The sequence below is a fragment of the Oryza glaberrima genome, chromosome 6 (genome assembly GCF_000147395.1).
Source record: "Oryza glaberrima chromosome 6, OglaRS2, whole genome shotgun sequence".
NCBI classification, from domain to species: Eukaryota; Viridiplantae; Streptophyta; class Magnoliopsida; order Poales; family Poaceae; genus Oryza; species Oryza glaberrima.
This window is the reverse complement of record NC_068331.1, coordinates 23,282,395-23,351,524: the sequence shown is the minus strand read 5'-3', so window position 1 is coordinate 23,351,524 and position 69,130 is coordinate 23,282,395. Positions and strand designations below refer to the sequence as shown.

The 69,130-nt window shown below is 44.0% G+C and overlaps 7 protein-coding genes and 1 pseudogene across 13 annotated transcripts; 5 read left to right on the top strand and 3 right to left on the bottom strand.

Moving 5' to 3' along the window:
• Positions 1 to 6,720, bottom strand: part of LOC127776073 (uncharacterized) — a 6,819-nt pseudogene extending 99 nt beyond the window's left edge.
• A 9,820-nt stretch (positions 6,721 to 16,540) lies between these two features.
• On the top strand, positions 16,541 to 18,419 carry LOC127777844 (cytochrome P450 93A3-like). The gene is made up of 2 exons (XM_052304462.1): positions 16,541 to 17,476; positions 17,552 to 18,419. Exons 1-2 carry the CDS (start codon positions 16,541 to 16,543, stop codon positions 18,200 to 18,202), a joined length of 1,587 nt encoding a protein of 528 aa, XP_052160422.1. The 3' UTR covers positions 18,203 to 18,419.
• A 3,454-nt stretch (positions 18,420 to 21,873) lies between these two features.
• LOC127777124 (transcription factor bHLH48-like) lies at positions 21,874 to 28,195 on the top strand. Of its 4 annotated transcripts, none has more exons than XM_052303649.1 (8): positions 21,874 to 22,394; positions 22,491 to 22,631; positions 22,915 to 22,980; positions 23,061 to 23,105; positions 24,354 to 24,422; positions 24,532 to 24,606; positions 25,472 to 25,658; positions 27,669 to 28,195. In XM_052303649.1, exons 1-8 carry the CDS (start codon positions 22,050 to 22,052, stop codon positions 27,710 to 27,712), a joined length of 972 nt encoding a protein of 323 aa, XP_052159609.1. In that variant the 5' UTR covers positions 21,874 to 22,049; the 3' UTR covers positions 27,713 to 28,195. The 4 variants fall into 4 exon arrangements, with proteins under 4 accessions (XP_052159609.1, XP_052159606.1, XP_052159607.1 ...); XM_052303646.1 differs by having other exon boundaries at positions 21,879 to 22,394; positions 25,421 to 25,658; XM_052303647.1 differs by lacking the exon at positions 23,061 to 23,105 and having other exon boundaries at positions 21,880 to 22,394; positions 24,351 to 24,422; positions 25,421 to 25,658.
• A 2,965-nt stretch (positions 28,196 to 31,160) lies between these two features.
• Positions 31,161 to 33,894, bottom strand: LOC127777245 (protein gamma response 1). 2 transcript variants are annotated; one of them, XM_052303811.1, is made up of 3 exons: positions 33,653 to 33,894; positions 32,492 to 33,466; positions 31,161 to 32,181 (listed from the first exon to the last, which is right to left on the bottom strand). In XM_052303811.1, the coding sequence occupies exons 2-3, from the start codon at positions 33,462 to 33,464 to the stop codon at positions 31,433 to 31,435; spliced, it is 1,722 nt and encodes a 573-aa protein (XP_052159771.1). In that variant the 5' UTR covers positions 33,465 to 33,466; positions 33,653 to 33,894; the 3' UTR covers positions 31,161 to 31,432. The 2 variants fall into 2 exon arrangements, with proteins under 2 accessions (XP_052159771.1, XP_052159772.1); XM_052303812.1 differs by having other exon boundaries at positions 33,768 to 33,894.
• A 3,808-nt stretch (positions 33,895 to 37,702) lies between these two features.
• LOC127775923 (putative pentatricopeptide repeat-containing protein At3g13770, mitochondrial) lies at positions 37,703 to 41,272 on the top strand. The gene is made up of 3 exons (XM_052302234.1): positions 37,703 to 38,251; positions 38,808 to 40,346; positions 40,540 to 41,272. The coding sequence occupies exons 1-2, from the start codon at positions 37,840 to 37,842 to the stop codon at positions 40,241 to 40,243; spliced, it is 1,848 nt and encodes a 615-aa protein (XP_052158194.1). The 5' UTR covers positions 37,703 to 37,839; the 3' UTR covers positions 40,244 to 40,346; positions 40,540 to 41,272.
• Positions 41,273 to 42,917: 1,645 nt separating this feature from the next.
• LOC127775622 (uncharacterized) lies at positions 42,918 to 47,167 on the top strand. The gene is made up of 12 exons (XM_052301888.1): positions 42,918 to 43,461; positions 43,585 to 43,787; positions 44,105 to 44,302; positions 44,393 to 44,464; positions 44,560 to 44,655; positions 44,823 to 44,902; positions 44,990 to 45,068; positions 45,144 to 45,387; positions 45,457 to 45,650; positions 45,765 to 45,870; positions 45,954 to 46,040; positions 46,172 to 47,167. Exons 1-12 carry the CDS (start codon positions 42,939 to 42,941, stop codon positions 46,999 to 47,001), a joined length of 2,712 nt encoding a protein of 903 aa, XP_052157848.1. The 5' UTR covers positions 42,918 to 42,938; the 3' UTR covers positions 47,002 to 47,167.
• A 1,466-nt stretch (positions 47,168 to 48,633) lies between these two features.
• Positions 48,634 to 55,514, top strand: LOC127776078 (uncharacterized). Of its 3 annotated transcripts, none has more exons than XM_052302403.1 (13): positions 48,634 to 49,357; positions 50,457 to 50,659; positions 50,788 to 50,985; positions 51,087 to 51,158; positions 51,298 to 51,393; positions 51,626 to 51,705; positions 51,779 to 51,854; positions 51,949 to 52,159; positions 52,269 to 52,465; positions 52,572 to 52,677; positions 52,776 to 52,865; positions 53,714 to 54,486; positions 55,297 to 55,514. In XM_052302403.1, the coding sequence occupies exons 1-12, from the start codon at positions 48,805 to 48,807 to the stop codon at positions 54,481 to 54,483; spliced, it is 2,652 nt and encodes an 883-aa protein (XP_052158363.1). In that variant the 5' UTR covers positions 48,634 to 48,804; the 3' UTR covers positions 54,484 to 54,486; positions 55,297 to 55,514. The 3 variants fall into 3 exon arrangements, with proteins under 3 accessions (XP_052158363.1, XP_052158364.1, XP_052158362.1); XM_052302404.1 differs by lacking the exon at positions 55,297 to 55,514 and adding an exon at positions 55,180 to 55,289; XM_052302402.1 differs by lacking the exon at positions 55,297 to 55,514 and having other exon boundaries at positions 53,714 to 55,141.
• Positions 55,515 to 55,819: 305 nt separating this feature from the next.
• Positions 55,820 to 57,770, bottom strand: LOC127776079 (zinc finger A20 and AN1 domain-containing stress-associated protein 8). The gene is made up of 3 exons (XM_052302405.1): positions 57,651 to 57,770; positions 57,426 to 57,487; positions 55,820 to 56,683 (listed from the first exon to the last, which is right to left on the bottom strand). The coding sequence occupies exon 3, from the start codon at positions 56,668 to 56,670 to the stop codon at positions 56,155 to 56,157; it is 516 nt and encodes a 171-aa protein (XP_052158365.1). The 5' UTR covers positions 56,671 to 56,683; positions 57,426 to 57,487; positions 57,651 to 57,770; the 3' UTR covers positions 55,820 to 56,154.
• Between the last annotated feature and the right edge of the window lie 11,360 nt (positions 57,771 to 69,130).

The window sequence follows — 69,130 nt, the reverse complement described above, 5'->3', positions numbered from 1 at the left end:
AATAAATTTCAACTCGTAACCATGCAAACCAGCGTAGAAGAAACTCTACTCGCACATGGTAGAGGCTAACTGAAGAATAGTGCTACATTGCAACAAATAAGCATATTCAGGATCTTTTTTCTCTGGACGAATAAGCATGTTCAGGATTATGGATGTAGGCACGGAGGTTACGATATGATCCAATAATTCAAATTAAACGGTACCTTGACAACCAATAAATTAGCAGCACGTTCGACACTGGATATGATTGAAGATAGCATTTTCACTCGTACATATTTTCTTTGTTTTTAAATATTTAACGCCATTGACTTTTTTAAATATGTTTGACCATTCATCATTCAAAACATTTAAGTAATTATTAATTTTTTTTCTATCATTTGATTCATTGTTAAATATACTTATATGTATACATATAGTTTTATATATTTCACAAAAGTTTTTAAATAAAACGAATGGTCGAACATATGCTAAAAAGTCAACGGTGTCGAATATTTAGAAACGGAGATAGTATCTCATTATCCTTGGGGTTTGAACCGTAGGTTTTTATTCTAATCTATATTTTTTATCGTATCTCCTTGAGCTCGGCCCTCGTCTCCGAGGATAGGACCACCGTGGCTCAGGCACATGCCACCTGTTTAATGAATAATAATGTAATGTTAAAAGTGATTCACTGAGTTACTCATGTGAAATAAATCATCAAATCCTAATTAATCAAGACTCAAGAATACCTTTTTGGCACGTTGTTGATAGTTTTTTCACCATCAGTCCTAGAAACAGATAAAAAAAATCAGTGCCCAAAACAAGTCCTAATCAAAAATACCTTCTTGCCACGTTCTTTTAAGAATTAAGCTGTATGAAGATCATAATTAAGTTCAAGCCTAGGGTCACTCGAGAAGAGGATAAAAATCAGGCAACATCAATTCAGGCCCATTGTCAATAAATGCCCAAATAATGCAAAAGCTATATAATGCTGAAAAGGTTAAAAAAGGTAAAAGCTGCCTGCACATGAGTTACTGACAAAAAGTAACAAGGAACTATAGAACCACTAAACTAATCCTGAAATTTTCATTTACTAGTTTCAATTGTGATAACCAAAAGTTTCATTAGGCATGTGTTTGGTTTTAAGGTTTTGGTGGGTTGGGCTGGGGCTATCCCATTTTTGCAGGTGTTTGATTGAAGGACTCCATAGGTTGGGTTGGGTCAAAAAGGAATATTCTGCATATATCCGGTTGCCGGTTGGCTTGGTCCAATCCATCTCTCCAATTAAACATAGTCCGTTCCATCCCTTCAACCAAACAAAAATCAGATCCATCTCATCCTAAAAATATATGAATGGACCTAACCCATCTCACATCATCCTCAAACCAAACATATATTAGAAAAGATGGAAAGAATCACACAAGTCATTGAGAAGCAAGTGCAATTACCTAAAAAAAATAAAATCCAGATGAATAACACTTGCTGATATGATCATATACCAAAAAAAACTACAAAAAATATGAAAAACGTACCCGTCAAAATCCTTCAATAGTCTCTGTATCATTAATCGTGGTAGATAATGTGTTTCTTTTGTTCCATAGAAGTTTATGCCAACGAAATTCCCATCGAAATCAATCAGTGGTCCTCCAATACCGGCCTGGCAAAAAAAAAAAGCACATGAATAGATGAAATTTTCAATGACACGCATATGAAGCGATGAATTAAATTACTCATATTCTAATGCAATTAATTGTTTACACCATGAAAGAAATCAACCCAATGTACCTTAGTGATTTTACAAGTGGAGATCATAAGCTCTCTGCAGTCAAGCTTGCTTTCCTCGTCAGACAATATCCCACTTGTAGCCATTAATTTGCCTGATTCAAAGATACGTCCTATAGCTACTACCTCCCTATGAGGTTCGATTTGCATCTGTTTGTCGAGTTCTGCTGTCCGAAGACAACAGAAACCCTTGACACTGACCACAGCAATATTGTAGCTCAAATTGCAATGCTGCAATTCGCCTACGGCGATTCGTTTATTTGGAAGGTACACTTTAATCTGCTAAGAAACACAATGTGAGAATTAAAGAGTATCTCAAATGCACAAGCAAAAGGAGTGTTTGTGATGCCAACCTTCAGGTTATTAGCAATCTTGTTTTCATCAGCAGATATTCTAACCAAACTTGCTGAAGTCACAACTCTTGATGTGGATCCATTGAAGTCTATAAATACACCTGTGCAAGCAAAAAACCTTTCTTCTCCTACAAAGATCAGTGATTGCAATTATAGTCAGGTGATGGAATAGAGAAAACAAACAAATATGGAGAAGTAAAGATCATATAACATTGTAATCTCACCTTTGAACGAAGCAAGTGAGACAACACTTCGGGATGTATTTAAAGCAACCTTTTTACTCAGTTTGCACCATGTATCTTCAGCAAATTCCTCTTCAAAAGTATTTTTCAAGGGCATACCCCCTGGTTAAAAAAACATAAAACTACAGTTGAGTTTGCTAGAAAATACCGTCAAAATGTGCAACAAAAGTAACCAGCAAAAGTGAAAGCAATGACTCACCCCAAAACCTGATTGGCATGGGATAATTACGAGACTTTAGATCCTTTTTCAAAAGCTGCGTGAATTCTGGTGCAACAAGGTGAAGAGTAAATAATGATCATGTGATACTAATAGCTAGCAAAACTGAAAGCAATGACTGACCATCATCTGGCAAGGGCTTAATAAGTTCAGGAAACAATTTCTCCTCCCAGAAATCTGGTGCAACAAGGTGAAGCGATTAATTTACATGTACTGGTAGTGATCAATAAGCAGCATTATAACATGCTGAGAGCTTGCATGATAATTTGGTAACAATCAGTTAGAAATAACCTAGCTCGATTCACCTTTTGAATCACTTGTAGAATATTCAGGAAGCTTCTGAGTCTCACTTTCATTCTCTTCATCTGAAGTACCTAAAATAAAATTTAAAAAATAAGCAAGAAAAACGAACATAACTCAAAACAAGCAATGAGAGATTAATGACCCTGCATTAGCAATGACTAATAAGTAATAACATTATAATACGAGGACAGTTTGCATGATCATTTAATAACAGTTAGAACTTGATACTTGATTGGCTCATCTTGGTTCACCTTCTGAAAAGCTTGTGATGGATACGGTTTGCTCCTGGTTCCTTTTTTTTTGCCACTCCTCTTGAGGTACCTAAAGCGGGAAAACAAATGAAATGAATCAACATAATTAAAACAACGCAATGCTCTATCCAGGGCATCAGCAGTAGATTACAAACCTTACATGTTATTATAGTGATTATACTATCTACCCTGTTCCACAAATATGGAGTGCATTTATTTTATATTATTATTGAAAAACTAGCATATTGCCCGTTTGCTGCAATGGATTTTCTTTTTTAAAGAATAACTTATTGTACCGTATATATTTTAAATCCCATAAAAATGTTGTTTCTATTGTCCAACATATTATCATCATGCTACTTTTTCTGTTACTTTATAGATGAAAAATTTCATAATATTCGATTGTCATATTTTTCTTCTGGCGGGGTCTGTGGCCTGTGGGGTATAGGAGACAGGAAATTCTTTGTCTCACTCTTTGTGGTCCCGAATGGTAGTTGGATGGTGGTGGTGGTAAATTCACTACCACCACTACCATCTTTCATATTAGTACATAGATATATAGATACATGGCATATTTCATACTGCAAAACAAGATAAGCATCTTATCTACTATACCCCTAACAAATATATCCAATTTATGAGCAGAGGGAACACCACAAAGTTAAGCTTTACCCACAGGAGAGGAAACTACAACCAAGGATTAATAATATACATTAATGAAGATAGATTTCTGACAATAAACAATTTAGCAGTTTCAAAGAGTGATTGTGCTTTAACTGATGAACTTACCAACAAAATTGTTGTGTATCATCTTAGATCTGCATCTTTCAATTATGCTTGTGCATTCATCGTCGATTTCAACCCTGCAGCAGAATGTAGTATACTCTTATAGTGCAAATACACAGAGCTGCTGATCCCCAAAAAGAATGGATTGCATATAGCTAATCAAAAATACTATCAAGATTAACACTTCCATCCATAAGAAGCATATTATGGAAATCAGCTATAGGGCGTGCAAAACATAGTAATATATTGCTTTATCTAGCAGAGTTATAATAACATAGTACTATGTGCAAAACCAAATCGCTATTATGTGATAGGCTGTCAAATAAAAATGAAAAAGGTCCACTTTAATCCCTCGAACTACTATTTTGCGGGAGCACTTAACCCCCTAAACTATTTCTAGCTCAATCTGGCTTGGCAAGTGTTTGACTATTTGGAGGATCTGAATGAAAGTACGAGGCATGCCAGAGTGTGCAAGATCGCACCAAGCTTCGGTAAATTTTGTTCCTTGGTAGGAATGGAGTCCTCTCCTCCGAAAAAAAGTTCATGCCAACAAAGTTCCCATCCAAATCAATGAGTGGTCCTCCAGCCATATCCTGGAAGAAAATATACTGTCACACTGAGCTAAGATAAGCACAAAAATAAAACCATATTGAATGAAAAAACTACATGAAGAGAATGAAATGTTTAAGGCCCCAAACGATATAGTACAGTGTATGTAGTGAACTAGTGATAAATTCTGCCACTCATATCATGAGACAATTATTAATTTCCACAATACCGAGAAGAAAGAAGAGATATCAGCAGTGCACCTTAGTGATTTTACATGTGGAGATCATAAGGTGTTCAGGATAATCTGTTGGCCCATCAGTCACTATCCCAGATAACGCCATCAATTTGCCTGAGTTGAAGGAACGCCCTACAGCTACTACCATACTTTGGGACCCAAATCGCACTTCGTGATCAAAAGACGCAGCTCGCAAACCAGGTAAATATTTGATCACCACAACAGCAATATTGTAGTTTAAGTCAAAGTGTCCCATCCACCCGATGACACGTTGCTTATTTGGAAGCAGAACTCGAATCTGCAGTGATAATGCAAGCAACACTGCAGAATTATTATCATATCTTAAACAGGTAAGTAACAGAGTGCAGAGAAAATTAGGGGGTACCAACATCCAAAAACGGATTGATCTTGCTGTCATCATCAAAACATCTAATCACATTTGCTGAAGTTAGAATACTTGTAGTTACTTCATCTTTGTTTCTGACAACTATGCCTGTGCCTGAAAAATGCGTCTGATCTCCTGCACAAGATAATATCTTCAATGTTTAGAACTGATGATCAGATACATATATGGAAAACTAATTTGTATAGGCACTCACCATTGAATGAAGCCACTGAGACAACAGTTTCAGATAAGTTTGAAATGACTTCTTGACTGAGTCCACTCCAGGCACCTTCACTATAATCAATTAAGCTACCAGATTCCTCTTCAAAAGCAACACATTTAGAGCTGTGTAAATACATGTAAGAAATGGCGAAAGTGAATCAACATTCAAGAACGGACTCACCTTTCTTTCTACTATTTGTGCAAGTTTTCTTCTCTTCATTTGAGCTCGAGCAATTGCCCCTTTGTTTAGACATCTTTCCAACCTTGGATCAGAAAGGACAAGACCCAAATACTGAGTAAACATTACCATGAAAGTTCGATCTTTAATTTGTTTTTGTTTTTTTTTTCTTTTGGCAGAAGCAACTAGCTAGTCAAATCGCAAACTGATTTTCTGGCACATTACGTATATAGCTAGGTACACGTAAAACTGAGTAGGGCCAGACCAGCTAGTAATACCCAGTAAGCTTTGAACATAATTAAGGTGTCATATAAATGATCTTCGCAAGCAAAAGAGGAAAAAAAATCCTTACTGCAAATGAATCTATAGACTAATATAATGCCATTTTAACTGGAGCTGCATGATACCTGATTCACAATAGAAGAAGCTACCAAAGGTTAACTGAGCAACGATGAAAGCAAAGTTCAGATCAATTATTTATCTAAGATAAATAACGTCGGCTTGTCATGGTAATTTACAAATTTGCAGTAGATAATTTTTTTTAAAAAAGAAAAGCAAGTAAACACCAGTAATATCCAACCAGCTCTATAACCATGAAGAACCAATAGACAGGGAATAGTGGAGAACCATGTGTGAGAGATGAATCAATTCACAGAAGAAGCCCCAATTGCTCGGGGTTCAACTATATATCTTTCCCGCCCAATGACAAAAACTAATAGGTCAAGTAGCTAGTACATGACGAGCCTAGAACAAAAATTATGAAAGATAAGATACATACTAATTATCTAATTATTGACTAATATAGTATAAGTTAACATGGTATAATTTAGCTAGTATTGAATAATTTACTCGGGGGCCTTGGGACCCGGTAACGTAGTAAGCATAACGTAGACACGCCACCGGCAAATGCTACTGCTAGCTTGCCTTACACAGATCACAGACAGGGCAAGCAAGAACACAATTTGTAATTTTTGCTCAACTAAGAACACAATTTGGAAAAAGAAGCGCGCATTATAGGTCACCTTATTGCTGCCTAGTCACCCAAGTTAGTAGCCGACGCAGGAGCCGGAGTACAAGGCAAAGCGACGGTCGCCGGAGACGCGAGCAACACGAGGGGGCTGGGAGGCGGTGACGCCGGCCGCGCCGGATGCGCGCGTCTGGTGGCCGTCGCCGCCGGCGACGGTGAGGGAGGAAACCCTAAAGTAGACTAGGGAAGAGGAGAAGGGGGAGGCGGTGCGCTTGCAATTTTCGCGCGGATGGGAAACCAACAGACTTGGGCTATATAGTAGTAGTTGCCGCGCCGGGGAAATTGATTAGGCCCTTGTTTGGTTGGGCCGGGTTGAGGCTGGATTGCGGCCGGATCCGCGGGGACCAGACCAGCCCAACCCAGCCCAGCTAGGACGTATTTTTAAAAATTAAATCCATGCCACTGCAAATGTGCTGATTCAGAAAAATACAACTACTATTTGTGATATCTATTACGTGCCATTGACCATGCCATAGCCATCACATTTTCTGTTATAATATAAACTAAAATACCCCTACATATGAGACTTACATGTTAGCTCCATCTTCCTCCTCCACCCTCGCCTCTTCTCTTTTCAACATCTCGCTCTACATCTCCCCCGGTGGATAGAGGATGCGGTGGCAGGCGGCCCATGGGTGCGCAATGCGAGTGGCTAAAGGGCAAGGTAGTGGTGACCTCATCGACAATGGAATTAGAGGTTGTGGAAGCTGCATCGTTAGGACGGGAGCCCTCACGCGAGCTCACCAATGGCATCACACATGGAAGCTGACAGATGAGGGAGACAACATGTTGCCTACATGCATGGTGTGGTGGTCTGTCCGGTGTACCGGAGCCATCGGTGGGGTGGTTAAGGCAGCGACGGCGCGCAGTCGACATAGAGGGGTGGCGTGGCGGCGAGGTTCGGTGGATGGGGGAGGAAGAGGCAATGGTGAGAGAATAGATCTCCCCTCTCTATTTCCTCACTCAGGCTGCAACGCATGAACATCTCATCCTCTCCGTCGGGAGGTCGCCGACAGCTTCTCACTTAGGCGGATTGCGCGCGTTGGTGTTGTTGCTGCTGCTACTCCTGGTGGTAGTTGGCGGCGGTGCCAGAGACGACTGTTGCTGCTGCTGGTGGTGATTGGTGTCGATGTCGGAGACGGAGAAGCCAAGTAGGTTGACGGATCTAACGAGGCAATGAAAGAAAACGTGACAGCAATGGCATGTTTCAATCTTACAAAATTCCAGTGGCACGCAACAGATATCACGAATAATGGTGGTATTTTTCTGAATCAGCATACTTAAAGTGGCATGGATCTAATTAACCATTTTTTCCCCTTCTCAACCTATTGACCTGTTTATTCACAGCAAAGGGAAGAGAAGAAGAGGGCCACGCATGTCACGCACGCTCCCACGGCCCATGGCCACCAACCACTCCATCATATCTCCTCTCTCTATATATATCTTATCCATTTCTTTCTCTCCGTCTTCACCCATGCACGTGTGCAAGCGAATGAGGAAGCGATGACGCTGTCGCCTCCCTCTAGCGATGGTGGAGGCCCTCTGACAAACCCCCTTCTCTTTACGGCAAGCTTCCTCCGATGGAGAAGAGGGACGGAATTGAGCAACCTTCTTCCAGCGACGAAAGCCTCTATTTGGCAAGCCTCCTCTTTCTTCCTCTAGCAACCAAGTTAGCTCTATCTCCACCATCATCTCCAGCCTCACCAGCGCCAAAAGGTGTCAATGTTCCAGAGCGGCCTCCTTCCCCTCCTATTCGCCTTACTTTGCCCTCATCGATATCATCAGCCCACAACCCGCTGCTGACCTCGCGGCTCTAATGGCGTCACCGCCACCTCACCAACCGCCCTTGTCCGCCACACATCGTTAAATTGTGGCCTCCTAGGCCATCCCTCTAAGCTTGATCCCCCACTTCCCCTTTCCATAGCCACCCTCCTCCACCTCAGTCCCGAAAACCTAACCCTAACCCGACACTTGTTATAATGTAGTTGGGAGCACGTGCGTGAATTCATCTGCTAGTGTGTATGCGCAAATTAGTAGTCCTGGAGAAGAAGTATCAACTCGCTCCACGTCATGTTTCTTGACCCAACTTGTTTGGTACGCTCGCTGTTGTGCGATTGAGTGGCTTGTCTCGACTCGCGACGCAAGTCCTCACCCCGGCATGCAGTCTTCAAATAGTATTGGCTTCGTACTTGCTATCATCTTCTACTTAAACCGTAGTCAGAATTTAAATTTTGATACTTAGTTTTAAATTTAGTTTTAATATTTTTATTCAGAGTACTTTTACATCGGCTAAGACTACACATGCATAAAGTTTTACCTATAATTATTACTTTTTCGTAATCAATATTAGTCTAACCAATAGAAGACTAATGCCTATAGCCGCATTTTCTACCCAAATGTGTGTAAAAGGCGTCTACGCATAGATATGTGGTGTTTGAATCTCCTAAAGATAGATAAAGATTAAGTATTTCACGCAAAACGAGGTGGTAATAACATGTGATTAAATAAAGTTTTAATTATTACAAACTTCAAAAATGGATTAATCTGATATTTTAGAACAACTTTCATATAGAAAGTTTTTGCACGAAACGCATCGTTTAGCAGTTTGAAAAGCGTGCCACGATAATCCAAAATGAGAAACAAACAGGGTCTAAGCAATTAAAAATGATGTAAAATTTGTTTGAATATGAAAAATAAATTACTCAACCGATAGTTAGAAAGTACTTAAAAAAATAATACTCTCTATGTGGATTTGTAATTAAAATTCCTTTCACATATAGTATTTTAATAATTTTTAATTAAATATTATTGAAGAATTAAAGTAATGATGATGAAACATTTGTATGGGTCCGCATCGGATCCTCCTTGTTACGCGCCAAACCACCGAGTCAATGCAGGCATGTACTCACATAGAGACTAGGGAGAATGCACATGCTTATGATCTAACGAGGACTAGGGAGTATCGAGAGAGAGAGAGAGACTTTTATATATATATATATATATATATATATATATATATAGGACACTCATATGGAGCACCATGGTGCCCGGGCACCATGGTATGAAATACACAAATTCGTCCAAATTTTTCAAAATTTTCAAATTGTGAGTATATACCTAGTTATAAGTATTCGATTCATACCTATACCTAGCAACAAAACAACTCAAATTTAACTTTATTTCACAATCCATTATTACATACCTAACTAATTATATGTTTGAATGCTATATACCTAGAATAAAAATCTAACAAAAGCAAGTTTGAACTCAGTTCAAACTTGCTTTGAACTAGTTAGTAAAGTAGTTAACGTTAATACCTAAATATTTGAAAAAGTTTCATACTCATTTGAATTGGGTATATAGTAAATTTCAATCATGGTGCCCGGGCACCATGGAGCACCAAACAAATTTACTATATATATATATATATATATATATATATATATATATATATATATATATATATATATATATATATATATATATATATATATATATTAGCTCTATTATACACCCCTCCCTTAAAATAACTATTCTACACCCCCTCCCACCTCTCAGGCCCAGCCCATCCCTCCCTCTGATCCCCCTCCCCCTCACGCGCCCTCCGATCCCCCTCTCGATCTCTCTCTGCCCCTTCTCTCTTCCCTCCTCCGATCCCCCTCCCCTCCCCTCCCCCTTCTCTCTTCCCTGATTCCTCTCCCCCTCCCCCTCGCGCGCCCTCCGATCCCCCTCTCGATCTCTCTCTGCCCCTTCTCTCTTCCCTCCTCCGATCCCCCTCCCCTCCCCTCCGATCCCCCTCTCGATCTCTCTCTGCCCCTTCTCTCTTCCCTCCTCCGATCCCCCTCCCCTCCCTCCCCCTTCTCTCTTCCCTGATTCCTCTCTGCCCCTTCTCTCTTCCCTCCCTCCCGTATTCCCTCCGATTCCTCTCTGCCCCTTCTCTCTTCCCTCCCCCTCTCGATCTCTCTCTGCCGACTCTTTTCTCTCCCTCCCATCTCTCATTTTTTCTTCTATTCTTTTCCTTTTTTAGAAAAATTAAAAATAAATTAGTGAAACCAAGACTTGAGCCTATGATCTTATAGTTCATGGCAAGCTCTCTTAACCAATTCATTGCATGATGTTATATGAATAGAAAACATTGTTTGCATTTTTATATGTCTGTTTAAATTGTGTGAGAACAAATCGGTTATGTACTTGTAACAATCATACCTTGTTACTATGATTCGACAGTAACATTATCTCAGAAGGGTAGTAACATCATATGTTACTGCAAAAATGTATAGGTTGTTACTGTAAACTTTATAGGTTGTTACTGCACTTTTGGCAGTAACAATATGATAAAATTTGCAGTAACAGAGAACATGCATGGTAACAGTGGCCCTATAGAAGTAATGTTTTTTTAGATCTAGAGTATTTTAAATCTCAATCTTTTAAAGAGTACTAACGTACACGTCATGTCTTATTTTTCTAACCCATTTGCATCATAGCATTCGTAAAAAAAAGTGCTTAACGAAACTAGAACCATCATAACTATTTTTTAACGTTGTTACTGCGAAAAGCAGACGTGTTACTGCATATTGGCCATCGTGTTACTACGCTGTTCCAGTGAGACGAGAACTAAAAAATAGGTAAATCTCAATCTTTAGAGAGCAATATCTCTCACATCATATCTTGTATTTCCAATCCGTTTGCACCATGATGTTCATAAAAAAATGCTTAACGAAACTAGATCCATCATGACTACTTTTTGACGTTGTTACTGCAATAATGTTGTCTTGTTACTGCACGATGACCGTCCTGTTACTGCACGATTCCTGCAAGATGAGAGCAGAAAAGTGGTGCGCGAGGGAGGGAGTGGTGGGCGGGTTTGACCGGCGGGAGGACGCTTTGACCGAGGTGGGAGGGGGGTTTTGGGCCCTAGGGAGGGTGGGGGAGGTAGGTTTGACCCATGGGAGGAGGGGTGTAGAATAGATTCAATATATATATATATATATATATATATATATATATATATATATATATATATATATATATATATATATATTAACATAAAGTATTTATATTTTAGAGCGAAGAAGTAGAAATTAATATACTAATATCTCTCGTTGGGTGAGTTCACTAATTCCAACCACGAGGACCTGATCAGATCAAACAAACAGAAACAAAGCATGTACGTACCCCCTCGCTTCTTAAATATAACGATTTTTACATGATTTAACGGAGATTAAGATTGATAAAAAAAAACTTTAATGCCCCTCGATAAATAAGAGATTAGGTGAGGATGAAAAGATACGTGACCATAAGCGAAAATTTAATTAAAAATTGGTTGATGAGATAAATAATATTGTAAATGTTGTTTAGATTCATAGCTACATATGTTTATTTTTTGAGACCAACAGACTACAAGTTTTTCTATATTCTTGGAACAAGGAGGGAGTAGCTTTCGTGGCTTCCATATGTAGCTAGCTCAATCAACGACTATTTCACACCTGCCGGCCATGCCGGCCGGGCATGGCTAGATACTCTGAACAGAAGAAGATGTCGCCATTATCCAATGTTGCCCGGTCCATACTATTAACCTGATCAAACACAGTGGAGGGGATCGTACTGAGCTTCCATTGTCTATTTGTCTTGATTTCTGGATTGATTCTCGCAGATCACAGGGCAGATCCCGATAATAACAATAATAATAATAAAAAAGTAAAGTGTCCTGGTAGTTCTCCTGCCGATTGACTCAACGAAAGAAAAAATGAACATCATGGGAATGGACTAATAAGTTACTGTACCGGTTATTGTTTGGAGGCGTTTGTCGTTAATGGCCAAGGGTTTATGGTTCCGACGCCGGTCGGTTTTATGATAGGAAATTGATGTACGTAAGATAAACTTGTTACGATTTTGGTACGATCTAGTGTCATGCATGATAATTGATTGGCCATGGAAACATTGTGGACCCTATATTTGTTGCATGCATTAGAGATTAGAAGGCACCGTACACTAATCGTAAGATATTTATCGTATTTATAGCATAGCTCTTTATGATATACTCCCTTCATTTTATATTATAATTCTTTCGATCTTTTTTTTTCAAAACTCTTTAGGTTTGATAAGTTTATAAAGAAAACAACAACTACAATACTAAATTAGTTCATTAAATTTAAAATTGAATATATTTTGATAATATGTTTATTTTGTATGGAAAATATCACTATAATTTTCTACAAACTTGATCAAAATTTAAAGAAGTTTGACTAAGAAAATAGTCAAACAACTTAATTATAATATAAAATGGAGGGAGTATCTTTTTTGTCAGGGCAGCTTGAAATTAGCGTTTTAGGGATGATTTCAAATTGTTTTCAAGAAATTCAAAAACGAATTCCAACCACCAGCGAGATTTAGAAACCCAGGAAAATTCAATCCATTTTGATCCCTTAGCTATATGAAATTACAAAAGAAAAAAAATATTGTTTTGGCGCTCTCGTGATCAATACTCATGTGTTCAGTTTTAGCATCAGGTTTATGGCGTGAAACGTTAAAGAGGTGAAATTTTCACTAGAATTCTATATCCAACGCTTGATATATAAAAGGGAATCTTATTTTTAGCAAGACAGCATATCGATTATGTAATGCTTTCTTGTCAAATTATCTCTTGTTCATACACATAATATTCCACCAAAAATCAAGTTTAAATTTGACCTACACATTGAGAGAGAGAAAAATTAGGTATAAATAATACCATTACTATTCGTCTGCTGAATTTGTCCCTTTTAATATCTCAATATGTGAGCTGAGTTTGGACATAAAAATTTGTATAGTTGTATATATAATGCTGCATGATTGTCGTTAATTTTTTTTAGAATTTTTCATAACTATTCGGATTGTTTTTAGACAAACGAGGGGATATTTCCTCAAGAGTTTAAAACAATTTTTCAGGTCACCACCAAATTTATATATATGGTCTTAGGCTATGTTTGCAACCCCTTGTTCCCAACCCCTGTGTTTATATATGAAAGTTCCTTAAAAAAATTAAATTAATCTATCTATTATATTATTAAAACAGCTTTAAAAGGAGGCACCACGTTCGCTGTGGGAGCTAGAAATTCCCACATTAATCAGAGAAAAAAAAGAAAAAAGAAAATGAGAGTCCAAGTAGAAGTACAATTTAAAATAGCTGAAATTCGGAATTAAAACTAAGGAATATTGAAATAAGTTTCCATACAAGAATCTAATACGAGATTAATCAAAATTAAAAACAAAAATAATATAAAATCCAAAATTAGAAAAGGAAATGAGAGTCCAAGTAGGAATACAATTTAAAAATAGCTGAAATTCGGAATTAAAAATAAGGAATAATAAAAGAAGAGTCAATATAAGAACCCAATACGAGATTAATTAAAATTCGAAATAAAAATAAATAAATCCGAAATTAGCAAAAGAAAATAAAAGAAGAGTTCATGAAGGAATACAATTTAAAATTAGCTGAAATTCAGAATTAAAAATAAGCAATATTGAAAGAAGAATCCATATAAGAACCCGATACGAGATTAACTAAAATTGAGAATAAAAATAAAATAATATCTAAAATTAGAAAAAAAATAAAAGAAAATTCAAGTAGGAATACAATTTTAAAACAACTGAAATTGAAAATAAAAAATAAAAACATTAAAAGAACACAATACGATATTAACTAATTTTTTAAAAAAATTCTGAAATTTGAAAAAGAAAAATAAGATTTCAATTAGGAATACAATTTATAAATAACTAAAATTTATGATAAAAATAAAGATTATTAAAAGAAAAGACCATCTAAAACACATGGCAAGATAAATTAAGTAACATGTCTATAAAGGAGTAGAGTGGTGGCGGTTGATACGAGATATAAAAATTGTTAATAAAACACCAAATAGAATCCTAATGACAATTAGGAGGAGGGACGTCAGACATGCCGTGAAGCATACGAGTAAGACGGTTGCCGGGACTTCTAGAAAGTAAAAAAAAACCCCATTGATAATCATATTCAATTTTTAAAATCTCAATGACAATAAAAAGGAGAAGTAGCGGGCAGGGTGTATAAGAGTATAGTTGCAGAGCCGCCGACGGTTGACGGGTCTTCTAGAAAATAAAAAATGAATTCAAATGATAGTTATATTCGATTTTTAGAATCATAATAACAATAAAGAGTTGGCGGCGGACGGACTGTAGAGGGGCTTAGTGGCATCGTTTAATGGGACTTCTAAAAGTTATAAAAATTGAAACTACAAGTCCAATTTTTAAAGGTTTGGAACTTCCAAAAAGTAAAAAAAAACAATGATAATCATGTTCGATTTTAAAATCTCAATGACAATAAAGAAGGGAGGCAGCGGGCGAGCCATAGAGGAGTACAATGGCAAAGCCGCTGACGGTTTGGCGGGACTTTTAGAAAGTAAAAATGAACCCAAACAATAATTATGTTCGATTTTTAAAATCTCAATGACAATAAAGAGAAGAGACAGTGGACGGGCCATAGAGGAGTATAATGGCAACGTTTGACGGGACATTTTGAAATTATAAAAATGAAACCCAATGTGACAATAAACTCTAAAAACTATAAAATCCAATTTTTAAAGGTTCCAAAAAGAATGAATAGAAATAATGGTAGATCGAGCAAGCAAATAAAGAAGGAGATGACATAAGGGGTAGCAATTGGTGTGACTTTTAAAAACTATATAATTAGAAATATGAGGATGATAAGGTTTCATCTTTCAAAATCTTAAGACAATGAGATAACTATTTAATAAATTTTAAGTAAAAATCATACAAAAAAATATATGATTTTGTTTGGGTGCTAGCTGCGCAATTGCGCATGCCACCTAGCTAGTTTTTAGAAAAAAAATAGCTAATACTTAATTAATCACGTACTAATAGACCGCTCCGTTTTCCGTGCGGAGGAAAAAAGTTCCCATCCATGACATGCGAACATAGCCTTAGAACACATTTTCATTTTGTATAGTCACTACAATATCGGATTTTTTTTTTTACGATGGATCTATCACTGCCATTTTTATGTGACAAAATCAAAATACTTATATATATATATATATATATATATATATATATATATATATATATATATATATATATATATATATATATATATATATATATATATATATATATATATATATATATATGGTTTTGTACATACTAGTGGGCAATGTTAAGTCCTCAAATGTTTGCTATTTATTGAAATGAAAAAAAAACAAGCAAGGAATAAGTAGTTTAGACAAATTGCTTACACAGATGTAGGGATGAAAACGGAGCGGATAGTTTCCGTCCGCTCCGGATAAAAACGAATACGGATACCTTTCGGATCGGATAATTCTCGGATAGTTCGGATACGAATACTGATATTTTTTCTCGGATACAGATACGAATATGGTATCAGAGTTTCCGTCGGATACGGATAATAATTCGGATATCCGGTGAACAGTGCTATTCGGATATCCGCAGAAACCACAAGACACACCCCATTTCTTTATAACTCTATGACCTTCAATATACCTTTTTAAATTTTAATAGTAGTTCATCTCTTAACACTAGTCCATATTATTAATATTATTGAAAATTTCAAAAATATTTATAAATTATACTACATTTTATATAAAATGAGCTAATTATATATGTTGATATTTGTTTCTATTAGAAGTTGAATTGGTTTTCGTGTTCCGAGAAAAAATTGTTTCCGTATTCATGTCCGATCATATTCGATTCTTATTCGTATTCGAGATAGTCCATGTTCGAGCTATTCATATTCGTTTCCGTATTCGGCAAAAAAATATGAAAACAAATATGGTATGAGCATTATCCGTCCGTATCCGCTCCGTTTTCATCCCTACACAGATGACATCCATTTAACATCAGCATGTGCATAACCCACAAGCATTAAGCTTAACTGCTTAAGCATATAACCAAGTGAGAACCAACAGAGGTAGCATAGGCGTAGCTAGCTAAGCTGAGTGACACAGTGAGTAGTCAAATTAACCAAGCTCTTCGTCGCCATGGATCATCAGCTGGTAGCTCGAGGTCTCTTCAAGCCTCTCCTCCTCTTCGTCGCCGGCCTGATTGTTCTCTACGCGCTCCGCCGCCGCCGCCACCGCCGGAGCAGCGGCCTGCGCCTCCCGCCGAGCCCGTTCGGGCTGCCCATCCTGGGCCACCTCCACCTGCTCGCGCCGCTGCCGCACCAGGCGCTCCACCGCCTCGCCGCGCGCCACGGCCCGCTCCTCTTCCTCCGCCTCGGCTCCGTCCCCTGCGTCGCCGCCTGCTCGCCGGACGCCGCCCGCGAGGTGCTCAAGACCCACGAGTCCGCGTTCCTCGACCGCCCCAAGCCCGCCGCCGTCCACCGCCTCACCTACGGCGGCCAGGACTTCTCCTTCTCGCCGTACGGGCCCTACTGGCGCTTCATGAAGCGCGCGTGCGTGCACGAGCTCCTCGCCGGACGAACGCTCGACCGGCTCCGCCACGTCCGCCGCGAGGAGGTGGCGCGCCTCGTCGGCTCGCTCAGCCGGAGCGCAGCCGACGGCGGCGAGCGCGTCGACGTCGGCGCCGCGCTCATGGGCCTCACCGGCGACATCGTCTCCCGCATGGTGATGGGCCGGCGGTGGACCGGCGACGACAACGACGCGGAGGAGATGCGGAGCGTGGTCGCCGAGACAGCGGAGCTCACCGGCACGTTCAACCTGCAGGACTACATCGGCGTCTTCAAGTACTGGGACGTGCAGGGGCTCGGCAAGCGCATCGACGCGGTGCACCGCAAGTTCGACGCCATGATGGAGCGGATACTGACGGCGAGGGAAGCCAAGAGGAAGCTACGCCGGCAAGCGGCGGCCGACGGCGAGGACGACGAGAAGGACCTCCTTGACATGCTCTTCGACATGCACGAAGACGAAGCCGCCGAGATGCGTCTCACCAGAGACAACATCAAGGCGTTCATGCTGGTAATACTAAACCTCAGCTAGACCACGGTCGAACACCTCAAGAACTCCATGATCGATCGAGATCTCGTGTGCCAGGACATCTTCGCGGCGGGGACGGACACGACAACGATCACGCTGGAGTGGGCGCTGTCAGAGCTAATCAACAACCCGCCCGTCCTCCGCAAGCTACAGGCGGAGCTCGACGCGGTGGTCGGCGGCGCGCGGCTCGCCGACGAGTCGGACATCCCGAGCCTCCCGTACCTGCAGGCCGTGGCGAAGGAGACGCTGCGGCTGCACCCGACGGGCCCGCTCGTGGTGCGGCGCTCGCTGGAGCGCGCCACGGTGGCCGGCTACGACGTCCCGGCGGGCGCCACGGTGTTCGTGAACGTGTGGGCGATCGGCCGCGACGCGGCGTGGTGGCCGGAGCCGACGGCGTTCCGGCCGGAGAGGTTCGTCTCCGGCGGCGGCGGCGGCGGGACGGCGGCGGACGTGCGCGGGCAGCACTTCCACCTGCTGCCGTTCGGGTCGGGGCGGCGGATTTGCCCCGGCGCGTCGCTGGCGATGCTGGTGGTGCAGGCGGCGCTGGCCGCCATGGTGCAGTGCTTCGAGTGGAGCCCCGTCGGCGGCGCGCCGGTGGACATGGAGGAGGGGCCCGGGCTGACGCTGCCGCGGAAGCGCCCGCTCGTCTGCACCGTCTCGCCGCGGATACACCCGCTGCCGGCTGCTGCGTCAGCATCGCTGACGTGAGTTGGATTTTGGATGGACGGCTAGGATTTGTCCTGCGGCGCTATTAATCGCCCATATAAGGCAGATGCAGTTCACGGTTTCATCTAGTGCACTTGGATATATTCTCCGATATGAAAAAAAGAAGTGCAGTTGGGTTCTGCATTTGTGGGGAAACTATTTCTGTATTTCAGTCCGCGAAGGGATGTACTATCATTTTCTTACATGTCAGATATAAAATGATTCAGCCATATAAACAAATATTCACTGTCATTCAATTTTTTTATAGAAACAAGTTTCATGAGCTCATAAGACTTGCAAACTCATCCTTATTAATACATAACGCACAACTTACTTATATGAGTGCATTCAAAAAATTGGATCGGCATATTTGAGATTGATTAAGTCACAATTGACGTCTCACTGTCGACCGATACGTCACCTACCACTAAAAATATAATTAGTTATAAATACGAGCACCCACAACATTAAGTCAAATAAATAATATGCACACTCCAGTATACAGTGACACATTGTTTCCGTGCGACAGGAAGTCAGGAACACTAGCAATAGTTGTTTTGATCCGATCGTCCTAAAGTCAAAACGGAAGCAAATATTCCCTCCGTCAAAAAAAAATAATCCTAGATTTGAACCTAGATATATCAGGATTAGGTTTTTTTTTCTAACGGAGGGAGTATAGTGCTACCATTTGTATCTGTGTGATTCACATATTTTCTTAATACCAGTCCAATCCTTTTATATATATTTTTTTCTGTGTTATTCTACTGGTCGGCTGCAGGCCTGCAGCCGCCGGCATTTCTCATTTTCTTCGAGAAAAAGAAAGCAGACGAGCACTAGTTAGTGGAACAGAGGAAGCAGAAAACACACGGGAGACAGGAGTGACAGACAATTGCAGGCCCAGCATTGGAATTTGGAAGCGAGGTGGGTTGGGCTAGACAGATGGGCCGAGACTCGCTGCCTGAGGTTTGTGGGCTATCGGCCCATAGTACATAATGGGCCATGAGCCATTGACGGCTGAAAGTTTCAACGTTGGGCTTTTGTGATGGCGTGACGCTGCCGCGGTCAAAGGGAAGAGAGAGAGAGAGAGAGAGAGAGAGAGAGAGAGAGAGAGAAGCGGTCAGGCTGCAGCACAGCGGGTACACCGGGAGGGCGGTGCTACCGATGCGTCTGTATCGTATCGGAGGCTTCCAAATCCAGGCGTTGCTTTCGCCTGCCGCCGCGCTCGTCACGTCTCGTCTCGTCTCGTCTCATCTTTCTTCTCCCGTGAAAAGGTTTTAACAAATCCTCCCTTTCCTCTTTTTTTAGCACGTTTTTTTGAACAGTTAAATAATTCATTCTACAAAAAGGTTTCATATAAAAATTATTTTGAAAATCAAATAATTTTTTATATTAATAATAACTCTTATGTTACATAATACTATTATAAGAGAATTTGAAGGGATGTGACACATTTTAATGCTAGCCGCTGCTATGAATATGTATATAAAATATTTTTAACATATGTTAAGATGTCTCTCATTTAACTAAAATAATGCTTTTAAGATAATAAAGAATGTACCTTACCAACATCAGCCTATTAAATTTTGATAGTTCTTATTATCATAAGAACGATATCAAATTTTGTAAAGACATCAAACTAAATACATTTAATGCTATCAAAATTAAGCAACATTAAAATTTCATTATGAGGCTGTTCAGATTGACGTTGTTTTCAACCATATCAATTTTTATCAAAATTGTTAAAAAATGCCTATATTTAGTTTGTTGCCAAATTTTAATAAATACATAAGTAACCCTGCTAAAATTTTAAAACTATTTTTATCTTATCAAAAATTTAATATTATTAAAATTTGATAAGATTTATTTTAACTATAATATGAATAACCCCTACGTTAAAATTGATAATAAAATGACCCTAAAGTAGCATGAGCACGTACTCCCCCCGCGTACTGATGTGCGTGCTGCGCCATGCGTCCTACTACTACTAGTCAGCTTTTCCCTTCTCTTCCGCACGTTCACACGACACGAGTACACGACACGGTAGCCGAGTTTTCTTTTACCAAAAGGCCACATGGTGTTGATCCTGTGTTTAGTACTCCACTAACTTCGGCCACGACGCCACGTGTTCGATTGCCTCAAGATAACCTCACTAAACTGAACACTAATTCACCTCTAACCTCCCAGGATGTTGGGAGAAGCTTCCTTTCCTTTACCCTGTGCGTGTCCCACTCCCGTACTACTACAAAACTACTACCACCTCCTTTTATAATAGGTTATGCTATTGACATTTAAATCGATATTTAACTATTCATCTTAATTTAAACTTTAATATGAATATACTAAAATGTAGTAAACAAATATATAGAATATAACACATTTTACTACCGTGAAGATCATATTTGTATTACTGTCACATCCTATATTAAATTTATTTATTTTAAAACGAAGAGAATAAATCATACTTAAAGATTGTTTAATAAAACATGTAGCAATAAAATAAATAACAGTTATCTATTTTCTAAATAAGATAAATGATTCAACTTTATATCAAAAGTTTGCGACATTATCTAGTAAAATAGGGAGAACAATACAAAGATAATCGAAGAACCATAGCGAATAATCAGAACGATGGGAGAACCATATATGTATATGTCTCCATCGTTCGACCAAATGCAGATAACACATCATATGTCATATTAATAAAATAAGAATAATTTACAGGTAAAATATATATATATTTGTTATAGACAATTTAAATATTAATGTTGACAAATAACTTCGATAAAAATACTTTAAAATCAGTTTCAAATTTAATTTTTGGATGACAACTAGTATATAGGAAAAGAAGGGGAGCATAATAGCCACGCCTCGGCATGGCAGCAGCCACCCTCCCAGCGTGGCTGTCCATCTGGCCAGAAAATTAAAGGCGCTTTAACCACACGATCCACGGTCCACGCTCGCTGCCTAAACACGGTAAAAGTCAACACCAAGACATTTTACCTCTATCCCCACGCCAACGCAATTCCGCCAACCCTAAAGTAGTGAGTATACATACTCCCTCCGTCCAAAAAAAAAAAAAGACAAACCCTAGGTTTTCATGTCAATATTGGACACGGAAACCAGGGTTTGTTTTTTTGAAGGAAGTAGGATATTGTACACCCTAAAAAGAAAAGAAAAAAAAAATACTACTCCCTCCATCACATAATATAGCAATATAGAATCGGATGGGACACTTTATAGTACAACGAATCTGGACAGGAAGCATATCCGGATTCGTTGTACTATAAAGTGTTTCGTCCGGTAGTATGTGCTACTCCCTCCGTCTTAAAATATAAATCTTAATCCTAAAATATAAGCATTGTTAAGATAGTTGTAAGTCAAACATTTTTAACTTTAACCATTAATAGTAAAAAATTAAAAATATCAATCCTGTAAAATTGATGTTACTAGATTTATCATTAAAGTATAGCAATATGTAAGTCTTTTATTTAAAACACCTTACTTTTATAGATATTGTTGGTCAAAGTAGTATCTCGAAGACTGTCAGAGTCTAAACATACTTATATTTTGAGACGGAACGAGTATTAGTAGTAGTAAAAACAAAAACAGTGAAAAAGATAGTGAAAAAACAGTAAATAAAAATCCCATCTCTCTCTCTGCTCTTCTTCTTCCTCCTTTGCCTTGACTCGCGCCGAGAGAGGCCGAGAGCGAAGCGAAAGGCAAAGAGAAAGCAAAGCACATCGCGACGCCGACCTCTATAAATACCTCCACTATTCTCCCCCCACCCCCCTCGCCTCCGGCCTCCTCCTCGTCCCCAACTTCGCCGCCGCCGTCTCTCGCCTCCGCGCCAATGCGCCACCATTCCCCGCCGCCGCCGCCGGACCTCTCCTCCGACGTGGGCGAGATCCACCCGCCGCTCGCCTCCGCCGCGCGCTCTTCCTCCAACGGTGGAGGCAGCGGGGGCTCCTTCACCGCGCTGCTGGGGCTCCCGACCTCCCAGGCGATGGAGCTCCTTCTCCCCACCGCCGCCGCCTCCGCGCCGCCGCCCCCGCCCGCGTTCCCCGCCGACCCGCACCTCGTCGACCGCGCAGCCCGGTTCTCCGCGTTCGCCTCCCCTTCGCCGCCCTCCCCGCCGCCTCCTCCTCCCCCTCCCCCTTCCTCCTCCTCCAAGCGCAAGCCCGACCCCGCCTCCAAGGTATCTCGTCTCGTCGCGTCGCGCGCGCGCGCGCACTCCGCTGCTTTCCCCTCGGCTTCGTTTCTCATTTCGTCTCTCCTTTGGATTCCGCTGCAGGGGAAGGCGGCTGCGAAGAAGGGGAAGACGGCGGCGAGCGGCGAGGACGGTGGCGACGGCGGCGAGGACGAGAAGCCGGCGTACGTGCACGTGAGGGCGAGAAGAGGGCAAGCCACCGACAGCCACAGCCTCGCCGAGCGGGTGAGTTCGTGAGTTCGCCGTCGCCGGCAGGCTCGCCGCTAATCACCCAATTAATTAATCACTCGCTAAACCTTAAGCCAATCTCCTCGCGGGATTAGATTTGTGGGGTTTAATTTAATTTAACGAGCTGTGGATTAGGCAATGATTGGGTAATTAGGACGTGGCGACGTCGCTGTTTTAGTGCCTTTTCAGGGGTTGCTTTCCTCGTTAATTACTTAATTATTCGTTTCCTCTTGGATTTTTTATGACATTATTATTATCATTTTTTTTGGGTGATAAACAGGCGAGACGCGAGAAGATCAATGCGAGGATGGAGCTTCTCAAGGAGCTGGTCCCCGGATGCAGTAAGGTCAGCAATATCTTCTTGGCTTCGAATTTCTTCTACAAATTTATTTTGCTGAGTTTTTCTAAGAGATAAACTTCTTCCAGCTTTTGCCTTTGGAAGGATACAATTGCCAAGGAGTTTTGTGCAAAGTACACTCCTTTTTTTTCCTGCTTTCGGTGGTCTTTTTACTGCTTTTGATGGCATAGTGAAATTTGTCATCGCATAGCTGTTTCTGTTCGGTCCAAAGGCACACTAGGAGTCCAACAAAGAGTAATGCCAAGCGTTGGTGTGCAGCAGCAGCAGCATGGTCAGTCTGCTTGGCTCACTTCTTGCAAATTCACAGCTCGATCCAATACAATGCGATCTTAAACGTGGTGGTGCGGAGTTTATCCTTCGCTCTGGCAAGGCATGGCGACATGTCCATATGGGCGAGTTGCATTGCACGACGGAGGAGAAGTGGGCGTGGTGGATAATATGGCATTTGGTTTGGTTCCCTTGGCCCTTGTGGATGATAAGGGAGACACCTTGATCCGGTGTACCTAACTCGAGAGGGTGAGGGGATGGGGTTTGGCCCTTGGTGGTGGGTTGTCTGGGCAGAATGTGGCAGCCACTTTAAAAGACACCGGAGGACGGTAGCTTAATGGAGGGGGGCTTGTATGTTTGGTCGCTGTAATGCTGCAATGAGTCCATCTCCATATCTCCATCTCTCTCTCTCTCTCACTTTGGAATGTTGCTATCCCTATTGCACACGCAATAATGTGTGCTTATGGGTTGGCATCTCTGGGTGTTGGATTGTGGAAGTAAGGCTGTGAGGGTAGTTTACCATTGGGGAGTATTGATTGGTCTTCATTAACTATGAATTCATGTGGAAGTGATTAGCCTGTTGTATTGGTGCGGTAGTTTGACTATTATTTTTACTGCAAGGACAGCAGCCTTTGGGCTGGAGGTGTCCATCACTGTGAATGATTGTATTGGTCAATCCGCTGTGGGATTTATGAGGGCCATTGTCTTAAACAAACCAGTACATTACTGCCAATATAAGCTGGTGGTTTTGTTGTATATGCTTAGAGCTTCTCTAACTAATTAACTTAACAGTCGTAAACAGGCCTATTTTAAGATCACATTTCAAACTTTGAAAAAAATGAAGAGTAGTACTATGCACCAACTTCTGCACTTGGATTCTGCAACCAAACTGCTGCTGCTATTTTGTTTCATGTTCTTGTTTTATAGTGGTAGCTCCATTCTTTATATCCAAAACTGAGGTTAAACTTTATGTGGTTTTGTCATAGTTTTGAATTGTTTTTTTTTCCATCATGAGATTCATTGTTTTATTGTAGTAACTCAGGAAAAGTAATTACTTTATCGACAACAGTTGTTTGATCTGTTTTTTGTAGCAGGTATCAGGAACAGCACTGGTACTGGATGAGATCATCAATCATGTCCAATCTCTTCAAAGGCAAGTTGAGGTAACTGTTCTTTTTTTTTTTTGCTTATGATACCTTAAGTCCCAAATAACCCATTTACCTTAAGATGTTCACTCATGTCATTGTTGTTTGGTAATTTTGATTGTTTCAGTACTTGTCAATGAGGCTCGCAGCTGTAAATCCGAGGGTCGACTTTGGTGGGCTAGACAACTTCTTGACTACGGAGGTACCATTATGACAAATACTGTTTCTTGAAGATTTCTGCAAGTTTAGCTTGCGTGGATTTACAACAACAATTTCCTGTGTATATGTATTGCTCCCTTCTTGCCCACATATCGACCTTTTTTTTTAATACTGGAAAATGCTTTGATACTTCGCCAATACGCATATATCCGTATCCGTTGCCTATTGGATACTGAGATGGCAGTTTAGGGAAGTATCAGTGATTCATAGACCATAGCTGATTTCTTTGGCCCAGAACTCTCCTTTAAATTATTTTGTAACTGAGTAGTTTGGCCTCTGCTGAAAACTGAAATTTATCTCTTCCCATCATTTATTTGCACTATTTTGTACTAGTAAGGAGAGTGTGCATTTCTGTGAAACTTATTGTTCGTGCTTTTGACTTTGCCTTGACAGCCAACAGTCTACAATTATTCCATATAAATTTTGCCTTTGACCTCTTAAAGAGAAAGAATGCCTACTACTATTAGTACAATAAGTAGTATCTAGATGGCTAACACTTGAACAATAGTTACCTTAGAATGCCTAGAACTAGTTACTTTTACAATTAAGGCATCATTGATAATGATAATATTGCTCTTGGAGATATATGCATGATTAGACCATTGTAGCTGGATCACATGTTTTCTGCAGAATTTTGCATTTGTGAAATTCCATGTAAATTTTCTATTATGCATGTCGTGTAATTCTGTAAATCTCTCAGAAATAACAAATTCAATTAAAGTTGATCATGATTCACATTTTAGGTTCATTGATTATGCTATTGGGCAAATATACTCTGCTTACTATGGTATTTATAGTGTGGAAGGATAACAGGCTTGAACTACAAGAATGGAATGGATTTGGAGCAGGTCACCTGGCCAGACATGGGCGTCCATGGAGCAAGGAATCTCATGCAACTACAACAGCAGTTCTGGCATGGTGATTTAGCACACCCGCTCCAGCCGCCTTCACAGTGGGAAAAGCGGACGGATACCAATCCCCCTGTCTTTAGCAATTCAAGTTCCTCCCTCTTCGGCTATGATCTAGCAAGCTCTGGTAAAACTTGCAACCAAACCTATATCTCATTGAATTTAGTTGTTTGTCATTTACTTATAAAATTTTTCAGCCTTGATTGGACCACAACTTTTGTCTCTTTCGTTGTTCCAGAGTGTTTAGAAGTACATAGGTAAATGGGAAATTGTGGTAAAATATGTGAAAAACCAGTTTCTTCCAGGGAAAACTACTACTACATCTTTAGGAAAGATTATCATACCTTATCTCATGCACATGCTAATAAAAGTACTTGTTATAAATTCTACATAAATAAATAATATTTACCTTCTGATTTGGATGTGATGGAGATGACTATCCTAATTGGGCCCGCTTCTATTTGATAGTGAATGTTTATTAGCAACTAGGGGGTTTAAGGAAGCAGGAACTTGTAACTTTCTAGAAAGATTAGAGAATGCTTTGTTTGTTCTTCTTCCCTTTGTTTGTTCACTCAATCATTATTGCCATCATCGCCACCATTTTGGATGGTAAGGGGCCATAGATGTGTTCGTCTGGTGGATCTGTTCTCTCTGGCACCAGCGGACCCAACTGGTTGGTGTGGCTGGGCCCGAATCAATAAATGCATGTCTAGAAACCATATCGCTCCCGGCTTTCCGTTTGGGCTTGGCTGCATAAGGCCTGTAGATGCAGATCTGGTCCCTTTGGCCCTTCTGATCACTTGTACAACTGTGAAGGGTCCACTTTTTCTGTAAGTTGTCCAGTGCCTGTCTAGGGATCCCCTTTCTTGCAATGGAGGGAGCCAGCTAAAACAACTTTAATCTCAGTGCTACTATTTGTACGCTGTACTGTAGTATTGTTTTCTATTCAACTAGTTGAATAGCAAATACATAAGCGAATCTAAGGGTTTGGATCTTAATTTGACATATCTAACGACGATAATTTCATTCGATTATGGCAATTCATGTGGGCTAGATTTACGTTTGCATTGCATGACATACATTTTGCGTGCCATTTGACTGTCCTTGTAACTAGAGATGTAGTTTTATCACTGGGTAGCTGGGTACTGAAGTTTGCAGTGGATCCTATATATTTATCAAGGAATACACCGTAGCACATGGTTCAGTTTAAGAGGTCGATTATATAGCTTGGCTAAGAGAGTGGATTGGATAACTAGTACAGATATTGTGAGAGCCAAATGAGCCAGCTCCATTGTCTAAGAATCATGTTTTAGCACTATCATGAAGTTATACTCTTGCATTTGCTAATGAGTAAGATGGAAGAAAAGGTGTGTAGTAGAGGTGATCTGCCGTTTGGATCTGGTTAACTGATCTGCAGCTCTGGATCCAAGCAGAGCTCTTGGAGGGACAAATGCTATTGGAGGTACAGACCCAATCATGCAAAGCGTTCAAGGATCATTAAACCTTTAGGGCCCTCCCCTGAGGCCCTGACTACATGATATCTGTACTGCATTACGGCTGGCAGAATCTGTTTTTGCCAGAAATTATTGCAGCTTCTTCGTGTACCGGTGTCTGCGCTCAAAGCTGAGTGGTATACAGCAAGCTTTGTCCAGTCCTCCCCAGCCATCATCTTTATCACGCGGCCCATCCCCTTGCAGCTCTGTCTTAGCAGGGTAGATCTCAACCTCATGGCTTCACATTGAAATGGACCCAACTTGGTGCCGTTCTAATCTCTGTGGTTCAGCTCATTCGCTTTGCATTCCTCGAAAATAGACGGTCTTGCTGAATTCCCCTTGCTACTGACAATGTTATCCTATGCATGCATTTTTGGACCTTTCTTTTTTGGCTTTCGTATATAATTTCAAGAAACTACTGAATAGGACTATAGGAGTACTCAATTAACTTATGCAAGACTGGTTTTGGCAAATTCTTGGAATTTGACTGATCTGAACTGAACCCCCTTTTTACCTGTTACCAGCTGGTCACTTGATGCTGTCCTAGCTACTATTGTCCTCCCCTCTTGAAATCATTGTACCCCAGGAACCCTACCACTAACTTTGACCTCTTCTACTTTTTTTTTCCCCATGTCTTCGTGCAGGAGCGCCGGCCCAGACAGGCAACAAGCTAAAGACGGAGCTGTGAGCCTGTGACCAACGGTGGTGGTAGTGATAGCAAGCAGGTCAGCAGAGCAAGCCAAACAAACATACGTGAGCTGTGGACAATGGCGGCTGGATGTCAGGAGAGCTAGCTAGCTAGCTAGCTAGGCGTGAGCTGTGGACTGACGGCTGCTGCTGCTGCTGCTGTTGCTGCTGTGGATGGTTGGCAACGTCTTGTGCAGTGCAGCAGTGCAGTGCATGGGACTTTCATTGATTTTGGAGGCCGGATTCTGAGACGATGTACATATGGAATGCAAGATATAGAGAGATACTGTTGTTGCTGTTGTTGGAGACTCTTGGAGCTGGAGGTGATGGATATGGAGGTTTTACTGCTGCTATCTTTTTTTGTAGAGATGAGCGAGAGATACTGTGGGTTCTTTTCTTGCTGATGTATTCTTGGTGTATGCCTGACTACGATGGTTTAATGTCAAGGTTATATGAGCAGCATTTATTTGGTGAACAAGTTAAACGAAGTTTAAGGGGTCCAAAGTTAAATGGAAGTGAAGAAATGGTGGTCTAATGTGAAAAAAAAAAACTTTAGGGCAGTAATGGGTTGTTTTTGGCAATTCCAATCCTACAAAAATTTTGTAGTACTAAGTTTTGGCATATTTTGGTAGTATTGCATGGCTTTAATTCTAAAGCCTTATTAAACATTTGGTAGAGTTTATAAGAGTGGAAACTTTCGGAATTACCAAATAGGGCACCAATGGTAAGAATATGTTTGGTTTACAAAATTTTGGAAGAATGAAAGAAATAACAAACCTAAGATAAAACTTTCATAAGGATGTCGAACTTAGGGCATGTTCACTTTGATGCCATTTTCAACCTTACCAAATTTTGGTAAAGTTACCCAAAAGTGGCTACATTTAGTTTGCTATCAAATTTTGGTAACTATATAAGAAATCCTATTCAAATTTTGGCAACTATACCAAAATTTGGTAAGTTTTTTTTCATGACCCTTAGGGCATGTACAATGGTCTTTATTAAGCGGTCTCTCATTATTGTCATACAAGCATATTTGATGACGTGGAAGAGAGAGGAAGAAGGAAAGAGAAATATGGTTGCTACGCATGACAACGGTATAGAGTCGACTCTTAGCATTTATTAAGAAAATTTTTCGTTGCAGTGAGTCTAATAAATGAAAGATGACTAGTAAGAAAGTATTTTGGTACATTAATAATTAGAGACCATATTGTCTTAACTATTGTAACATGATAGCATCTAATTAACGTTACCGGTCTCTACCTTTATACTTGCCTTAGTATGCACTTCATTTTTAACAGAAAACTGGAGAGTAATTTGTATCGCTGAGGTGGAAAGACTGACATGAGCACATGGGTGCGAAGGGACAGGACTAGGAAGACAATTAGCACGTGCAACTGAGCAAATGTACAGTTGCCATAACGGAAGATAGTTCTGGAACTTATCGTTTGCCAACGTGTTATTCTGCACACAGGACTCTGCAAGATTAGAGCAACGTTAACGTAACGTGCTACTCGTATTTCGTGAACCATGATATGATGAAATTTGAACGCATCAAGATACAACTCTCCAAAAATTTTTAAATCAGATCCTTAAACATTCAGAGATTTTTTTAGGATGGAAAAATGTTTACACTAAAACACTACTAGTCCCTCCGGCTCAAAATAATTACTTTTAAAGTTTTCACTTAGATGGGGAGAGGTAAAAATGGACTATATTACCCTTAGTTTTATTGTCATGAATTCATGGTTGTTGGAAGATGGGGTTGCGAAGATGAGTAGTATTTTGGAGATTTCATGGCTAGAAATGTCCATTGGTACTTTAGAAGTAGCTATATTTGAGACAATTTAATCTAAACATGGAATAAATAACTCTCCAGAATAAACATGAAAGATTAAGTAACATACCAGAATAAACATGAAAGATTAAGTAACATATCATCCTACGAAGTTTTATAGTTATAGTAGTATATGACTTACATTGTAACGAATCAAGCCCATATAAATAGTGATGTGATACTCCCCCTGTCTTATAATATAAGAGATTTTAGGTGAATGTGATATATCATAGTACTACGAATCTGGAGATAGACTACTAGAATGTGTCACATCCATCTAAAATCCCTTATATTATGGGACGGAGGTTGTAACAAATAAAACATAGGATTCGATGGATATCTATGTACGCTATACGTGCAAAGCACGGTACGTAGAATAGAAGAAGGGAACGGAAGGAGGATGACTATGCTTACTTCGCTTTCATATAGATAAACCACTAGTAGTCTACTACGGCCTTTCATCACTCAGGACTCAGTGATCTGAAAGTTCTGAACAAATGCCACCTTGTAGAGCCTTGTTGACGTGCAGTACAGTATCCATCACCGAAGAACGTCCGTTGAGCCGGACAATTCACCCCTGATAGCGGCGGCGAACAAAGGTTGCTTATGGTATGACGCACCAGCCGGCGCCCGACGAGCTACAAGCGTCTAGAACTAGGGATGCAAGCAGGCCACTTATAAGTCAAATAAGGTTGTGTTATTTCTCATGGGTTCCCAACCCACCTCCCTCGTTTTTCACGTGCATGGTTTTCAAACTACTAAACGGTGTACGCTTTGTAAAGAGTTTATATAGGAAAGTTGATTTAAAAATTATATTAATCCATTTTTAAAATTTTTATAGCTATAATACTTAATTAATCACGTGTTAATCTATAGCTCTGTTTTAAGTGAGGAGGTGAGGGGTTCCCAAATCCCAACCCCTCCAAAAGAATTAACACAGCCTAAGGCCTTGTTCGGTTAATCTTTACGAAGGAGGGATTGGATCAATCCTCTCTAAATCGAACGAGGGCTAGGTGGTAAACTGTGAGTTTTTACGTCGATCCGGCAGAATGTAGCAGGGGACTGTAGGGAGACTGAGGCCGCACCACGCTGTCTCCGGTTGGGGAGACACGCACGCCGGCGGCGACGCTACGGCGGCTGCGGTGACGACTGTGGGTGACGGTGCTAGGAAGTGTAGGGCCACAGGCCCACGGCAACGCCGGCACATGTTGGACTACACAATTTGTGGGCCGGGCCAATGTGATTTTGGCCCTATATAGGTCGACCCACCCCACCTGCACCCTAAGTTGAATGACTCTTCCTTGGGAGTTGGGACTCTTTCTTGGGGCATATATTGTTATTTTGTTTTCTCTAAAAGAATTACCTGCTTTGTTGTTATGCATCCTGTTTCTTAGCAGATCTGACGTGAAATCGTCCTGATCGATCTTGACCTGAATCTCGTGATCAAATGGACAATGGAAAGGAGAAAGGCTTTTCATGGGAAGAAGAGATGGCTCACCATTCGACAGACCTCACCAGTCTGCTGCCAACAATTGCATATGCTGAAGTAAAGTGGTAACAGCAAAAAGAAGAGATCATGGATGTGATTGTAATTAGTAAATATCGAAGAAAAATGTCAAGTAACGTTATAACGCTTGTTATTCAAGATTATTCGACTGCTTTTCAATGTCAGATGTCATTTACATAGAATCGATGTGACAGTAAGTACATTCTATCTTCAACAAATTGGCATTCTATCCAAACATATAATCTTAAAAAAAGAAATGATCATTTCCCCAGCATGAGATTTACTACTGACATTATTAACAGTATCTGGGGGGTGACTGAGAACCTATGTTAGGGCAAGACACTGCACTAATCAATGAAGAGCGCATCATACTTCATGTGCTACATTTCTGATTCAAACCCAATGTTCCAAAACCCTTCAGGTGTCAGCGGCGGCGCGTACCTGTAGCGATGTCTGGATACGCCATCATGATGCTCACACCTCATGCTTGTAGAGTCCGCACCGTCACCATTTGTGCGGCCATCTGGAAGAACAGCATCATAGAATTTCTTGCACTGCTTGCACTCAACGCCTTTCAGATTCTCCCGGTCAGCCTTTTTTCTTACAGGTTCCGTGTATTTGAAACCTTTATTTGGTGGTTGGATTGAAATTGTACTTTGCTGCTTGGGAACTGGCATGTTTTTCTGGCCCTGGGTGGCAATATTGACATCTTGAGTCTCATCATCAGAGTTATTGAAGTCCATATCTTTAGGAGGAGAGGCAGCAAGGGCTTGTGCTTCTTCTGGCGTTTTAGGATTCCTGATCATATTTTTGACAGCCTCCAGAGGTGTGTCAAGGAAATCATCATGTGGATCTACAACGCCTGGTTCTTTACGCGCGCGAGTCTCCCTCCAGTGTAGACTTGGGCGGGTGAAACTAGATGCTGCCTCTGTTTTTGAATTGCTAGTAGCATTCTTTGGTGGAGGATTGGTTGTACGAGACGGTAGACAAAGGCGCGAGTTACTGAATTGACTCCTGACTGAGCTAGCATGGTGGGTACCTTGTGCCTTTGCACTTGAAGCAGGACCATTTTTCTCATCTACAGTCTTAGATACTGCCTGATTGTTCTCCTTTTTAGTGTCCACCAGATCTGAAAATCAAGCAAGTAAAAGAAAATGCTAAGGCAGATATCAATCAGTATCGATTTAGGAGGCATAGATCTTAGTGCTAATATGATAGCATTGGCAGGACATTACTTGAAGATTACAAAGGTGCTTAATAATACTTTCAACCGCGGCATTGATCAGAGCACCATGGATTATAGTACACAATTGCAATTAAAACTTGGTATTCTTCAAATGAAACTTCCAGGTAACAGTAATTAGAGAATAAAAATGGTGATTGATTAACAAGGTTTAAATAGCTCTACTGAATGAAAGGAAATCAAAGGGCAGGAGTACCTTTGAGCTTTCTCTTGCTTGGAGGGCTTCCGGAGGTTTTCCGATCCACCACATTGACTACAGGAGACTTGGAGCCTTCATTCTGGCCAATCTTTCCAACAAGAAAGTTGTACTGAGACTTCAAATCCTTGTAGAGTGTCTTCAGCTTAGTGTAATCCTCGATCAGGTCCTTCCGCTTATTCTGCTCGAGAAGCAGGTCCTTATCCTTCAACTCAACCTGCTGCAGCATCCTCTGATGGGCATCTCTTTCCCTAGAGACATCAGCAGCCTTCTCCGCAATCTCGCTCTCTAGCCGCCCAATAACCTCATCCTTTTTCCCCATTTCCTCCTCCAACCTCCCCGGAATTTGCTCCTTCTCAACCTCATGCCTCGCGATCAATCGCTCAAAGTTCCCCTTCATATCCTCAAGAGAGTTCCCCAGCTGCAGTGCCATCTCCTCCGCATCCCTCCGTTTATTCTGCTCGAGAAGCAAATACTTGTCCTTCAACTCAACCAGCTGCAAAAGCCTCTGATGGGCATCTCTCTCCCTGGAAAAATCAGCAGCCTTCTCCGCAATCTCCCTCTCTAGCCGGCGAATAACCTCATCTTTGTTCCCAATTTCCTCCTCCAATCTCCCCAGAAGCCGCTTCTTCTCAACCTCATGCCCCGCGACCGATCGCTCGGCATACGCAAGCTTCCCCTTCATCTCATCAAGGGAGCACCCCAGCTGCAGCGCCTTCTCCTCCGCGTGCCGCTTCCCGCTGCTCAGCTCCTCCAATTGGCTCAATAGGGCGGCCTCCCTCTCCATCCACGCATCCTTGGCCGCCTTCCACATGGCCTGGACATGAGGGAAGAGCTGGCTGCAGAAGAGGAGCTCGATCTGGGAAACCCGGTCCTTCACCTCCTGGATGTTGGCCACAAAGATGGTGCTCACACCGGAGAAGTAGTTGAAATCGTCCGCCACCACATCGCCGCCCAACACATTCGCATTCATCTCTACAGCCAGGGCACCAAAAAAAATTTTGGGTAAAAAAAACTGTAATTAGTACTAGGGTTAAGACGAACAGAAAAGCTTCCAGATCCAGAAGAGAAGATGAAGGCTAATGCGAATTCGAGGAATGGAGCGGGTAGAACGAGATGGATGAGGAAGGAAGACGATGTCCGTCGGCAACGGGTGCTCACCGGAGGCGGAAGCTGCAGCAGCTCACGGTGATCGGCGGGGCAGCGCAGGCGGCGGCGGCGGGTGAAGGAGATGGGTCGGGACGGTGAGACTCGGTGGGTATGAGATGGAGCTCACCTCGGGGATTCGATTTCGGCGGCGGAGAGAGAGAAAAACCCTAGCCGTCGCCCTCCTCGCCGGCCGCCGCCGCCGCCGCCGCCGTTCCCGCCGCTTGAAATGGGGGAGAAAGCTTTTCGTATGTTTCCCTCGCGAAACAATCTCAAATTTTTCAGCCGGTCAGAGGATTTTGCATCGAGCCCCCCTGTTATTTTTTTATTTTTAGAGAATATAAATGAACGAATTCGGCCCATCGACATCAACAAACGAATTCGGCCTGCTTAATTTATGTCCGCGAATTTGGTCCACAAGTGAATTAGGCCCACTAAGTTCCCAAAAATAATTAGGCCCACCTACATTCGGGCCAAGTAGTTTTGGGCCCAAAAGTAAACTTGGCCCACCTATACCCAGTTAGCGAATTCGGCCCACCCAAGGCAACGAGCAGATTCGGCCTGGATTGATTCATGTAAAAAATTGGCCCACTTAATAACAATCAACGAATTCGGCCTATAAAACTCCCACTAACGAATTTGGCCCAATAAATAATATTGCCCACTTTAGATCCATCCACGAATTTGGCCCAGTACTAATTGTCCCACTGAGTTTAGCCCAGTATAAATTAAGTCCGCAAGCAAATTTGCCCCACCTAGAGAAAATTCGGTCAACCACTTAATTCTCATGAACAAATTCAACCCGTAAACGAATTCAGCCCACTTAGTTCCCGTCAATGAATTAGGCCGACCAATTTCTTATCAACAAATTCAGCCCACCAAGGCCAGAAATGAATTCGGCCCTATTCCCGTCAACGAGTTCAGCCTGTGATGAATTTGGCCCACACAACAACTTGCGAGTTCGGCCCACGTCTGAATTTGGCCCACTTACTTCCTTGCAACAAAAACGACCCATAATCAAATTGTGGCCCACTCACAGCCTTGAATGAATTAGGCCGACCACAGAATTTGGCCCACTATTTTTCGTTCACAAATTCAGCCCACTAGGAAATTTAGCACGCTAGAGTCACATCGTGTAATTTGTTTCAGACACGAATTAGGCCTTCTTGTTTGTAACCATTGAGTTCGGTCCAAATCTAAATCTGGCCCACCCATTTCCTGTCAAGGAATTCAGCCCATTATGTAATTTGGCCTACTTAATTCTCGTCAACAAATTCAGCCCACGAATAAATTTGGTCCACATTTGAACCGTTTGTGAATTCAGCCCTTAATTGAACAAATTCAACCCGTGAACGAATTCAGCCCACCTAGTTCCTGTCAACGAATTAGGCCTACCAGTTTTTTATCAACAAATTCAGCCCACCAAGGCCTAAATGAATTCAGCCCATCTATGTCCCGTCAAGTCAGCCTGCGATGAGTTTGGCCCAGTTAACACTATCCAACGAATTTGGCCCACATAACAAATTACGAGTTCGGGCCATGTTTGAATTTGGCCCATTTACTTCCTTGCAACAAAACGACCCATAATCAAATTGTGGCCCACTCACTTCCTTGAATGAATTAGGCCGACCACAGAATTTGGCCTACTCAGTTCTCGTTCACATATTCAGCCCACTAGCAAATTTAGTCCGCTAGATTCACGTCATGTAATTTGTTTCACCCACGAATTAGGCCTTCTTGTTTGAGAACAACGAATTCGGTACAATTCTAAATCTGGCCCATCCATTTCCTGTCGAGGAATTCAGCCCATAATTTAACGGGATAAGTTCACTTTAGATCCCTCTATTTGTCGGTCAGTCCGATTTTCGTCCCTTGACCACAAAACCGGGTACGACCCGTCTCCCAACTTACGAAACCGGGCAAACAAAGTCCCTCCGCAGTATGGAGGGCGGTTTTGGCCGACGTGGTGTCTATGTGGCGCCTACGTGACTCCTTTGACTAGGTCTTCGTCCCACGTAGCATTGACGTGACGATCACGTGGCAATTTTATCTCGAAAAACTAATAAAAATAGTGGGACCCATATGTCAGCTACACAAAAAATAATTAAAAAGAGCTGGGGCCATGTGGTCCCACATGTCAGCCTCCTTCTCTTTATCCCCTTCTCTCTCCCTCCTACACTGCCAGGAGAGAAGGGCGAGCAGCGGCACCGAGGGGGCGACGGGCGGAGCGGCGACTGAGCAGAGTGGCGATGGAGCGAAGCGGCGCGGCGGTCGGCAGGAGGAAGCGGAGCGACGATGGGCGGCGCGGCGACGGAGTGAAGCGGCGCGGTGACGGAGTGAAGCGGCGCGGCGGCTAGCGGTGAACGGAGCGACGGCGGGTGGTGGGCGACGGGAGGAAGCGGAGCGGCAGTGGGGCGAAATGGAGCGGCGGCGGGCGGTGGGCGGAGCGACGCTGACGACGCCGCTCCCGCCGCCCCCCAAGCTGAGCTCGCCGGCTCCCCTCCCCTCTCCTTCTCCACTCTTGGCTCTTCCTCTTCTTCCTCTTGGCTCTCCCTCGTCCTTGCGGCGGAGCGGCGGCGGCGGCGGCAGGCCACGGGGTGGGCGGAGCAGCGACGGACAACGCATGGCCGGCGGCGGGCGACGGCGCGCGCGGCGGCGCGCGAGGCGCGTGGGGTCGATGGCGACGTCGGGCCGCACGAGGAGGCGGCGGAGCAAGTGGAGCTTCTCATCCTCACCACCACCACCACCACCAGAAGCAGCGGAGCCGCCATGGCGCTTGCGGAGCTCCGACGAGGGGAGGGTGTCGGCGTGGTCGTCCCGGCCGCGGCGGCGAGGAAGTAGAGGCGGCGGCGCGGGGGAGCGGGAGCGAGAGGGCGTGGCGGAGGGGGAGGACGATTGGAGGAGGGCTGCGGCGACCAAGGGACGGGGAGAGGCGCACGGCTTCGATCGCTCTTCTCCCGCTGGTGGCCATCGAGGAGAAGGGCGGCGGACGGCTCGGCGAGCGTGCGCAAGAGAGATATGGCCGCCGCCACCCCAGGCGCCTCGCGCGCCGTTGCCCACCATCGCCCGCTGCCGGCCATGCGCTGTCCGTCGTCGCAAGGGAGGAGGCGAGCTCGTCGGGGCGGCCGGCGGGAGATGAGGCAGCGCACGCCGGCTGACGGGAGGGAGGGAGAGGAGCGGTGGTGCGCGAGCGTCGGCGGCCGGTGGGAGGGCGAGAGAGGAGCGGCGGCGCATGGGGACCAGCGTGAGGGAGCGGTGTGCGGCGACCCGCAGGTGGGAGGGAGAGGAGCGGCCGCCGTCGCCTGGAGAGAGAGAGATGAAGAGAGGGGAGATGGGGAGGGAGCAGGAAGAAGAGGAGGGATGAGTTGGACTGACATATGGGGCCCACATGGGTCCCACCTTATTATTATTATTTTCTGTGAGACTGACATGTGGGGCCCACGAGTTTTATTATTTTTCTGGACCGGATTGCTACGTAAGCGCTACGTCAGTGCCACATCAGATGAAGATCGAGTCAAAATGGCCACGTAGGCGCCACGTCAGCCAAAACCACCCTAAAAACCGCTAAGGGACCTCGTTTGTCCGGTTTTCATAAGTTGAGGGACGGATCATACCCGGTTTTGCGGTTCAGGGACGAAAATCAGACTGGGCAACAAATAGAGGGACCTAAAGTGAACTTATTCCTAATTTAATTTGAGACCAACGAATTTGGTACAATTTTAAATCTGGCCCATCCATTTCCTGTCGAGGAATTCAGCGCATAATTTAATTTGAGACCAACAAATTCGGTACAATTCTAAATCTGGCCCATCCATTTCCTGCCGAGGAATTCAGCCCATAATTTAATTTGGCCTACTTAATTCTCTTCTACAAATTGAGCCCACGAACAAATTGGGGCTACATTTGTACCGTTTGTAAATTCAGCCCTTAATTGAATTTGGCCCAGCTAGTTCCCGGGCCCTTAAGTGAATATTTTGATATCTTCTAATACGCCCCTTAGTTTTGGGATTTCTTACGAGACAGTCTTTGGATCGAAGCGTCATCTAGGCCGCTAGATTCGTCGATCGGACGGCCAGGATTGCCCGTTAGCGTAGGAGAAGAGCAACCAACACGCGCACCACCACCTCGTCGAGCGCTCGGCGTCTTGACGGCGGCGCGCGCGAGGTGTTCGGAGAAATGCTCGCGTGAGCCCAACGCCTCTCATGCTTGCCGCGCGCGGGCTCCTGAGACCGGAGGCGGCGGCGCGCGGCCTCGCGCTCCAGCACTGCTTCGTCGCGCCGCTCCGCGCCGCATCGGGGATGGCGCTTCCGGGGGCCAGCGCGAGGTTCCACGAGTACGAAGCCGCCATCACGGCGTGCATCGAGAGGAGGGCGCTCTGGGAGGGGCGGCAGGTGCACGCGCGCATGATCACGGCGAGGTACCGGCCTGCGGTGTTCCTGGGGACCCGGCTGGTTACCATGTACGTGCGGTGCGGCGCGCTGGACGACGCGCGCAACGTGCTCGATAGAATGCCGGAGCGGAGTGTGGTCTCGTGGACGACGATGATTTCAGGCTATTCTCAAACAGAACGACATGTCGAGGCCTTGGATCTGTTCATCAAGATGCTTAGAGCTGGTAAATTGTTTGGATCGTTTCTCGTGAGTCATTTGACATAAGGAGATCACACAGATCAGAAAGTAGCATCAGATTAGAGATGGCAATTTATTTTCTGCAATGCATTTTGGCTGAATGATTTAGATTGACAGAAAAACAAAAACAGAGTTTTCATAGCATGTTGTCTGGTACTCATACAAAGTGCTCTATAATCTACCTTTGTTAGATACATTATTTGGCATCCATAATGCGGGGTTTACCTTTCATGCGGGGCATGATTATTATAAAGTAAAGTTTATAAAATTTTTGGTACTGTAAAGAATATGGATGGAGTTATGTCATGGCCATATTTAGAATATTGCCACAACAATTACTTTTCATATCTCCCTGACCGTCTTAATGTCCTCTCAAGTTGATATTCAATCTCTCCAGTTTGGAGGTTTGTTTTGCAATTACTGTTATAAATATTCTTAACCATTTGGGAATGCATGCCATTGTCTTCAAGGATCAGATTATATCAACATATGCTGTATTAATTTCTGTCAAATGTGTAATACATTTTACTTCTATCTGGCAGGATGCATCCCTAATGAATACACTTTAGCAACTGTTCTTACATCCTGTTCTGGTCCTCAAAGTATATACCAGGGCAAGCAAGTCCATTCTCTCTTAGTCAAGACAAATTTTGAGTCACACATGTTTGTTGGGAGTTCCCTGCTTGACATGTATGCCAAGTCAGAAAACATCCAAGAAGCTCGAAGAGTATTTGACACGCTTCCAGAAAGGGACGTCGTTTCGTGTACTGCAATTATATCTGGCTATGCTCAAAAGGGTCTTGATGAGGAAGCCTTGGACTTGTTCAGACAATTGTATAGTGAGGGAATGCAATGCAATCATGTTACCTTCACCACCCTTGTTACTGCATTGTCTGGCCTGGCTTCTTTGGATTATGGCAAACAAGTCCATGCCTTAATACTTCGTAAAGAATTGCCTTTCTTCGTTGCTCTACAGAATTCTTTGATCGATATGTACTCCAAATGTGGTAAACTGTTATACTCAAGGAGAGTATTTGACAACATGCTAGAGAGATCAGTCGTCAGTTGGAATGCAATGCTTATGGGATATGGAAGGCATGGATTGGGGCATGAAGTTATTAGTCTCTTCAAAGATTTGCATAAAGAGGTGAAGCCTGACAGTGTGACTTTGTTGGCTGTTTTATCTGGTTGTAGCCATGGTGGGCTGGTTGATGAGGGCCTTGATATATTTGATACTGTGGTCAAAGAACAAAGTGCACTTCTCCACACTGGACACTATGGATGCATTATTGATCTTCTTGGACGTTCTGGACGACTAGAGAAAGCTTTAAATTTGATAGAAAATATGCCATTTGAGTCAACTCCATCAATTTGGGGTTCACTGCTCGGTGCTTGCAGAGTCCATGCTAACGTTCATGTTGGTGAGCTTGTTGCTCAGAAGCTTCTGGAAATGGAGCCAGAAAATGCTGGCAATTATGTAATACTTTCTAACATTTATGCTGCTGCTGGGATGTGGAAAGATGTTTTCAAAGTGAGGAAGCTAATGTTGGAGAAGACAGTGACCAAGGAACCAGGGCAGAGCTGGATAATTCTTGACAAGGTTATTCACACCTTCCATTCAAGTGAGCGGTTCCATCCCAGTAAGAAAGACATAAATGCCAAGATAAAAGAGATATTTGTCGATATCAAAGCAGCTGGCTTTGTTCCAGACTTGAGTTGTGTGCTGCATGATGTTGATGATGAGCAAAAAGAACGCATGCTTCTTGGTCACAGTGAGAAGCTGGCAATAACTTTTGGATTGATGAACACTCCTCCAGGATTGACTATCCGGGTTATGAAGAATCTTCGCATATGTGTTGATTGCCATAATTTTGCCAAATTTGTTTCAAAAGTTTATGAAAGGGAGATATCCCTTAGGGACAAAAATCGATTTCATCTACTTACACACGGAAACTGCACCTGTGGAGATTATTGGTGAAGATATGTTATGATGATATTTTGAGTGATGGGATAATCAATGAACCATTGAACAGACTGAGGACTGGAGTATGATATTCTTAATTCAGGTCATCCCACTAGAGGTAAGCATCAAAGATTTACTGCAAGGAATGACAATATGATATTCTTAACAGTTGATGCTCTGTACCTTTGAGCCTTTGGCTACTAAAATATTTTTTTCTTCAATCTATTTTAAGACTCCCATATTAGTTAGTAAGTTGTAAGTAGCTTACCTAAATAAGGATGCATTTATAACTTCACATACTTTGCTTGCAGACTCTAACCTGAGCTGATTTTGAATTCATAAAAAAGATGGATTTTAAATCTTGAGTATCAACCTGATTATATGGAGAAAGGAGTCTGGAGGAAGAATAAATTCAACTAACACCATCAATTGGAAAACTGCAACTGTTACTGTGAACCAGAAATGTAAATATCACCAGTCTTTATTTCTGCAAATGTAAGTGTAGACTATCTCCAGTGGCAGTTAATTGTATGTTTGATTGTGATTTTCTGATGGCATGTTTGGTTTATTGACCAAACCAACCAGAACAAAAAATTGGCAATGCCAATAGAATGATAGATTCATTTGGTTTGTTGACAAAAAAAATGTTAAGGATAAAACAAAAGCCCATAAGTAAATTTTCCAAAATTTTGGCAGCTATAAATGCACACTCTTTATGAAAGATTTGGCAATGCTTAGCTTTTGGTTTACCAATATTTTAGGAAGGTTCACATCAGAACAATCCAATATCACAACTCATAGTTAAATGTCTTAGTGTTTTGATTACTGGAAGGCAAGCTAGGCACTTTATTTCAATCACCATTGGTAGCTTGTTATTCAAAGTCCTTGTGACCTTGTGAACTGAGTTAGTATAACTGTAGAAAGGAAGTTCAGGGCGTGCCATGGCAGGTCCACAGAACCTATAATAGTTAGTATTAGCTAAAACTGAAGCCATTATGCATGCAGCTCTATTTATTCTATCGTTGTCTTATCATGAATCTTCAATAACGCCAAGGTCCTTGCATACTATCATGCTTGGCTAAAATTATTCTAGAAAGCATTTTCGTGGGTAGATGGGGTTTTGATTTCTCTGTTTGGCCCATCATCATAGGTACATGCGGACAAAAAATTCTGCATGTACCTATCATTCATCCCTTGGCCAAGGCAGCATTTTCTTATCTGAATGTCTTCTAATGGAATCAAGTAAAATGGTGGAAAAAAAGAAAGCTCCCTTGGCCGGTCAGTACAGCAGAAGCTACTATACGATAGCAAAAATTTGTTCTTGGTTTGTACACATGAAACTAGCAAAAAGCCAAACATTAGAATAAAGTTATTTTACAATTCTTAAGGAGGTACCGGGAGGTACCACATTTTCTAGTACAAAATTTGGTACCTACGGTATTAGAAGATACCAAACTTGTATTAAAAATTTTGTTACCTCTTGGTATCTCTTAAGGAATGTAAAATTTCTCATTAGAAAAGCCTTCCATTTCATGGTTATAATTAGCTGGGATGGAAGCTATTTACATTTGGTGACAAATTGACAACTAGCTTCTTAGTACTTCCTTGCCATGAATAACAAAACAGTGCTTATAGAGCAGTTCCTTCCCTGCAAAATTGGCTTGTTCATCAGATGCAAAAGGACAAGATCTGGAAGATGACTTGGTGCAGGTTTAGGAGTACCAGCTGCGCATGCTTGCTCAAGTAGATAAATCTCTGAATTGGAAAGTAGCGGAATAGTCTGAAGCACTACGTCAGTAGTTCATTTCAGTGACCATGTGCTCATCTTCACATATCTCAGTCACCATTTTCTATACTAATCCATAGTTGCACAGAGATGATCTCCTGATGGCCATTCTGTTCATCACGAGGTCACCAATCAGGTCTCAGAAGTTGCACACCAATCACTTAACTTTCACATCAAAGGGCAAAAATAACATGATCTAGAATTCTAGAGTTTAGAGTTTGGACTATGTGGAGCGTTGATCACCTTTCTTGTTCGTGATTAGCAAGCCAAAATCTTAGATGGAAATGTTGGTTGGGCAGTTTCCTTTCTTTTACGGCCGTTCCCCTTCATTTACTGTTTTGTGTTGGCTTGACCTGACCTGACCTTTGACGGAAAAAAAAATCTGTCTTTGGCTCCCATCGGATGGCCTAATCAGCCAAAGAAAAAGCTAAAATTTAAATTTTCAAACTTGATTTTGAGATATTTTCAATATAGTTTCTTTTACAACATTGGCTTTTAAGTCACGAAGAACACATTTATAAAAGTTTTACCTATAAATTCATTTTTATTTCCTAATAAACCGTTTTGGCTTATTAGGAAATAAGCCAAACGATGGGACCTTTCTATCTTGTGTTAACAATGGCTTGACCTGACCAGACCTTACTCTGACTCAAATACTAGGAATTAGGATGCGGCAAATTTTAGGCTTTGGCAGTAAGAAAATGACAAGGAATTAGGATGCGGCAATTTCACCTCGCAATTCTGTCGTTTCAGATACGACACATCCACCTTGGATAACTCACCTCTATCCACGTCACCTGTTTGTTGGTTTGTTTGTTATTATATATTTTGCTTCTCTTCCCGCGAATCTCCCCTCTATAAAACCCCGCGCCCCACCTCACCTCGCCACCACCACCACCACGACGTACTTTTGCTGATCGATCAATGACGCGGAGGAGGAGCCTCGCCGGGGGTGCGGCGGCGGCTGTGGTGGTGCTCGCGGCGGCGGCGGCGGCGGCGGCGTTCCTGTCCCTGCTCGACGGCGCGGCGGCGCTGCACCTGTGCACGGACAGGCTGTTCAACGACACGCAGGGGAGGCACTCTGACGGGCTGCCGCACCTGAACCAGGCGGAGGAGGCGACGTGGATGGGCCTCCTGCCCCGCCGCGCCGGGCCCCGGGACGAGCTCGACTGGCTCGCGCTCTACCGGAGCATCACCCGCGGCGGCGGCGACGTCGGCGGCGAGCCGGCGGGGTTCCTCTCGCCGGCGTCGCTCCACGACGTCCGTGTCGACCCGTACGGCGCCAACATGTACTGGCAGGGGCAGCAGACCAACCTCGAGTACCTCCTCTACCTCGACCCCGACCGCCTGACATGGACGTTCCGGCAGCAGGCCAAGCTCCCCACCGTCGGCGAGCCCTACGGCGGCTGGGAGGCGCCGGACGGCCAGCTCCGCGGCCATTTCACAGGTCTGTATCACCGTATGCCATTCTTGATCTCATCTTGCGGCGATCAATTTTGTTCACCGTTTTTGTGGTCACTTCACTTCGATCGATCTCTACTCCATCTGAGGTGTTTGTGTTGATTTGCAGGTCACTACTTGAGCGCGGCGGCGCACATGTGGACGAGCACGCACAACGACGCGCTGAGGGAGAAGATGACCAAAGTGGTGGACATCCTCTACTCTTGCCAGAAGAAGATGAACACGGGTTACCTCTCAGCCTACCCTGAATCCATGTTCGACGCGTATGATGAGCTGGCCGAGGCATGGTCGCCCTATTACACCATCCACAAGGTACATTGTGATGAAAACTTAGATCCGTTCTGTAATTACTCTGCATGATCTGATTCTGATTACATAAACAGAGTGGTGAACTTAGATCAGCTCTTTACTCTGCATGATCTGATTCTGATTACATTACATAGGGATGAAGTTAGATCAGTTCTTTACTCTGCATGCTCTGATTCTGATTACACTACATAGTGATGAACTTAGATCAGTTATTTAATGGCTCTGTATGCTCTGATTCTGATTACATAACTTGTCCATCTGGTGGTCTGTCATCTGGTGTTGTGTGTTGCTGTGGGTTGTGACTCTTGATGTTTTGACAGATCATGCAAGGCCTTCTTGATCAGTATACATTGGCTGGAAACCCGAAAGGTCTTGAGATTGTGGTGTGGATGACTGATTACTTCAGTACTCGTGTGAAGAAGTTGATACAGGAGTACAGCATTCAGAGGCACTGGGAAGCGATAAACGAGGAAACCGGTGGATTCAATGATGTTATGTATCAGCTTTATGCCATAACGGTAATTGCAATTCTGTTGCATCTAGTATTTGGTAATTTGTGTGGAAGATGTGTTTCTTACAAATTAAAGTCGTTCCTGTCTTTTGTGCAGAAAAACCAGAAGCATTTGACGATGGCACATCTTTTCGACAAACCGTGCTTCCTTGGACCACTTGGGCTGCATGTGAGAACTTGAGTTTCATTTATGGTATTTTGTTTTCTTTTGCGAATCGAGTCTTTTGCAGCATAGACAGGTGATATCTTTTGTTTGCTTTTCAGGATGACGACATATCGGGATTGCATGTTAACACACATGTTCCTGTGATTGTTGGTGCACAAAAGAGATATGAAGTAGTTGGGGATCAACTTTACAAGGTAAACTGATAGTAATTTGGGATTTGCACCAAAAGTCCTCACCTTGATGGGCTTATAATTGTGCCCTACCATATCGGCTTACTCGTCAGGCAATAAAAAAATGATGCAGCATTTAAAACTTTTTTCAACTTGAGTTAGCTGACTTTGAAACAAAATATATGGCACAGGAAATTGCAACATTCTTCTTTGATGTTGTAAACTCCTCTCATACATTTGCAACAGGAGGCACATCTACCATGGAACACTGGTGAGTGATAATCCATAGCCATATCACCATTTTACTTTCTTAGGCTCTCTTACCATTGTCCCTACTTAAGTTCATCCTACACGTCAGGCACGATCCGAAGCGGCTAGTAGATGAGATCAAAATCAGCTCAAATGAGGAGACTTGCGCCACATACAACCTGCTTAAGGTGAGCCATCCCTTCCATCAAACGCGATAATTCTACAGAAGTAAGCTCTGAATTTGCCCCCGTCTACAATTGCAGGTCTCACGAAACCTGTTCAGATGGACGAAGGAAGGTAAATACGCCGATCACTACGAGAGGCTACTTATCAATGGGATCATGGGCAACCAGAGGGGAAAAGAGCCTGGTGTGATGATCTATTTTCTTCCCATGGGCCCGGGACGATCCAAGAGCATCAGTGGCATGCCCACCTCTGGCCTACCCCCCAAGAACCCAGGGGGCTGGGGTAATGCAAATGCTACATTTTGGTGCTGCTATGGGACAGGTAATTCCTGAATATTTGTGCAAGTGATCTTCCATCCTTGTGTCTGAATCTTCTAATTTGCATTGGCAGGGATAGAGTCATTCTCAAAGTTAGGGGATTCCATCTACTTCTTGGAAGAGGGAGAAATCCCTGGGCTTTACATCATTCAGTACATACCAAGCACCTTTGATTGGAAAGCGGCAGGCCTGACTGTTAAGCAGCAGGCCAAACCACTGTCCTCAACAGATTCTCACTTTGAGGTTTCAATCTTCATTTCTTCAAAGGTAACTTAATTCTAAATCACCTCTTCAGCCATGACGTAATTAAAGGTGACATATTTTTCCTTCTTAAAGAATGCTTGATACTTTGTTTTTTCTTCAATTTTCTCATATATGCAGGGAGATGCCCGACCGGCAAATGTGAATGTGAGGATCCCGTCATGGACATCCGTGGATGGAGCAATAGCAACTCTAAATGGCCAAAAACTCAACTTGACATCTGCAGGTAACTTCTGTTGTTGATTTGATGTGCTATTTCTTCTGCTCCCATGGGTGTGATTCCTGCCTCAATGTTTGTTTCATGTTCAGGCGATTTCCTCTCGGTGACGAAACTTTGGGGCGATGACACCTTATCTCTCAAATTCCCCATCACCTTAAGAACCGAGCCGATCAAAGGTATGAAATTTACACGATCAACATCTTTTTTGGCCCAAGTTAATGAAATTTAAATGATCATCAGAACTCTTTTTCACGGCAAGTTAAAAGTCTCTGAAATATAGTCTGAAATGGTTGATGAAATTTTTCAGATGATCGGCCGGAGTATTCGTCCATCCAAGCGGTGCTGTTCGGGCCTCACCTCCTCGCCGGCCTGACGCACGGCAACCAGACCGTGAAAACCAGCAACGACTCCAACAGCGGCCTCACCCCCGGCGTCTGGGAGGTGAACGCCACCCACGCCGCCGCCGCCGTCGCCGGCTGGGTCACCCCGGTGTCGCAGTCGCTCAATTCGCAGCTCGTCACCCTCACGCAGCGCGACGGCGACGCGCAGGCGGCGGCGGCGTTCGTCCTGTCGGTGTCGATCGCCGACGGCGCGCTGACGATGCAGGAGTCCCCCGTCGCCGGGAGCGACGCGTGCGTGCACGCCACTTTCCGGGCCTACCACTCCCCCTCCGGCGCCAGCGCCATCGACGCCGCCACCGGCAGGCTGCAGGGCCGCGACGTGGCGCTCGAGCCGTTCGACCGGCCGGGCATGGCCGTCACCGATGCGCTCAGCGTCGGCCGGCCGGAGCCGGCCACGCGGTTCAACGCCGTCGCCGGGCTGGACGGCCTCCCCGGCACGGTGTCCCTGGAGCTCTCCACCAGGCCGGGATGCTTCGTGGCAGCCCCCACCACGGCCTACCTCGCCGGCGCCAAGGCTCAGGTCAGCTGCCGGAAACCCACCGCCGCCGCCGCCGGCGAAGACGACGACGACACGGCGTTCCGCCGCGCCGCAAGCTTCACCCAGGCGGCACCTCTCCGTCTCTACCACCCGCTGAGCTTCTCGGCGACGGGCACCGACAGGAACTTCCTCCTGGAGCCATTGCATAGCCTCCAGGACGAGTTCTACACCGTCTACTTCAACGTCCTCACCAAGTGATCCACCGCCATGTGACAGCGAGCCCAGCCTTGCCATGGACAGAATGACAGATCACCAAGCTTGTCCATGGCTTACACTACCTGTAATGGATATGAAATTAAACATAGTTAGTACCTAAGACCTGATTACCTAATTAACAATCTTCACCATGGCCGTGATGATTCAATCAATGCGTGCATGTGTGTGCTCGTGATCCAGAAAGAAAGGGAAAGGCGATCCATAAATATTGTGCCGTTCAATTAGGCCCCAATTGATTGCTGTCGTGGAATCTTGGAGAATTTTTGTTGCTTCTATTCTATCAACTTAGTAGTATAACAGTACTACTACCGTCCAATATTATTGCAGAGCCGTCACGAGATCGGTAGTAGGAGTATTTTTTTTTCGCTTCACGAATCTTTAGGAACTACTATCACTGATTGCATTGCCCTGACACCAATCTGAGTTCTTGGCTTTCTGCTGAGCTGATGCTCCGACGAGAAGAAATGAGAATCAGATGTGGCAAAAAGATAAAAAGAGGTTTTTGATGCTGGGATGCTGGCTGCCTCTCCCTTTCCATCTCTGTTCGATCTCACGGGCGCAAGCAAGAGCAAACGCAACGTGACAAAGGGGACGCAACGTGACAAACGGGACGCAGTTGTCGTGTGCGACATGTGAGTTTGCGACCGAGGTGAAAAAGGGACGTAGTTATCTGTTGTGTCTTAATAAGGAACTAAGGAAGGGCCCCTCCTAACATGCCTTCTCCTTCCTACTGTACCGTAATTTTTTTTAAAAAAAAGTTAGAAAAAAAAATAACATAATAAAAAAATCTAATACCCTTGAGAAAATATTCATATGCATAGACTTTACACCCATAAATATATATAGTAAACTTCGTATGTATAAACTATATGTAAGGAAATATTGTATATAAAAAATATTTAATCTGAATTCGAATTTGAATCAGGTATATAAAATTTTAAGCTATAAATTTTTAGGTGGGTAAACTTTAGATATATAAACTTATAAAAAGAAAAATTATATGGTGCAAAAATAATGGTGAAAAAGAAAACGATCCCCCAAGCGATCGATCGCTAATTAGCGATCTTGTCTTAATAACAACTGGATTAATTACTGTTTCTTTTTTTTTATCAGAACCACTGCCGAAAACGATATCAAAAACCAAATGCGGAAGATCGATGTAAAAGATCCTAACTTGATAATGACATTAAGACACAATATTAGTTAACGAGATTTAGCCGAAACCTACATTCTCATGTATTGATTATGGTCAATTGGTCACTCCTCTCGTATCTAACATAATTATAGCGTAGAGTTAGTACGACCCTCAATCAGCACGTCCTCAATCTATCGTCCACTCTCACAGTCTCACACGCGCTAAATTATCATGCGGTCACAATAAATATGTTTATCTATGTATTAACAGAGAGCTTATAATAAAGTCCAACACCTAAACTATAATCAATTTTGTATCCATATTCAATACAAAACTCTTGACACTTTTCTAATTGTGTGACGATCGGCTCGGCTCTGCATGCATGAGTGCTTGTACTTTGTGCAACCCATTACGCCACATGATGCTGCCTATAAATTTCGTTTGATACATAAAAACGGGTGTCCTTTTCGCTGTGGGCGCAAGCGATAGAAAGTCTTTGGATTCTTGGTAGTTTTTTTCTCACCATATCCACACCTGTGCTGCTGGTTTGTGTGTGTGTGCCTGTGTAGTACACGCTATTCTTCTTACCTTGTGAGCGAGAGAGCTCGCTCTCGGCGTCGGCGTGCGTCGCGGCGCGCCTTATCCAGAAAATGGCGCGGCGGCGCGCGGCGGCGGCGGTGGTGATGGTGGTGGCGGTGGTGGCGGTGGCGGTGGCGAAGGAGTGCACGAACATTCCCACGCAGCTGTCGTCGCACACGGTGCGGGCGCGGCTGCAGTCGTCGTCGGCGGCGGAGTGGCGGTGGCGCGAGGAGTACTTCCACGGCGACCACCTCAACCCCACCGACGAGGCGGCGTGGATGGACCTCATGCCGCTCGCGGCGGCGTCGGCGTCGGAGTTCGACTGGGCGATGCTGTACAGGTCGCTCAAGGGCGCCGCCGTCGCCGGAGACGAAGGCGGCGGCGGCGGCGGCGGAGGGTTTGGGTTCCTGGAGGAGGTGTCGCTGCACGACGTGCGGCTGGACATGGACGGCGGCGGCGACGGCGTGTACGGGCGGGCGCAGCAGACGAACCTGGAGTACCTGCTGCTGCTGGAGGTGGACAGGCTGGTGTGGAGCTTCAGGACGCAGGCCGGGCTGCCGGCGCCGGGGAAGCCGTACGGCGGATGGGAGGGCCCCGACGTCGAGCTCCGCGGCCACTTCGTCGGTGAGAAAAACCACAACGCCCCCACGCCTTTAGCTTCCAACTAACCCATGGCCATGTCCCACATGTTAGATTAGTGTTTCCATAGAGACTAAATTTCAGAAAAACCAGGTCAGTTTTATGGTTAAAGTTATAGAAAATCCACATACTCCCTAGAAAAAAAATAGGTTTTATGGTTAAAGCTACAGAAAAATTACATACTCCCTCCGTTTTCATATGATAAATCGCTTTGACCTTTTTCATTTAATCAACTTTCTTTAAGTTTGATTAAATTTATATAAAGATTTAACAACATCTACAAAAACCAAATTAGTTTCAATTAAAACTAACATTTAATATATTATAATAATATGTTTGTTTGTATTGAAAATGTTTATATATTTTTCTAGAAATTTAGTCATACTTATAAATGTTTGATTAGGAAAAAGTGTCAAAATAACTTATAATATGATTTTCAAATTTCACAAAGCTTCACGCTTATACATTTTAAACATGAATATATTGAAAATTTTGAAATATACAGTGTATATAAATTTTTAACTAATAAATTCTTGAGTAAGGTTGATAGTTTAATTCTTTACTATTTTCAAAATTTTGTTTAAGATATTCTAAATTTGTTAAGATTTCAATTAAGATGGGTTTTATGAAGTATTGAGATCATAAAACCTGTGATAATATGCCATACCTTATAACTTGTGGTTTTTCACAACTTTGATCGTAAAAACATACAGTACGGATGGACCGTAATTTACTCTTTCCCAAACTAGATTAGAGCCCAACTTAGGCCCATTTATCAGTTGGGCCTAGTACGGATGGACCGTAATTACGGCCCATTCAAGTTCGAGGGCTTGGATTTGATTTAAATTTCTGGCCCAATTACATAGATGTAAAAATAGCTCTGCTACAATGTAGTACTAAATTTTTTGTTTAAATTTTCATCAAGTGGGTCAAAACTCAAGCAATTTTATTCGGCAGTAGAAATTTAAAATTTGGTTCATGAAAAATGCAGCCAGATTTTTGTGCATATAAATTGTTTAGGAACCATTTAAACAAATTTAAACGGGACAAAAGTTACTAGTAAAACACAAAATTTGGCGCGCAGGGCACTACCTGAGCGCGGCGGCGAAGATGTGGGCGAGCACGCACAACGGCACGCTCGCCGGCAAGATGGCGGCGGTGGTGGACGCGCTGCACGACTGCCAGGCGGCGGCCGGCACCGGCTACCTCTCCGCCTTCCCCGCCGAGTTCTTCGACCGCTTCGAGGCCATCCGCCCCGTCTGGGCGCCCTACTACACCATCCACAAGGCACGCAATGCAACCCAAAGCATCTGCATCTCCACCATGGCCATGAATCTCATCTGTTCGTGCAAATGTCTGAATGAAGTCATGAAGATCTCCTGTGCCTTTCTTCTTCCTCTGCATCGCGTGTGCAGATCATGCAGGGCCTGCTGGATCAGCACACGGTGGCCGGGAACGGCAAGGCGCTCGGCATGGTGGTCGCCATGGCCGACTACTTCGCCGGCCGCGTGAGGAGCGTCATCCAGAGGTACACCATCGAGAGGCACTGGACGTCGCTCAACGAGGAGACCGGCGGGATGAACGACGTCCTCTACCAGCTGTACACCATTACTGTAATCGTTCTTGTCAATCTTGATTTGTGCTGATTGGAAGCACGTTTTATTTCAGCGAGTTAATTGTGTTGCTATTATGAATGATCTCCAATTTTGGGCAGAAAGACCAGAGGCATTTGGTGCTGGCTCATCTTTTCGACAAGCCTTGCTTTCTAGGATTGCTTGCAGTTCAGGTCTGAAGATCTTAATTCCCCTATGGCACTCTATGTTCTCCTACATGCTATTCACTTTGTAATTAGTAATTTATTGTACAACTAATCCAGCTAGAACTCGTAATCTGACAGAATATAACTCGTAATCTTTGATGTTCAGGCTGACAGTCTTTCGGGTTTTCATGCAAATACACACATTCCTGTTGTCATCGGTGGGCAAATGAGATATGAAGTTACTGGTGATCCTCTTTACAAGGTAAAACTTATGGGGCATGTTGATTTCAAGAGAGAAGAGACACACATGGTCCATGGTACTTCATGATTTTGCTACTATAATCCACTTCTATGGGTGTCCGTTATAGTTTTACTGAAAAGCTACTATGTCTTGCAGTGTGTGCTTTCTTGCAAATAATTGTACACTTCAATACTTGTGGTGAAACTTGAATGAATCTTGGTGCATCTGACCATAAGTCCTATTTATGAAACAGGAGATTGCAACATTCTTCATGGACATAGTTAATTCTTCTCATAGCTATGCCACTGGTGGCACATCTGTCAGTGAGTTCTGGTAATGAACTTGAATGGTTGAAGTTCACAGAAATCTTTTTCGGTCACTTAATGCCCAAAATGGATTTTGTCAGGTCAAATCCAAAACATTTAGCTGAGGCTCTAACCACTGAGACTGAGGAGTCCTGTACTACCTACAACATGCTTAAGGTGATTTATTTGTTCATGATCATCAATGATCAAATTCCTAAGTCCATTTTTCTTTCCTAGAATTAGATACAAAGTGAAAATACAAAGTATGCAGGTTTCTCGCCACCTATTCAGATGGACAAAGGAAATTGCGTATGCAGATTACTACGAGCGAGCACTGATAAATGGTGTCCTAAGCATTCAGAGAGGAAGAGATCCTGGTGTGATGATCTACATGCTACCCCAGGGCCCTGGAAGATCTAAAGCAGTAAGCTACCATGGGTGGGGAACACAGTACAATTCATTTTGGTGTTGTTATGGAACTGGTAAGTGAACAGTTAGTTTCAGAAGTTCAGAACTGAACAGTATAATGTTAAGTGCTCTGAAAAAACAAGTAGGATTGTAATGTTATCTACTGTCTGGTTTTATTTTCAGGGATAGAATCATTCTCCAAGCTGGGGGATTCTATCTACTTTGAGCAGAAAGGAGACAAGCCAGGGCTCTACATTATTCAGTACATACCGAGCACATTTAACTGGAGAACTGCAGGTCTTACTGTTACTCAACAAGTGAAGCCCCTCAGCTCATCAGATCAGTATCTTCAAGTCTCACTTTCCATTTCTGCTGCAAAGGTAAAATTTATCTTGGATTTTCACTGTATGAGAGAGAGAGAGAGAGAGAAATCAACAATGATTAGTCTTGGATCATAGTTTAATCTGTTTGATTTTTGTGACACAGACAAACGGGCAATATGCAACACTGAATGTGAGAATACCATCATGGACATCAATGAATGGTGCAAAAGCAACTCTGAATGACAAAGATCTGCAATTAGCATCTCCAGGTATGCTCATAAGAATTGAGAGAGCACGGTAATTTGTCGCCCATAATATGTTGGAAGAACTACAGATATAACTCTGCCTCAATCTCGATCTTATTCAGGGACTTTCCTCACAATCAGCAAGCAGTGGGATAGTGGTGATCACTTGCTACTCCAGTTCCCAATTAACCTAAGGACAGAAGCAATAAAAGGTATGGAATTTTGAGTTTTATTTTCTATTCAGCTTGAAGAAATAAATCAAAGGTTTATCGATCAGTAACAAAGCCCACACACAACAATATATCAAAGCAATCGAATACTACTTGCTTTCCCTACTTCAACAGACCAGTATCCAGAAGTCAGAATCAGTACTATCCAGTGATTTTGCATTTCACCAACATTTCGGTGAATTTGGGCTTTACTATCGGTACAAGAAATGTTCATACCTGCCAAAATTTTATCCCAAATTCTAATATTGAATTCAGTGTCAATTCTAAGTTGACAATCAATTAATTGTTTTCACATCTATTTTACTTATGTTCATTATCCAGATCACCTCTACCTTGTTTAATTTTTTTTCCTAAAAAAATCGAAATGTCACCATATTAATTTTTTTTTGAAAAATTTGAAAAATGTACAAAATTGGAAATAGAATTCAGGATAATACGTGCTCTCATTTGGAATTAGTGTGTGTTTAGTTCAGCGCAAAGTTTGGATTTTGGTTGAAATTGAAGATGATGTGACTGAAAAGTTGTGTGTGTATGACAGGTTGATGTGATGGGAAATGACTGAAGTTTGGATCCAAACTTTGGATCTAAACACAGCCTTAGGGGCTTGCATGTGCTTAGATTGAAAAAAATAGGGGCTTGCATGTGCTTAGATTGAAAAAAATAGGGGACCTGAACCGCTGAAAAAAAAACTGGTTGTTACATGGATAGCAAAAAAATTGCAAACCAAAATCCAATGCATCTAAGATGGTAAATTGGTAATTACTACTAATTAAGATGAACCAGAATTTTCACAAGAGATTGACTGCAAAATGGTTTATCTTCATCTTCAGACGATCGGCCACAGGTAGCATCTCTGAATGCGATCCTGTTCGGGCCGTTCCTCCTCGCCGGCCTCACCACCGGCGACTGGGACGCGAAGACCGGCGGCGCCGCCACCGCGGCGTCGGACTGGATCACCCCCGTCCCTGCCTCGTACAACTCCCAGCTGGTCACGCTCACGCAGGAGTCCGGCGGGAAGACCATGCTCCTCTCCACCGTGAACGACACCTCCCTGGCGATGCTGGAGCGGCCCGAGGGCGCCGGCGGCACGGACGCCGCCGTGCGCGCCACGTTCAGGGTGGTGCCGCCGGGCTCGAGGGCCGAGCTGCGGCAGCGCGCCGGCGCCGGCGCCGGCGAAGGCGCGGCGAGGCTCAAGGTCGCCGCGGCGACGATCGAGCCGTTCGGCCTGCCGGGGACGGCGGTGTCGAACGGCCTCGCCGTGGTGCGCGCCGGGAACAGCTCGAGCACGCTGTTCAACGTCGTGCCGGGGCTCGACGGGAAGCCCGGCTCCGTCTCGCTCGAGCTCGGGAGCAAGCCGGGGTGCTTCTTGGTCGCCGGCGCCGGCGCGAAGGTGCATGTCGGCTGCAGGACACGCGGCGGCGGCGCCGCCGCCGCAGCCGCAGGATTCGAGCAGGCGGCGAGCTTCGCGCAGGCCGAGCCACTGCGGCGGTATCATGCGATCAGCTTCTTCGCCAGCGGCGTGAGGAGGAGCTTCCTCCTCGAGCCATTGTTCACCTTGAGGGACGAGTTTTACACCATCTACTTCAACCTTGCAGCCTGACAAGTGAGTGACAACGACATGGCAATCTCTCTAATTTTTTAAGGTGGTGGAAGATAATTAATTTGGGCTAATTTAATTCTTTGATCCTTTCAATGCTCAATTTAGTAATTAGTACAAATTAGCATGGCAAGTAGCAGTTGAATGGGAAAATGAGTTTGGTTTACATGTACACTCTGCCTCTCAGTGTTTACTGGAGTAGCAGTGATGTTACTCTGCAATTTCAGCTCTTTATCTTGCCATTCTTTTCTTAGAAAGAGTATATACCTCTTGATGCAGTTGAGTATACACAAAAAGTTCTGCAAATGAAAGAGTACTTAAGGATCAAGGATATTCTTGACCTGATTCCTAAAGCGTAACTTCTATGTGGGTTAAAATAAAAATCTGAGCAGATTCAGATATTACTTTGTTTGCACTTCATTCAAAGCTATCTGATGTTAAGTGGACTATATGAAATCTGAGCAGGTTCTGAATTTACTTTGTTTGTACTCTATTCAAGCTATCTGAATTAAAGTGGACAATATGATATAGTCAAGTTTGACTTAAGGTTTATATGATTCCATGCATCGAGGTGGGTGAACAAGTAGAGCAGGTTCTTTTCATTATCTGATGCCTCATTCCAAATGCATTATATTACCATCTTGGTGTATAAAACATTATCTGGAGGCCATGATTACAACATACTCCTCTCTTTCTCAGATAACTATGGATCATATTGCACTAATCTGATTGGTGCAAATTGCTGCAAGTCTGCAATTGTGATGCACCCTTTTGTGTCTAGAGAATAATATCTGCAGAAAACTTTTGATGTGTCAGCCAGTGAAGAATTGATCATCAAGACTGAAAATCAATCATACAGTTGCGACAGATGAGAATACGAGATCCAAGATCTGGTGACAGCGAGGAGACAATCGAGACATTCAATGGCAGATCCACAATCAAAATAAAGAAAAAGAACAAACATAGAACATAAATGAAAATTTGTGTAGCTGTAGCAAGCGAAGATATTGATCACGGAACCAAACATTTATGATATTCACCTTTTGTTTGATCTTTTTTACCATCTATTTCATTTAGTTGCATATTCAAACCTAACAGACAACCAAAAATAGATCACATAGAGAAGCTCCACATGCAAAAGTATATATTCCAGTGTATAATATCCAGGTAAAGCCAAAGCCTACACAAACCAACCACAGAACCACATTCTCACCAGGTCACCTAAACTTCTAAACAAGTCTTTGTGGGAGATATCCAGGTAGTATATATATTGTGAATCCTCACCCAGAGTTTACCATGTAGAAGATTGAGATGTACTGCACACAGGAATGGTCATCAGTACCATATAACGGACGATTGCTGATTACTATTACTGGTTGCAATGTAACACTTCGGATACAATAGTACATTACAGAGCTAGCTAAATGCGAAGCCACAATACCGTCAGCGCAAGACGATCATAAATAAAGCTTACACAACATAGCCAACATGCAAACCATTCGGACTGACCAGAGATGAGGGTTCTTGAAGCTGCCGTGGTGTGCCATGCATCACAAATGCCGAACAACTAGATTGTAGCAGCCAACATGAAAGGAAAAGGCATGGATAATGCAGCAAAGATGGATGATGAAGACCGCAGATTGTGACGCTTCGTTCACCAACCATATGAAACCCCTAAATTTTGTCAAGTTTCTCCGCCTTCACCACCGGATTAGCCTTGGCAATAGCATCCCTAGCAGCGGTCCGATAGTCAAACTGGCAGTCATGCTTATCGGAATAGCGGTGCATTGCGCAGTACAAGTTGCCACATCGGCAGTTGAATCCGGTAAGACCAACCCTCTTCCGACAAGTGGAGCACCGATTTGGTCCTTCACTCCCCTTGGGGTTCACCGTGACCCCCTCACTAGGACCAGCAATCTCAGCAGGCTGCGCAACAAGCGTCTTCACCTCGACTTGAGCAACAGCTACTTCAGCGTGACCAGCAATAATTGGTTCCTTCCCGGAATCACCACCATTGACAATGCTGTCGATAGAGGAGGCTGCCAGCTTGGCCTGCTCCTGCTTCATTATCATCTCCTTGTGGCACTTTGAGCACATGTTCATGGTAGCCGTACTGCCAAAGAAGCCGCAGTTATTGATGCAAAGGATCGGGCCTTCTGGCTGCTGGCATCCAGTCTCCTTGTGCTCCATGGCTTCCTTTTAACTATAAATCAGAAGAAGAAAAATGCGTAAATACAAGACTAAAGAAGAAAAACAGGTTCCATTTTTCCACTCTCTAAAAGCAAATGCATTACAATCAAATGTTCCACTTCAGGGTAGCAAAACTGAGCAGACAATATCTGCCAATGATGGCATATGTTCTTGATTGCGCAAAATACACCGCGACAAAAACAAGAAGCATAGTATACATGTCAAATTTCACTCTAGCAAAGCATCATGTAAAAGAACTCCGAAGAAAAGTGGATGTACCACTAACAGTCCAACCTGCCTTGCTATCAATCTATCTAGCCCAACAGACTAATTACCTAACAACATCAGAGAGCAGGGGATATATATATATATATTGGTTCTAGAAAGAGGCTCCCAACTTTACGCCGCTTTACGCAACAGAGCAACAAATCCATAAAGTTGCAGCCATATCTGCTCACTGACTTTGCCCAAAGCGCCCCAAAGAAGCCATCCATCCATTCATCCATCCATCAACTAGGCGCAACAACCACACCCCCAATACGTGTAAAGGGAACACCGCCTTTACACCATACCTCCCCCGAATCCGCTCGCCGCTCATCGCCGTTCCTTCCACACCCAACCCCAACCCCAAACACATCAAATCAACAAATCAAAAAAAAATCACACCTTTTGACCGCGGAAAAAGGAAAAAAAAACACGCTAAATTAAACCAATAATAATCATAAATCGAACAGGGAAGCAATCGAGCCACGAACCTTAGACGACGGGGAAGCCCTTTTCTTTTTTTTTCCTCCGCGCGATTCCTCTCCGGCGATCCCTGCATCACAGAACCCCCCATCAAGAAACCATCAAGAAAAAGAAAAGAAAAGAAAAAAGAAAACCCCTCAAATCAACAGCATCCCGGATCGGCCAGGGAGGAGCACCGGGGGCGAGAGATCGAGGCGCGATTGAATCGGGGGGGAAAGGGAGTAGGAACGAACCCTAGGAGGGGGAGGACGAGGAGGCGAGGGGAGAGGAATCGCGAGGAATGGAATTCGGTGGGCTTCGAAATGGGGGGCGAAACGTGGGGAGGTGGGGGAGAGAGATAAAGCAAGGAAGAAGAGGAGGTGGAGGCCGCGAAATTACGGAAATGCCCCTTCCCTTCCCCCGGGGCGGTGGGGCCCACCTCGATTTTTCTGTGCGGGGTGGGCCCCCCACCGTCAGGTTGCCGGGTTACGATTCTTTTGTGTGTGTTCTTTTCTTCTTCTTCTTCTGTAGATGGACAGTGAGGGAGAGGGGAAAGAGAAACTGCCGTGGCTGTACAACTCAAAAGTTGGAGGACTATGTCTTTTTTTTTCTTTTTGAGAAAAGATCTTCTGAACCTTGTTTTAGTTAAGTTTTTTTAAACACACTTTTTTATTGAATTATTTTTTAAAAAGGGCTATTTGTCCTGTCATAGACTTTAGCACATGTGACAATGTTGTTTTACTATGCTAATAGAATGGTATTGTGGAATAGAGTAGCTTATACTCTTGGTTGACTGTCCATGAATTTAGAGTTTAAGAACTTGTGCGAAATGAAGATTTTATGTTGCTGCAAGAATCTTGAACTTACTAAATTAGGAATGTAATCTTCATATCATAAATGAAGCTCTCTCTTTAACATTGTCGAGTTTCATATTAAATATAAAAAAAGGGTATTCAAGGGTTTTGTTTTTATAATTGTATTAATTATATGGTTTGTTCCATGGGAGAAAAAGGTAAGGTTGGAGGTATAGAAACCAAAAGGTTAGTTTAGTAGTTGGAAGAAATTGAAAGATTTAATTATATTCACTTTTTTTTACATTTGACTTAACACAATACACCTCAAAAAAAAATTATATCTGCCTTCCATCCCGCCACATTGTATGCCTATTGTTTCCTTGATGATTAACACCTGACCTCTTCCTTTTTTATTCCCTAAGGAGCTTTATCCCTATTGTCGCTTAAATTATCATCCATGTTATACCCCTATATCACCGGGGTCTTATAATGGGTGACCATTCATTGGGCGTGCACTAGTGGATTGCCCACGCTTGTGTATCATATTAGCATGTGCACGTTCCATAGTTAATCACAAGGCAAATCATAACCTAAGTGTCAGATGAAACTAAAGTTTGAATTACAATTTTAATGAAAATTAGTCAAAAAAACATTTTTAATGAAACATTTTACCTATAAACTTTTATATATTATGTTTACAGACTTTTCATATATAAAAACTTTTAACTATAAATCCCATTCTAGGAATTAATAGAGCTCTCCTGATTTCAGAACTCGTTTATAGAAGCATTATACTGTAAAAAAAAATACATTAAATGTAAAAGATATATTCTCTATATGCAAATTTTAGCACAAATTTACTATAAGTAAAGGTAGAGATTTCCAAATGCAAAGTTTTTTTTATTGCAAAAAAACAAAAAACTAGAAATTGAAACGAAAACGAAAGCCCAAAAGCCTATGCGGCTGAACTACGGCCCTGTACTCGGCTTGCACAAAGCTGCTTGAGTTGGGAAGGCAGCGCCGAACACCTAAAAATGTTTGCGTGTTATTCTCACGTATTTTTCACCCTACTTTACTACTCCCTCTATCCTAATGTTTGACGCCGTTGATTTTTTTAAATATATTTAACCGTTCATCTTATTTAAAAAATTTAAGTAATTATTAATTCTTTTTCTATCATTTGATTCATTGTTAAATATACTTTTATGTATACATATAGTTTTACATATTTCACAAAAGTTTTTGAATAAGATGAATGGTCAAACATATTTAAAAAAGTCAACGGTGTCAAACATTTAAGGAAGAAGGGAGTATTTTGATAGTGCGATCACGCCTCGCTCTCGATATGTTGCCTAGGCTACCTTCATATTAATTATTATGAACTTCTTTTTAACTTTTAAATATAGCATTTGACCATTCATTGATTAGAAAGACTGTACATGTTTTTATCGTGACTTGTTTTATCATTAAAAATATTTTAAACATAAATTTTATATTTATATTTAATTCGTTTAAATAAAATGATCTATCAATGTAAAAAAGAACGGTAGCATATATTTGAAAACAGAGTATACGACGCCCTAGCCGGCCTATCGCTAGTACGTTCTACCCTCAAGCAGCATCACGCGTACGTATAAACTACTCTTGCAGATCGGTCGAGCTGTGTGCATGCTACGCGGCAGTACAGCAGCGGACGAGAGATCGATGGGAAGAATGAGATGAGCGCTGGGCATATATGTATGCGATGATGCAGTGGTGGCTGGAAAGGATGGCGATTTTGTCCGTCTCTAGAGCGTTACGTTTTGTACGTGGCGAGCTGGCAATGATCATCTTGTACTACGTGTATGGTAGTAGTCCACCTGCCTGTACGTGCACCAACTGCATCTCCCGCACCCACATTTCTACTGCCTCTACTCATGTATAAAGTACTCCAAGTTTTAGGATCAGCCACGAATATTAGAACGAAAAGTAAAAAAAAATATAGAAATATATTCTAGGATTCAATTCTAGAAATTGCTATATTTGAGATAAAGAAACTAAACAATAGTCGAAATATTTTCCTCTTGTATGTTAATCACATTTTACACCGTACATTCTGCATAAAGATTATCGCATTAGGGCTTGTTCCATCCATTGCTAAAACGAACTTTGCCATTTGTTGGTAAAGCTAAAAGTTAGGAATGTTCTTTTTTTTTTCCAAAATGAGATATGTGGAGGTAATGTTTGGTTTGACACTTACCAAGATTTTAATGTACTTATACTTATGTGGCAGTGTGGTACTACTACAAAAATCATCTTTCATGGCGGAAATCGCAGCCGCCACAAACCAAAGGCCAGTGAAGATCACGATCTTCGCTAGCAGTTTTCGACCGCCAGCGATAATTCATTTTTGCTGGCAGTCATCTTAAGCCAGCCGCCAGCAAAGATCCATTTTCGCTAGCGGCTGGCTTAAGACGACCGCCAGCGAAAATGAATTATCGCTGGCGGGTTACAGTGTGCTAGCCGCCAGTGTTAATCCTGGCCAAATTTAAAAAACGGAGTGACACCGCTCCGTCCGTCCGCCCTCCGTCAACGCTCCACCATTCAAAAATTTCACAGTAATTTATCCAAGTATTCAAAAATCCACAAAAAATTACATGAAAAATTTACAATCAACAATTTCCATTCACTCAAGCATTCAAGTATCACAAAAATCTAACACATTAACAAAATTTTGAAGTCCGCTGCCGAGCCCCGTCGGCCTCCACTGCCTCTGCCTCGACGATGCCGCTGGTGAGCCCTGCTGGCCTCCACCGCCTCCGCCGCTGTAGAGCGCCGCCGCAACCCCCACCGCGGCCCGTGCGCCAGATCTGAGAGAGGGAGAGGGGGTGGTGGCGGTGGGGGAAGGGGACGAGGGAGGAAGACCTGGATCCGCCAGCGCGCCGCCGCCGCGAGCCACTCGCACGCCGCCACCTGCTGCATGGAGTCGCCTCGGGCCTCCTCGCCGCCGCTGCCAAGGTCCGCCGCAGCTGAGCTCCACCCCCTCCCGGCGCTGGATCCGCCGCGTGCGCCCGACTACCGCTTCGAGCCGCTGCTATCGCTCTCTCTGCAGCGATCCTCTCTGCAGTGAAGGGATAAGGAAGTATGAGGTGAGGAGTGAAGGGATAAGGATAGGGTGGGGAGATATATATTTTTATAGCTCGAGTAACTTTTTCGCTGGGGCTACGTGGTGAAACCTCTTTAGAAGCGGTTGTATGAGTGGACCACTTGTAAAAAAGACGAACGCAAGTGAAGATCTGCCATTTTTGCTAGCGGTGTATTAAGTGCGCCACCAGCAAAAACCATAATATCTTTGATGGCGGCCCGTTTAAATCAACCGCCAACGAAGATCAGTTTTTGCTGGCAGTTCGAAACTTCCTACCCTTGTTACATTTTCTGTTGCGGTTTTCATAAATATTCGCCATAAAAAATGATAAGGTGACGCTGTGAAAAATTATTTTTTTAAGTAATGTGGGTTGAAGTTTCTAGAATTACCAAATATTCTTTTAATAATTGATAAAATTACCGAATGTTAGTAGGGATTGGTAATGTTGCGAAGATAAAGTTTGTTTAGCTCGTTACCCTATCCAACTCTAATGTTGTTGGTGATTTTGTCAACAGAACTATTCTGAGCTGGAGGGAGTGAGATGGAGAATAAAAAACCAAGCTAGAATCTGACCGAGGATTTAAACTGTTATTATTTTTTTTAAAAAAAAACTATAGCCGATGTTCTTCAAAATTTTCGATCCAGACCTTGGCACGACCATACCGCAGTCCACCCCCCAACTTGCTCATTTTGACGAAGGGCTCGGAGACACGATCGACGGCGACCCAGCATCGATCGATTTCGCCGCCACCGCCGCCTGGCGCGACACTGCAGTAACTGTGGGCGGCCGCCGGCGGCGGCGGCGCGAGCACATGAAAGCCGGGCCGTGCCGTGCGACGTGCGTTGCGGGCGTGATCCGCACGCGACGCGGGCCGTGACAGCGCCCAGTGGGCCCCCCTGGTCGGCGACCTTTTCTTCCTGGTCTGGCGCCGTGGGCGGGTGAAAGCTGATCTTGGGCTTTGGCTGACATCTCGTCCAGTAGCCACTTTTTTGGGCCTAACGCGGCCTGAAGAACACTTTCAAACTGGACGGATTCAAAGGAGCACGAGCACGAGAACTCACGTTTGTGTATTTTTGTTGTTGGCAATAATGTGAAGGAATAAGTTCACTCTAGGTCCCTCTATTTGTCACCTAGTCCGATTTTCGTCACTTGGTCGCAAAACCGGTTACAACGTATCCCTCAACTTACAAAACTGTGCAGAAAAGGTCCCTCGGCAGTATTGTGCCTGGTTTTGGATGACGTGGCGCCTACGTGGCTCCCTTTAACTAGGTTCTCGTCCCACGTGGCATTGACGTGGCAATTGGATCCCGGGGAAATATAAAAAACCGTGGGACCCACATGTCATCTACACAAAAATATTTTTAAAAAGGAGGGACCCACATGGTCTCACATGTCAGCCTCCCTCTTCTCTCTATCCCCTCTCTCTCTCCCTACAAGGCGAGGAGAAGTGCGAGCGGCAGCGAGCGGTGGGCAGAGCGATGGCGGGCGGCGGGCAGAGGGTAGACCAGAGGGGCGGCGGGTGGAAGCAGAGCGGCGACGGGCGGTGGGCTGAGCGACAACGGGCGGCGGGCGGCGTGGCGAGAGCGCTGCGAGGGAGGAGGCAAGCTCGTCGGGGCGGCTGGCGGGAGAGGAGGCAACGCGTGCCGTCCGACGGGAGGGAGGGAGAGGAGCGGCGGTGCGTGGGGGTCGGCGGTCGACGGGAGGGCGGAAGAGTAGCGGCGGCTCGCCGGCCTCTCCGCGCTGGTCGGCATCCCCGTCTCCTCCCTTTGCAATCCAGTGTAGATCTCGATGGCGGGGCGCCGTGGGTGTGGCTCAACGGTCACGGGCAGAGGAAGAGTTGCACCGGGCGGCGGCCAGCGACAGTCTCCGCCCCCCTTGCCGGTGATGCGTCGCGTCGGCCAGCCGCGCCACGCACGCGCCTTCACCCCTCTGCTATGGTGTCATTCTCTCACCACTGTCGCGCTTTGCTTCGGCCGTCGCCGCTCTGACCGGTGCCAATCCTCCGCCACAGTCCCCAATCCACCACGATACCACCAGTCTGCTTCGGGACCGCTGTTGCCTCCGCCTTCGCCACCGGCAGGCGGCAACGGAAGCCCGGACGTCGAGGGCGTGGCGTTGGCCGACTTCTTCTTCGGCCCCGAGTTGGATGACTTGATGCAGTGGCTAGGAGATGGTGACGCCGGGCAGAAGGGCACGCTGCCAGCCTCCTCGTCATCGTCATCCTACGCGCAGCGGGGCGGGGCGGAGCGGGCGGGCGGACGGCGGCCCTAGAAGAATGGAATAGAGCGGGGCACCGGTGGGCGGAAAGGGGAGATGGGAAGAGGGGAGAAAGAAGAGGTGGCAGTGAGAATGACATGTGGGGCCCACGTGGGCCCCACCATTTTTATTAATTTGTGTGTGAAACTGACATGTGGGTCCCACAGGATTTAATATTTTTCTAGGATCCAATTGACACATAAGCGTCACGTCAATGCCACGTGGGATGATGACCTAGTCAAAGGAGCCACGTAGGCGCCACGTCGGTCAAAACCGCCCTCTATACTACCGAGGGACCTTGTTTGTCTAGTTTTCGTAAATTAGGGGATGGGTAGTATCTGGTTTTGCGATCAAGGGACGAAAATTGGATTGGGCGACAAATAGAGGAAACTAAAGTGAACTTATTCCTAATGTGAAATGTCTGACTGTTTTCTGAATCACAGCTCGAATAAAGGTGTAAACGATGATGCGATTGCTGAATGTACACGGTTGTTTCTTTTCGTATTTTGGATGCTCATCCTGACGCCGTTCGTCTGTCTGTGTCCCCCTGCTTTCGCTCTGTTTTCTCTCCCTGACATCGTGTTATATATCATACCATTTGGTGACAAAGCCCAATGTATGCTCAGTCCATCAATACTAAAGTTTCTAAAAAAAAAAGGAAAGTGTGCGGTGGAAACTTCCATGCGTTAAATAGTAATCCCCGATAAAATCAATACAAATACAAAATATTAATTACTGAACTACTTAAGTACACCCTTCGCGTTAAAATATAAAAAGTTTTGGTTACATGAGATACATCAAAATATAAAAAATATTAATTGCTAAACTACGAATCTGGACATGATATATTCTATCCAACCAAAACATGTCAAGATTTGTATAGTACAATCTAATTGTGTCTCATCCAATCAAAACTCATTTTTCGGATGGAGGGAGTATATGGTTAACGGAATTACTAATCTCCCGTCGACAAAAAAATGCATTACCAAATTTTGCAGATTTTGGATCATTAGAGTGCTTCACGGTTCATGTTCCAGGTGCTTCTTCTCCAACTCTAATAACCGGCGACAACCCAAACTCCGACAGAGGGCTGGCAAATTAAGATCCCAGTGTGAGGAGGAGGAGGGGGTAAGAAAAGGGAGTCGTCGGGCTTAGATGAATGGTCATGGGAGTTGGCAGCCTGGCGGTGGGCGGCGGGACAGGTGGACAGTGCCAAAGCTATGGGAATGGAGGAGGGCGGTGAGCTAACGTTGGTGGCAGGAGCATCCTGCTGTCGACGGCTCGAGGAGAAATGAGAGAGGGAGGCGGGGGAGGGAAAGGAGGCCGGTGGGGAGAGGTGTCTCACTGGTGCTGTTGACGTCTTCCGGCGAGAGGCCGAGCGGTGGCACGGTTGGGCGGTAGTGGCGATGTAGGAGGGGTTAGGTTCACTGCACGAATTTTAAAGTGATATAATGGTTCAAAATTCACAAGATCTTAAGAGATGTTTTCTGTAGTATATACCGTCCCATTAATTAAAGGAAAAAGTACGAATTACCCCCCTGAACTACCGAGGTCGACTGAATTACACCCCTAAACTTGAAAACCAGACATTCTACACCCTCAACTATTGAAACTGGATAAATAACCCCCCTGACTCAATCCGGAGTGGTTTTGAGTCCACGTGGCAGTCCAGTCAGCAATTTTTTTTTAAAAAAAAATCAATGGGCCCCACCTGTCAGTTCCCCTCCCCTCTCTACCCCTCACTACTCTATCCCAATCTCTCCTCTCTCTCCTTACCAGCACGGTGGCGACCGCTCGAGGGCGGGATCAGGCGGCGCTGCCGGCGGCGGATGGCGGCGGGCGGCTGAGACGGAGGCAGAGCTCGCCCGCGCAGGTTACCGAGCAGGTTGAGGCGGCGGAGGAGCGCGAGCGAGCCGAGCACGGACGGCAGTGCTTCCGCGGCGCCCTGGTCCGGTCGCTGCCCGGGCGGCTGCTCGACGCCGACGAGGAGGAGTAGGTGCTCCTGTCCCGGCGCAGGCCGTCCCGGGGCAGATACGGCCTCTGCCACTGTCCCTTGTTAATACTATTGATTTAATTTCAGCAAGCAGCGCCCTGTCTCTCTGATGACAAGTTAATCAGCTTCTTGTTTAATTAGTTTAGTTTTCTCTTGAGATTCTTCTAGGTTTCTTGGGCTTTGAAACCAAAAAATGCAGTGACGATGCATATGCACACACACTGTGATTAGTTTAATTAAGCTTAGCTTCGATCTTGCTCTCTAGAACAAGTTGACAGTGCATGCATGTGATGCATCGATCTGCGCAGGTACTGGCGGACAGGTTATTCCCGGCGATGGCGACTCCGACGACGCGTGGCCCCGACGACGACGACGTCGTGTGGACGCACGTCACGCCGGCCCACCGGCACGGGTCGTCGGCAGCGCCCCCGACGGGTCGTCGGTCACCGCCGTCTTGAACGCCAGCGCCACCACCGCCTCCACCCGCGCGCCTCGCGTCGTCGTGGGCGGCGGCGCGTCGCCGTCGACCCACGCCGCACCGCCTCCAAAGCCTACAGACAACAGATCGATCGGCCGTGGTGCGCCGGCACAATGCCGTCGCCTTTTCGGTACGATGATGATGAGTAGGAGAGTGGCGACCTGGTCCGGGCATGGACGTCCGAGGAGAGGAAGTTAGCGTCGCCGTCCTACCCGCTGCGGCCGCCGCCGTCCTACCCGCTGCGGCCGCGTCGCCGGTCGATGAGGAGGAGGTCGGAGAGCGCCTTCCGCCTCCGCCTCCACCACCGGCTGCCCGGGCGAGCTCCGCCTCCCGCTGCCGGCCGCCCGCTCCGCCTCCGTCCCAGCCGCCCGCCGCCCGCCGCCCTCCGCCCTCCGCCGCTGGCAGCGACGCCTGCTCCTGCTCTCGCGCGGTCGCCACCGTGCTGGTGAGGAGAGAGAGAGGAGAGATTGGGATAGAGTAGCGAGGGATAGATAGGGGGAGGGGAACTGACAGGTGGGGCACACTAAATTTTTTTTTAAAAAAATTACTGTCTGGACTGCCATGTGGATCCAAAACCACTCCGGATTAAGTCGGAGGGTTATTTATCCGATATCAATAATTAAGGGTGTAGAATGTCTGGTTTTCGAGTTCGGAGGTGTAATACGGTCGAGCTCGATAGTTAGGGGGTAGTTCGTACTTTTTTTTTTCCTTAATTAAATCAATAGACTGCGTTTGTGGCTCACTTAATTTAGCTCAACTTTTATGCGCGTGAAGACACAAGCAACAGCCATGCCCATGCACGCTCCTAACCACCCACCATTAACCAACCGTAAATTAGCTCCTAACCACGCTCCTAACCTCTCGTTCTCGACACCCTCCTCCCCTTATAAACTCCCCTCCTCTTCACCCTCTTCTCCTCCAACAACGACGCGCAGAAGAGATTGGCCACCCGCCTCTCGATTCGCTCCCCAATAATCCAGAGCTACCACTAATAATCCCCCTCCGTTCCAGCGCGCGCGGCGGCGGGAGCTCGTCGGAGAAGAAGAAGAAGACCAAACCAGGCCGGCCGGTCGTCGTCGTCGTCGTCGATCCCCTCCCGCCACCGCACCCGCCGGCTGTGATACTATGGAGATGAAGAAGATCGCCGTCGCCTTCGCCGTCCTCGCCATCGCCTTCGCCGCGTCCGCCACCGCCGTGCTCGCCTCGGAGTCCGAGGCCGGGGGCGCGGCGGCCGCCGCGGCGGAGCCCACCGCGCCTGCCCCGGGCGCCGGCGGCGAGGCCGCCGCCGCCGGTGGCGCCGCTGCCGGCGGCGCCGCGGCCGCCGCCTCGGCCGCCGCCGTCGTGGCGGCCGCGCCGCCCCTCGCCGCCATCGTCGCCTGCTCCTTCCTCGCCTACTACCTCCATTGATCGATCGTAGCATGCAATGCAATGCATGGGCGACTACGACCTATAACGGGATGGAACAAGATGCAAGAGAGAGCATCGTTTTGACATTATTTTCCGTGCTAATTAATTAATCAGATTGTAAAACATGTATTTACGATGGATTGATGGACGTTTTGCTAGCTATATATATGTATTTCGTATCATCGTTTGATTAACCATCCGAAATGTATTAATCCATATCGTTTTTAATATATGATGTATTTTATTTTTAAATATACTATTTGACCATTCGTTTGTGTAAAAGTGTAAATATAAGTACCTTTAATGATAAATCAAGTTCCAACAAAATAAATAAATAAATAACATAGATAAATAAATTTTTGTTCAATAAGATGAATGATCGAGCTTATATCAAAAAGTTACGGTGTTATATATTAAAAACCAAAGGGAGCATATCTAATATATTTGTTTTTTTAAGTGGAATCGGAATATATATTTCAACAGTCTAGCTTTCTGTCTGATGACTAGCTAGTAGCTAGCTATTTGAGGTAACAATCTTTTGAGGTAACAATCTCTCTTCAACAAAAAAAACTTGGCCTGAGTCAGTCAGGACAGCAGCCCAATTAGTACAGTTGTTGCTGGGCCTGAGTTGGTCAGGATGGCCCAACAAAATGCCTGGCAGCTACACTATTAGTTGTCTTCATTCTGTTTATAATTATCTTGATGCGTTTCCTCGTAAGGGCATGTATAAAGGTAGAGTTAAATATTAGCTCTACATTATCTAGAGACTAGCATTCTACAACAGTTAGAGACAATATAGTCTCTAATCATTAATGTATCAAAATACTTTTTCTTACTATTCTTTACTTTCTTTCATCACCATGCAACAAAATCTGCTCTAATAAATGCTAAGAGTCGACTCTGAGCTGTTGTCATGCATAACAACCATACTCCTTTCTCTTTCTTCCATGTCATCAAATTTACTTGCATGGCAATAGAGAGAGACCACTAATAAAGACCGTTGTACATGCCCTAAAGATCCACCACCGTACCACCAGTGAGCGAAATGTTTTTTTTTTTTGGTTTTCCGGTGGGTTTTGAAGGTAATTTGATGTTTGGTTCATCTTCATATTTTCTACAGCCGTATACGAGTAATATATATACATATATAATTGACTCATTTTGTTTTTTTACACGTTTTTGGTATTGACCATTTTTTGTAAAAAAAAAGTATGACAATAAGTAATATTTATTGGCAAGCTAGGGTTCCTTTGGATGGAAGGATTTGTACGGATTCAAATCCTTAAAGAGTGCCCCCCCCTCTCTCTCTCTCTCTCTCTCTAAACTGCATGTTTGGAATTTATATAGGACTGTAGTATGTAAATTGCTTTGGATTGCATCCTATGTCTCAACTCCATAAGAAATTTACACATGATCGCAAACCTTATTTTATATGTTTTTCTTTAAGAAGTCCGATGCATATTTTTCTCTCTAGATTATATCAAAATGAGTTTTATTTTCCTATTAACCATTCAAACACATCATCTGTTAAATTCTTTTGACTTACAATCTTATAAGTTTCGGTAACACGTGACATTTCAATTTTACATTTTTTTCTCCTATTCATGTATTTTTTAAACCGTGTGCTTTAAAAAAGGTTTGGAATTAGGGCCCTTTTGAAACTCCATATTACAATAGTAGC

Bases quoted from the DNA above. Each gene is read 5' to 3' on its own strand.
- LOC127777844 (XM_052304462.1), top strand. From the start codon at position 16,541: ATGGATCATCAGCTGGTAGCTCGAGGTCTCTTCAAGCCTCTCCTCCTC. The intron at 17,477-17,551 runs GTAATACTAAAC...CTCGTGTGCCAG, and splicing joins ACATCAAGGCGTTCATGCTG to GACATCTTCGCGGCGGGGAC.
- LOC127777124 (XM_052303646.1), top strand. From the start codon at position 22,050: ATGCGCCACCATTCCCCGCCGCCGCCGCCGGACCTCTCCTCCGACGTG. The intron at 24,607-25,420 runs GTACCATTATGA...TGGTATTTATAG, and splicing joins ACAACTTCTTGACTACGGAG to TGTGGAAGGATAACAGGCTT. The intron at 25,659-27,668 runs GTAAAACTTGCA...GTCTTCGTGCAG, and splicing joins CTATGATCTAGCAAGCTCTG to GAGCGCCGGCCCAGACAGGC.
- LOC127777245 (XM_052303811.1), bottom strand. From the start codon at position 33,464: ATGAATGCGAATGTGTTGGGCGGCGATGTGGTGGCGGACGATTTCAAC. The intron at 32,182-32,491 runs GTACTCCTGCCC...CTTGATTTTCAG, and splicing joins AAGCAAGAGAAAGCTCAAAG to ATCTGGTGGACACTAAAAAG.
- LOC127775923 (XM_052302234.1), top strand. From the start codon at position 37,840: ATGCTTGCCGCGCGCGGGCTCCTGAGACCGGAGGCGGCGGCGCGCGGC. The intron at 38,252-38,807 runs GTAAATTGTTTG...TCTATCTGGCAG, and splicing joins CATCAAGATGCTTAGAGCTG to GATGCATCCCTAATGAATAC.
- LOC127775622 (XM_052301888.1), top strand. From the start codon at position 42,939: ATGACGCGGAGGAGGAGCCTCGCCGGGGGTGCGGCGGCGGCTGTGGTG. The intron at 44,465-44,559 runs GTGAGAACTTGA...TTTGCTTTTCAG, and splicing joins TTGGACCACTTGGGCTGCAT to GATGACGACATATCGGGATT. The intron at 45,651-45,764 runs GTAACTTAATTC...TCATATATGCAG, and splicing joins CAATCTTCATTTCTTCAAAG to GGAGATGCCCGACCGGCAAA.
- LOC127776078 (XM_052302403.1), top strand. From the start codon at position 48,805: ATGGCGCGGCGGCGCGCGGCGGCGGCGGTGGTGATGGTGGTGGCGGTG. The intron at 51,855-51,948 runs GTGATTTATTTG...CAAAGTATGCAG, and splicing joins CTACCTACAACATGCTTAAG to GTTTCTCGCCACCTATTCAG. The intron at 52,866-53,713 runs GTATGGAATTTT...CTTCATCTTCAG, and splicing joins AAGGACAGAAGCAATAAAAG to ACGATCGGCCACAGGTAGCA.
- LOC127776079 (XM_052302405.1), bottom strand. From the start codon at position 56,670: ATGGAGCACAAGGAGACTGGATGCCAGCAGCCAGAAGGCCCGATCCTT.